The sequence below is a fragment of the Ochotona curzoniae genome, unplaced genomic scaffold, assembly GCF_017591425.1.
Source record: "Ochotona curzoniae isolate NIBS_2020 unplaced genomic scaffold, NIBS_Ocur_1.0 scaffold_3890, whole genome shotgun sequence".
NCBI classification, from domain to species: domain Eukaryota; kingdom Metazoa; phylum Chordata; class Mammalia; order Lagomorpha; family Ochotonidae; genus Ochotona; species Ochotona curzoniae.
In genome coordinates this window covers 8,155,770-8,227,858 of record NW_024467115.1, presented here as the reverse complement: position 1 = coordinate 8,227,858, position 72,089 = coordinate 8,155,770, and the positions used below count along the sequence as shown (strand labels likewise).

General features: G+C 37.1%; 1 protein-coding gene across 4 annotated transcripts; it reads right to left on the bottom strand.

Moving 5' to 3' along the window:
* Positions 1-22,466: 22,466 nt before the first annotated feature.
* Positions 22,467-34,148, bottom strand: CENPW (centromere protein W). 4 transcript variants are annotated; one of them, XM_040965451.1, is made up of 4 exons: positions 33,868-34,141; positions 33,662-33,678; positions 27,879-27,992; positions 22,467-23,637 (listed from the first exon to the last, which is right to left on the bottom strand). In XM_040965451.1, exons 1-4 carry the CDS (start codon positions 34,019-34,021, stop codon positions 23,611-23,613), a joined length of 312 nt encoding a protein of 103 aa, XP_040821385.1. In that variant the 5' UTR covers positions 34,022-34,141; the 3' UTR covers positions 22,467-23,610. The 4 variants fall into 4 exon arrangements, with proteins under 4 accessions (XP_040821385.1, XP_040821386.1, XP_040821387.1 ...); XM_040965452.1 differs by lacking the exon at positions 33,662-33,678 and having other exon boundaries at positions 33,896-34,148; XM_040965453.1 differs by lacking the exons at positions 22,467-23,637; positions 33,662-33,678 and adding an exon at positions 23,644-24,129 and having other exon boundaries at positions 33,896-34,148.
* Between the last annotated feature and the right edge of the window lie 37,941 nt (positions 34,149-72,089).

Genomic DNA, 72,089 nt, shown 5'->3' with positions numbered 1-72,089 from the left:
TTCCTTGGGCAGTCTCCTGAAATATGTCCTCCACCCCAAAATGAACAACAGTAGGTCCTGACCTTAGTCAGAAAACAGACAACCAAATGTCCTGTATGTTATCCATCTGTGGTATTCACAACGACAACAAGAACCACTTCAAAACACAATATGTGGCGTTTGATAAAATAGAAGGTGCTAGAGGGAAGAGACCATCAGTTCAGTGAAATTAGATCCAGCTGTGAAGCACTCAGGCCAGGGCTATCTGTAAATCGTCTCCCCCCTCCCCCAGCCCCCGTGCATTATAGCAACCTACTTCAGATCACAAGAACACGGCCAAAAGCCATATGTTTGGCATCATGTGGACAGCATCTGGTATTTTTTAAGATACAACTAAAAACGTTGAGAACACAATAAAACAACTGTCATTCACTTAATACTTATGCTTATATGTTAGCTCATGGATGATTTTATGACAAATAAACAGTTATATAAAGTCTCAGTCTAGTCACCTTGCTTTATAACATTTCTTTCCTTAGTGAATTACACTTTAGTCTCTTCCTTTGGCTTAGTCCAAGTGTCCTTTAGTATATGTGCATGTGCTACTGTAAAGAAAGAAACATTGCTGTTTAACGGAATAAAACTGTCCTTTAAGGTGAATGCAGCCAAGTAGTCCACAAGGTCATAAACAGTATTTATATGGTTTTATTTACTAAAACGTCATTAGGAGTCTGGAGAATGTGTTTCATAATGTCTAAACGTCAGGCTTACATTAGAGCAGTTAGGGAGAGACACACATGATTGGCACTTGGGAAGCAGACATGGGCAGTTACAGTTGGCCCTTCTGAATTTTATGTCGACTATCACTCTAGATAGAGTTGACTTTCTGACTTGGAAACCTATTTGGCTATTGTGACAAGTGTGTTTGTTAATAATTGCTAGCCCCAAAGCATCTTGTATTAGCCCAGGAATAATTAGAAGTTATTGGCATCATTGCAATTTTTTCATCCACATCAAGTATCTGAGGAGTTTTTTTTGTTTTGTTTTGTTTTTTAACTGGAAGACAGTAGAAGAAGAGAGTCTGTCTCCTGTCTGGATACATGGATTTGAGCTCTTATTCCTAGATAGAAATTCAAAAAGTTTTAATTTAGATCATGTGAATACTTGTTAAAGTAAAATTGCAAAAATAATTAATTAAAAGGCTAGCATTTTGGTACAATAGATTGTTGGCTGTGTTGACATGCAGGTGTCAATTCAACTGTTGGATGTTCTACCTCAGATCCAGTTCCCCACTAATGTGCCTAGGAAAGCAAGGGAAGGTAACCTAAGTACTTGAGCCCCTTCACCCATTTGGGAGACCCAGAAGAAGCTTCCATCTGGACGTCAACCAGGCCAACAGCCCATGGTCATTGTGATCATTTGGAATGTGAACCAACACAGGGAAGTTCTGTTTCTCCCTCTCTCTCTCTTAGACCCTTTCCTTATCCCTCTTCCTATCTCCCGTCCTCCGTGCTTAGCTCTAATTTTCAAATTAGTCATTCAAAACTACAAATAGCTCTATGAACCTGTTACTTTTATCTTAAAGTTCCAACTTTGAAAATAATGCATTTACATTGCCATCTCTTGTTTTATTCATTTTAGGCATTACAAATAAAATTTGGTTATATAAAAGGCAGTTCACTGCAGAAATCCATTTTTTTTTCATTCTTTTCCTCATATGAATCAGCAATGTTCTAATTCTCTTTCAGTAATATTTTCGTTTGTTCACATAGTTGAAAAGCAGTGTGACAGAAAGGAATCTTCCTTCTGCTGGTTCAATTTTCATATGTTCAGAATAACCACAACTCACCCAAGCCAATTCCAGGAGCTAGGAAATCCAATTATATCACCCAGATGGGTAATCGGGGCCCAAATGCTAGGGCCATTTTCCACTAACTTCCTGGGTGTATTAGCAAAGAGCTGGATTGGAAGCACAGCAGTAACTGAACATACATTCTAATATCGGATGCTAGCACTGTGTCACCACTGTGACAAATGATATCCCTTAGTTAATATATTTTAACTAATATGCATCTTAACAAGCAAATATAATATAGATGGTCTTCAAAATGTCAATGAAATCTATGTATTAAGAAAAAAACTGTACAAAAATTTCAACCTTTTTGCACCAAAATAAATTGCTCTTTAATTCTATTTTCCATGGCAATTTTAAAATCCTTCATACTTCTTCATTTATTTCTTCATGTATCAACCAAAGAAATGATATCTCTCACATCTCAGTATGATAAAATATTATCATCCTTGAACTTCTTTTCACCTCTCCTTTTTCTATCTCAAAATATTTATCATCTAATTTTTATGGTTTCAAATTTAAAAACATTTATTCTTCTTAATTCATCTATGATTTGCCTATAAAATTAGTTTAAAAGTTGAAACTAATTTTACATCATATGATTAAATGACAGAGCCCAATGAGCAGTACAGTGTATTTTATTGTGTCTTTGGTGGGAAGTGGGGGAAGGACTGCGTCATTTTTTATTTACCTGATATTTCTTCAAAATGTCTTTATATTTTCTTACATTTTTGTTCCTGCTATGCAATATTTTCCTACCTTTCCAATCCCCTTTCAAGATGCTTGAAAATATTTATATGAATATTACAACATAATTAGCAGTAAATTATAAATTATCTATAATTTATATATGATTAATTTTTTTTCTTTGTGAAAAGCAGAACATTTTAAAAAAAGTCACATTTTGGTATTAATGCCCTTTTAGGATTCAAATTCCAGAGCCATTGGTTTCTTGATTACTCTATATATCAGTTTCTTCATATGTGAAATTGAGACATAAATAACATTTATCTCAGAAGGCTGTTGTAAAAATTAATATAAACTAGGCTTATTTAAATCATTTAGATTGTGTGGCACATATTCAGTGAAATTACCATTTTCAAAATGACCTGTCATAAACAAATAATTTAAAATATATGAGTTTCCCGCATTAAAAGTCTGCTATGTGACATAAGAACATAATAAATGTGATAGTATTGATGGCACTATTACTACTATTAATAATTTTTAATCTTGTCTAGCTTAACTTTGTAGCAAATAATTTGATTTTGTTTTCAAGGGTGATGTTGTATCCCAGAGAGACATCAGTCTGCTTTGAGGATGGGTTCTTACCTAAGCGTATTACTGGGAGAAGCAGGAAGCTGGAGAATGCATGGAATCACCTCTGGTGAGCAATGAAGGAGGGGCAGGAACAGAGTCTGAGTGGAGGAATAGGTGTTATTAGAGGCAACATTTTGAAGAATCTGAGTTTAAAATTTGGCAAGCTGTGAAAAGAAATCTAACATACTGGATTATATATATTTAACTTTATTTAGTTCTATTTATTTGAAAGTCAGAAGGGCATAGAATCACATAGGTACACTGGTGCCAACTAAACTGTATCAAAAAACAATTTAAAAAATTACTTAAGCATGGTGAAAATAAAAGTAATTTTTTATTCACTTTTAAAAAAAGAATTACATTTTTATAGAGATTATAGAAACAGACAGAAACTCACACAAAAGAGAGATCCACTGGTTCACTTTCCAAATGTCCACAACAGTCAAGACTGAGTCAAATGAAAGCCCAAATATGGGGATTCAATTCAGGCCTCCCACATTGGCAGGAGGAACCTAAGTACTTGAGCCACAACCTGCTGCCTACCAGCGAGTACATTAGCAGAGAGCTCGGTCACAAGCAGCAGTGTTCTTACATGGGATACAGGCATCCCATACATATAAGATATTCAAAATATCCATGGAAAATATTTACTATGAGATAACTTCCAGCTGACCTCCAAAATTTTTGCTTCACCAAGATAAATGAAACTTTCAAGTCAACTTCCAATGTTTTTTCCCAATTGATATAGTGGTGTAAGCACTTCCTCTGGCAATGAGTCACTTCAACCAAGAATTTATGTGCTGATACCACCACCAATGAGTTCGATATGGATGATGGATTATTTGGAACTGGTCATAAAACTAGGTACAGTTCATCTACTGCCAAATATGAATTGAAATATTTAAATACATCTAAACTTCAGAAAATGTATACATATGTCATAAAAACTGAGAAAAAGAAACACTGTTGCAATAAAGTAGAACATATCTTTCGAAAAACATCTACTTTTATATCTGTTGAACATCATTAGTTTTCATGAAATTACTTTAAAATTTTTTTCTTTTTCTAAATTAAACACACTTTGACAGCCAGTCCAGGTTAAGCATGTTAGAATGCCAACTCATTCAATGTGTGTAGCTTTTATAAGTTACACATTAACAATATATTTGTACAACTGGAAGTGATCTGCGACAGATATGGGTTATCAAAAATACACAGGTTAGCATTGATAAATATTAGTAAAATGTTGGATGGGATTCAGACCACACAATAAACCAATATATGTTTCAGAGGAAGCAGACAGTTAATGGCATAATAAAAATCAAGAGCATTAAATTCACCTTAAGGGTTTGTGTGACAGCACTGAAAGCCAACATCTTTCCTTTATTCCCAAAGCACATATAATGTAGGCTTCATGCTCAGGAATTAGTAAACTTTCTTCTAAAGTTCTTCCAACAAACTTAACCATTTTCCACAAATGAAGACCATGTAAAAAGAAAAATGCAGCTCATGATTTAAAACATAGTTTCAGAACTTATCAATGGAAGAAACAATAATTTCCCAGAATTAATGGCACCTCAATGTAAGTTTCATGCACTCGGGCATCCTAGAAGAGTCTTGTCTCTCATCTGTATAATCCATTCTCCTCATAGAAAAAGTCTGGTCAAAGGATAGTATCCCACCCATATTTATTGGGTGGATTTATTCACTAATACAACATTCATTTTCAAAATTGTTTTAAAATTTCTCACTTTCAATAAATAAAAGCTAGTATGTTTAATAACTGGCATAAAAAGACCAGGTACTAAAGCCCAATTATTTATCAACTGAACAAAAAAGAATATTGACGGACATAAAAATAGTTCCAACATAAAATGTTTATTTCTTCTACATATAATCATACAAGGTTAAATCCTTTAACTTTCCATATGCAGTGTATTTCTATTTACACTGCTAGTAGCTAATCTCTTCTTCCGTTTCATTAAGTAGACTTGCTTATATATGACCTCTTTCCAAAAAGAATATGAGGCAGATTGCCTTTTTCTGTAAATAGTGCAGCTAGAGGTATCAAGAATATTTTCAAATTGTTACATAAACATATCTGGCATTCTGCATTCTATGGATATCACGGTTTCTAAATAATTCTTATCCTCCCCTTCTGGACTCTAGGTCCATACCTTCAACCTAAGATAAATTATAATTCCCCGTTTTATGTTTTCAGTATGCACTGAACATATCACAGCAAGAATGAGTCCTAAAACAGTATGGCAAAAATATCTCACTATCATAGCTTTACTTTACTCATGAATAGAATGTTTAAGACCAGTACATTCATTTTTGTTTTGTTTCTATCTACAATGGTTGAAACTTAACACAAGAAAGAAACATTACATGACATTACAATCAAGTGCAAAACTACTAGAATGAAATTATACCATGGTTTTATGACACAGTAACAATTACTGGGGAACTACGTCCATATTAGGAAATGACAAAAGCAGGCAATCATCTTGGGCTCTTAAAAGTACTAAATGAGTATATAAATAATATGTATATATCTCATCATTTGAAGTTGCTTGACAAATGTTTGAATTACAAAACAGTATAAAAAGAAAAGAATACTAACCATCGATGCATAGTCACTCGTACCTTCATTCTAGCAGGTCAATGATCAGAAATATATTGGAGGAAAGCTTAATCTTCTGCTTTCTTTAAATGAAAGGATGAGATGATTTGTAGCACACAGATCCTGCGGATGCTGGAGAGGGCCAAACTGTAGCTAATTTAAGGTTTAAAAGATGGGACAGCTTCCCCTGGTTGTTTGAAACCATTTCTCCCTTTGCATAAGTTCTTAAGCAAACGTTTGCCATGTCATCATGTGTAACTTGGGCAGTATGTTCTGAATATTATGAGGTTATGTGTTCTCCACCGTTTGTTATTCACAAAATTCCCTCTAGTTGTTTTGCAAAGAAAGTTGCTGTGAAGGTTCTCCAAGGTTCTAGTTGACTTGTGTTTGGAATAAGCCTTTTGTTGTTCTTCGTTCAAATTGGAATGTTTGGATAGTACTGTCAATGTGAGTCATAAGTTAACATGTGTTTACTTATGCAAAACAAGTAAAAACATGGTTTTAAAATAACTTTCTTAAAGTCCAAATGTTGGTGAGAATAGTTCCAAGCAGTCAACAGACTGATGCTGGCTAAATAAATAAATAAAGCAAGGGGCAAGGCATTTGGTACTACAGGTAAATCCATACTTGGGTTGCCTATATCCCATGTTAGAGTGATTATGTTCAAGTAATAGGCCCATTTCTAACTCCAGATACCTCTTAATGCACACTGCAAAACAGCAAGTACAGCTGAAGCTCTTGGGTCCTTAACCCAATTTTGAGGACCTATGTTGAATTTCTGACTCGTCTGTCCCAGTCTTGCTTGGCTACTGTGGATACTGGGGAGTCAACTTGGGAATGGGCTTCTTTCCCTTTTCTCTCTCTCATTATCTACCCCTTCTTTGTGTGTGTGTGTGTGTGTGTGTGTGTGTGTGTATCAGAGAGAGAGGGAGGGAGAAATGAATAACTAGCAATGTATCACTTCTTGGCCTTTTGGCTAAGATTAAGTGTAAAATTGGCAATGTATTTAACTGTAATTTTCTACATCATGCTATAGAAACTCTCCCTCTCTTCCTATATGTATACAGGTCTCACAGTTTATGTAATAACTATATCACAAAGATTAATTACACAGTGATGTCCATTTGTCTATTAATATATTGCAACTATGTTTAAAATTAGATTTTAAATAGCAGTAACACAAAGTCAGCTTAATTTCAAAGTTAATACATCTGGATTCTTCTCTTAAAATGGGCTATTGAGGAGTAAACAGCTGAAAATGTATTGTAATAAACAGTAATAAAATGATGTACATTTTCCAAAAAGATCTTTTTCATTAGATTGTATCACTGTAACTATCCATATAAATCCAGTTGAAATACATTACAAATCTGACACCCTTCCTAAATAGTCTGGTCAAAGGGACCACCAACTTCTTTAGTTTACATATCCCTGCTAAGTACACACCACTAGTGAAATGAAACTGCTTCAAACAACAACTCTCTCCCTAAACTCCAAAATCAAAAACTAAAATAAATTTCATTAAATAAATTGCTTAACTGACATACTGCTAATCCTTCACTTATGAAGATGGAATATCACCTTCACCTACTGTGTACACATAAGCATATCATAAAATCTTATAACTGCTTCAAGACAAGAACCAAAGCACCAACCCCAGTCCTATTCCAGACACGCTAAAGTATCAGACTGCCACACCCATACAAGGTTATTCTGTGCTTCTTTTTTAACAATCAGTGGCACATTATTCACTATGTGGGATATTTCTGCAGTCAAACCTTGTGATTAAAAAAATCATTAGATGTGATTCAGCTTACCATGAGAATATTCAAGTATTTTAATGATAGCTATTTAGTCATGGAATTTTTGACAGATATGTATTCCTTGGAAATGCTCAGCTTTAGGACCTGAGTTGCAGTAGCAACTCTACCAATTCTTGACTGTCCCAAACTCTGCCCCATAAACCCTATAAATATTACTAAGGGAACCTAATTGGATCCAGAATTGTTCCTTTAAACATTCACGAATAGAGTAAGAGACTATCATTAAAGTAGTAACACTGATAGTTTTTGTTTGGGGTGTCTCTCTAGAACAGTACAAATTAAAGATTATTTGGAATGCTAACTCAGGATCAGATTAACCTTAAAAGAACATGTTTCCTACTTCAACTTTATTAGCTTTTTAACAAATACTTTATGCATTTTCATTTATACTTTGGGCATTAAAATTAATAATACTGATGATAATTGCTTTAGATAAAATTTTTATAATCTTAATAATCCATTCACATGGTTTTCTATTTGTATATTTTTACAAATATTAAACTATGCTATGTTTTCTATTTTCTTCAAAATGTAACCTTCTTAAAGTAATTTGATATTTTTTAAAAATTTTTCATTCTTATTAGAGGGGCAGATTTCCTGAGAGGAGAGACTGAAAGATTTTCCACCTGCTGGTTCACTCCCCAAATGGTTCACTCCCACAAGGCAGGAGCCTCTTCCTGGTCTCCCATGCAAGAGCAGTCCCAAGGCTTTGAGCCATCTGCCACTGCTTCTCATCCCCAGCCCCAGGGCACAAAGAGGGAGCTGGATGGGAAGTGGAGCAGCCAGAACATGAACCAATATCCACATGGGATCCTGATGTTTGAAGGTGGCAACAGCATAATGAGCCATCACACTGGGTCCTGTTTTGATGCTTTTGTATCCCTTCCTGTTAAATCTAATCCCTTAAAACAGTAAGTTGAAAAATAATGATTATATTCTCCAAAGACTACTACGGAGGACCCATTAATTACTTTTGGCTTATGAGAACTTGAAAACAAAGGAAATTTTGTTACAAAACCATATTCTTCTATGTGAAAGCTTTCACAACCATATAATTAGGATTTTAGAATTTAAACTGTTTTTACATCATGTATCTTCTACCTTCACTGTTTTTCGTATGTAAAAAAACACTGCCTCATGGTTATTGAACTTATTGCTATAAGAAGAAAACAAAATTACTGTGAGGCTTCCTTTAGAAAGCTAAATCAAAAAATTATTTCACTGCACCCAGAAACAAATTCACATTTAAAATTCCAAATGACTAAGAGTAATACTTATTTTTTTTTAACTCAAGAGTATAGATTTCCATGTTACTGGTAATATTACAAAGCACTTTAGAAGATGTATGTGAGTAAAAACGAAATGATTGCATTTCCAGAAAAGACAGTTAGCAAGTTTATTGCTGTCCTTTCTGTACATCTTCAGTGAGTCAAAATTTTGGCTAGACATTACAACTTCTGCATCACTGGAGAATTGTCTAAAAGATATTTCAAATAACCATGTACAACCAAGGGCTCTTTCTTAAAACCTTTGGGAGCAATTTGCCAATTCAGTGACCTCATTGGCTAAATATCTTCAACTACACAATTTTCCACCTACATCACATGTCATTAGGAGCAAAAAGTGTAGTAAGCTTATCAGATAATCTATCTAGTTATATTTAATTCCTATTACAGAACTGTTGAAGTAGTCTGTCTACTTAATTTGAGGACTTACTTTCACCAACATCCCAGATAGTATTAAAAAGCAATGGATTATAATAAGCAATTTTGAAAACATAATTCACAAAATTATAAGTGAATATGGAATAAAACTTTTTTAAATTTAAGATTAAGATATTAGAACATGTTTATATAGCACGCATGTTTATCACCTGCTCCTAAGAATGTGTGCATTTTAGACATGTAATCTAGCTCAGGCAATCAGTGTCCTCTGAACCAAGTCTGAGGAAGCTGCAGTATCAGAACTGCAGCAACAATGTTCAGACAGTACGCAAACAATCAAAAAAAAAAAATACTCTGTTCAAAGTTTTTAAGTTTCTAGTGCAATCCATTCATAAAGCAACTTTTTTTTAACCAGAGGGAAGATATCATCCCAATATCTGTTTCTCCTTTCTTTAAAGAAGCTTGATTGTTCTCAGAGATAAAGTGCCTAGCTGAAAAATCTCACCTTTTCCAGACCTCACAGAGCTAGTGGTAGCTTTATGCCAAAGTCTTATGAATAGGATGAAAAATTCTTTCTCTTCATATACAAGCAGGACACATTCCTTTATTTTTTTTGTTTATTCCAGTACAGGACACAAAAATGCTACTGAAGATGCAACAGATACACTATCTTTAAAATGTGAATATATGCATGTAGAGAAAGAAAGACCATGTCAAAGATCAAAGAGAAAAGGCCTGTGATAGAATAACTGCAATAATCCTAAATTGCTCACACCCCATTTCTGCCTAGGCTGCTCTATTTTGGGTTTTCACAACAACATCTTAATATCATAAATTAATGCAAGTCCTCTAGACCATGACATGAATCAAAATAATAATTTATCAATGTCTATTTACAACTAATTAAAATTATTTAGATACTTATTACTATACCTTTACACTGATACCATGTTGTTTGCCTTTCTTACACTTAGCATGTCATAACACATTAATACATCAGAAAGTTAAGCTTGGATTTCAGGCAGTGGTCCATTGGCTATCCCCATGCACACCCCAGGACCCCATACGAGCACATGGTCCACTTCCCATCCAGTTCCCTGCCTGTGGCCTGGTAAAGCAGCAGAAGATGTCCTGAAAAAAAGCCTTAGGACCCTCTGCTCCTGCATGGGAGACCCAGAGGAAGGTCCTGGCTCCTGGTTTCAGATCTGTTTGGCTCCAGCCATTGTGATCAATTGGGAAGAAATGAGGATGGAAGATGTTTCTCTCTCTCCTTCTCTCGGTAAATCTGCCTTTCCGATAAAAATAAATAAATCTTTAAAAAAAAAATAGTAGGTTAAGCTTGTAATGGTGAGCTGAGTAACTGTACTTTTATGGTAATTGGGGCCAAATAGTGGGAGGGAAGCAAAGGGACAGAGGAAGGGAGCAACAAAGATGAAGGCTTATGGTTAAAACACTAGACTGTGGAAAATAATATATAAAAATATTTTTTTAAAAAAAGGAAAATAACTACACACTAAAACAAAATTTTATGTAAATGTACTTCCTTTGTGACTTCTCTCCAGACTTACCTCCTTCATTTCAACACTTCAAGACTTTTATGTAATTACTTCATACATATCCATTGCAGTCGTTTCCAAATTAATTTTACTGTCTCAACTATATCTTAGGCCAAAATTGTTTATTAGGACAATATTCATAAAAACATCACTGTAGGGAGAATAAAAATGGCGGAATAGGGTAAGGACACGTTTAAACTGACAGAGAAACATTTAATCAGGATGAAGCAGAAAGGACATATTCCAGGAAATAGGAAAGGACAGAACGACAGCAGAGGGGTACCTGGAGACTCACAGACACAGGAAAGCAGCGGGCACAGCAGTGTGGTGCTGCAGTGACTGATATTCCACCAGCATTCAGCTAATGGCAATCTGAACTCAACCAGCAGCTGGAATTCCACCAAAAACCAGGTGGGAAGGGACTTTCACTGGGAGCTTTGGAGGTGAACCCAGACAAAGAAACATCCGCCCTGCTGGTCCATTTGATTTGACCAGGAGCAGAGACAGAGCAGCAGATCTCAGATAGGCAATGCGAGAATAGGGTGGATTTCATAGCTCAGTCAGCCCACTAGAGCTAAATTGGGCACCATTGTGTGTAAGGAGGCAAAGGCAAGGGAAAGGACTGAGCATGCGCTGAGCTGGGAGTAAACTCATTACTGACTGGGTGAACTGCATCAACGTGGCATTCTACGGGTTCACCCAGGGCAGGTCTGGATAGCTCTCGGATCTAACAGCCAGCAGTTCAAGAACTCTAGTAGTGGTATGTCAGGTGCCATTTTGTACACTGTGGCAATAGCTTTGGGACTGCAGTGGACAACAGTGAACTGCGCATGAGCTGAGCTCCTGAGAACTCTGAGATCACTGGATTGCATTGCTCCTGCAGGAAAATAATACCATCCGTGGCATCATACGGGTCAAGATAGGTCCGTGTGGCACCCAGACCTAATGTCCAACAGGTTCTGACAAGATCAGTGCCACCAACAACCTAACTAGATAGGACATCTGGTGTCTTCCTAATCGTGGGAACAGCTCTAACCGGAAGTGGGAGAAAGGAGTAAAACCCTATGCCAACCTTAGAGTTAACTGAGGAAGTCATCCAGAAAATCGGGGACACAGAATTCAGAAGACTCATTTTAAAGCTTCTGATCAACAATGAAAAGCTCATGCAAGAGTTCAAAGAATTTAAGGAAGCAATGTTTCAAATCAAGGCTGGTATATCAGAAATGAAGAAAACAGTATAGCAAATTAAAAGTACAGTGGAGAGTCTCCAAAATAGAATGAAGCAAGCAGAAGAAAGAATCTCAGAATTGGAAGATATTTCCTGTCACCAGGGGGAAGCAAACAAAAAGCTGGAAGCAGAGCTGGATCAGGCCAGAAAGAGTAATTGGAAGAATTGAAAGACACTATTAAGAGGCCAAATATAAGAGTTATGGAATACCAGAAGGTGCAGAAAGAGAAGCTAAGTTTGCAAATGTGTTTAATGAAATAATAAGGAAAATTTCCCTAATCTAAAGAAAGAATTGGGAAACAACATTGAGAAGAGGCACAGAACTCCCAACTGGCTTGATCCAAAGCGATCTTCACCAAGACACATGATCATCAAGCTCTCTTCAATTGAACATAAGGAAAAGATCCTTAAATGTCCATGTGAAAAAAATCAATTGACATGTAAAGGAATGCCAATTAAACTCACAGGAGATCTCTCACAGGAAATTCTACAGGCAAGAAGAGAATGGAGTGACGTAGTCCAGATTCAAAAAGAAAAAAAATTGTCAGCCTAGGATAATATATCCAGCAAAGCTTTCTTTCGTCTTTGAAAATGAAATAAAATTCTTCAACAGTAAAGAAAGATTAGAAGAATTTGCCCTCTTCCAAACCTGCCCTACAAATGATACTTGCAGATGGTCTCTTGCCAGAGGAGTTTAATTGCACCTACCAAAATCAAAGGCAACCGGGACGGACATCCCAGTAAAAAAGACAACAGAAGATTAAACCAATGAACAACCCATTCCTAAAATGACAGGACCAAACTACCACCCATGCATATTAACTCTGAATGTAAATGGCTTAAGCTCAATCAAATATCATAGATTAGTAGACTGGATTAAAAAACAAAACCCATCTGTTTATTATTTGGAGGAGACACACTTCAACAAAGATCAGAGGAAACTATATCACATGGATTTTGCTGTTTTCTGTTGGTTTCATCTCTTCAAAACACTTTCTTCTGATTAAATCCTTCAATGACTCATAGATCATGCAGTGGCATCATTTTCTTCAAGAAGGTTCTTGATTTTCATTTCTTCAGCTACACGTTAGTCATTTAATAGCATGTTGTTTAACTTCTTGGTGTTGTTAATTTCTTTTTTCTCCCTGATGTCTGTTTTGTTTTGTGGCTCTTCATTTAAGGGGATGTATAGGAGCTGTGTAATGGAGACTGTCATATCTACTAAGATGTCATTTAACTTCATGGCATTGTAAATTTTTATTTTTCTTTCTATTGTTGATTCTGTATCATGGCTTTTCATTTGAGGGGATGTACAGTAACTGTGAAATGGAAACTAACATCCAGATGTGAGGATGTAGTGTAGTATGCATTTCTGTTTCCAGACAAAGATGGATTTACAATGAAACTATTCACTGTATCTTGACACTAGGATGCTGGACTCTCTGCCATTGTCCATGCCCGCAATGACAGACGTATGACTGTGTATGAAGAACTATGTGGTAGTAATGATATAGAGGAACTAGGTTGGGGAGAGGGAATTGGGGCTGGGATAAGGGAATGTGGAACTGTATCATAAAATAATAATAATATTTAAAAAGTGGAAATAAAAAAACCCTCACTGTCACTGCCTCTTGCCCCCTGTCTAAGCTAAACACAAATACCTGGTGTTATAACCCTGTAACATACGTAACTTTTTCTTACAACCACTTCAATTTTATCTTCAAATCTTTAATTAAGTTTATGGTGTATTCCTTCTTTATCAAACTCTACTACTTTGAGTTTTCTTCCAATTTTTGATGGCCCTAAACCTCTCCATCAAGACTGTCTTGATCCAAATTATCTGATTATATCACTGTGATTAATAGGATCTTGATTTGTTAAATATAATTTGCAACATCAAAAAATTCTAAAAAAAATAGATGTTAAATTCAGAGGTGGAGAAATATCATTTTCTTCATTTTGAATTCTCAGCTCATAACACAAGCTAATCATGATCAACAAGATTAAGCATATATTTACAAATTCAGAAAGTATTTACAAAATGGCACACATTATTAGATCTCAAACCTATGTCAGAGTAGTTCATGACTACTTAATACATACTTAAAATATGAATTGGCCACAAATGTATATATGTATATATATACATATATAGATGTATATGTAATTTTCATCTAGTTATATGTTAAGTTATTGTTATATATTTTAAAATACATATTTAAAATAAAGAATTCAATAATTTAATTCACAACTAAAATTTCAGTATATTTTTTGTAAAATAACTAATACATAGTATTAAAAACTGCCACTATTTTAAGAACATAAATCTTTCTGCAAGAGAATAAAAGGCACATATAATTATAAATAATTACCTAAAAACAGCCACAGAACAAAATTTTATAAATGAACAAAACTATTTCTAGGACACTAACTTGAATTTAAAATACAAAATAAACATCTCTACTAAGCATATGTAAATCCAATGTTCCTCTGTGCAAAGAAATTATAATGAAAACTGTAAAACACTAAATTCCAACTTTATTTTCAAAGCTGAAATATTTTTAGCAATTGTTTTGCAACTGCAAATCTGTAAACTTTATGCCAGTAGGAATAAAAATGAGTGTTTTCCCCCTCATTTAAACCTTGGCTCTCAAAGCAGAGAGATAAAATTTGATTTAAAAGTCTACTAAGAACAAATTGCTTAATCAGAAATCTGGACTTTCCAGTTAAGAAGTTTCATCACACTCAAAACATGAGAGGAAAACTCATACTGTCAAAACACAAAAATGTTCATTTTCAAATAATGCTGTGAATCAGAGGTATGGAGAGCAAAAACATGTGTTTTTCCTGCTTTATTCATTATTAAAATCTCTAAACCATACCTTTAGAAAACCCCCTTTACATTATATACACACACACACAAGCATTTTCATATAGAGGATATTACCTTTATACCATGACTTCCTAATCATTATTTAGTCTGAGTTCATAAAAACTCAAGAATATTTTAATATTAGGTCACAATTCTATTTTACTTAGCTCTGACTACCATCCTTACAATATTTAAAGTAAGGATAATGCAACGTGATCTGAGATCAACAATCCAAAGAATCTGTACTTCTATGTGAGAATTAAGAAATGTCTGTTCTAACTTCATATCACCTAGATTATCAAGACTCATCAGGAGTATTATCTGCAACTTTTTCTCTACATGAAAACTGACACAGGTAATTTTGAGTATGATTTGGATATCAAGTTACTTCTCTCTGAAAACTGGTTTCCAAATTAATGGCGAAGTGAATAATTATGAGACGTATCTCAGTTTTTTAATGAAGACTAAATAGCTCAACCGCTTTTGCAGAGTATTTCCTGAGATATTTTTATTCCACTATATGATCCTGGTTATTAAATTTGTTCTATGCTTCCCACACAACTTCAGTAATTCTTCTTCTTTGAAGCTTCCAATACTGGCTGGGTAGGTAAGATATTTGGAGGGAAGCAAGGTAAGAAAAATATTAAATTTACTTATTCAAATTTGACTGGTACATCTAATAAAGTGAAGTTTGTTCACTCACAAAGAAGTATTCTCATAAGAACTGCAACTGGAAACCATTATGTTTAGCAAAATAAACCAATATCAAAGGGACAAATATGTTTTTTCTTGTATGTAATAGCTAATATAGGACACACAAAAACACTATAGGAATGAAATGTTCCAGTTGGGATAAACTGTCATTTGTGGCCCATGTTTATACTCCAGTAGAAATGTGGTCTTCTGATTTTTTGTTTGTGGAATACTATTACCAATGGCACATTAAGTCTTTGAATACAGATTAGATTAAAATTATGATTCTGTAAATACTGTTGAAGAGAGGGAAGAGTGGGAAGATGGAAGGGATGAAGGAGCACTGGAAGGTATAGCAGGTGTGTGGTTATCTTCTTGGATCTATACCCATGGCATACATGAGAAATTTACTTTTTATACTGATAAAAACAAATCTAAAAGAATAGCACCTACAAATCACATTGGCTCTGTTTAAAAAAGTAATTAAAATTTAAGCAAACTATTTTTTTATTTAAAAAGTTTTCATCTGAAGAAACTAGATTCAATTGATTAATAATGTATTATTGACATGTCATCCAATTTTTCTGAAGCTAAAGATTAAATTTGAATAATTTTGAAATATAATGAAGTGACTCAATAAGAAATTATGAGGTCTAAATAATAATTAGCTATAATACAAATATAATACCAGAGCTTCAAGTTTTTGGCTCCTTTGTCTTCCATCCTATTACAGATAACTGCCTGATGATATCTTCCTATCCAAATACAAATGATTTCTCCAGCTGTCCTCAGGCTTTTATGAACTCAACAAATTCCAGACACTCTGTATTTGCCAATATGCTGTCTCTAGGTAGTGCTGCTGTTCGGTCTAGAAGCAGACATCTTGGTGGCTGTGAATTTAAAAACATTCTCAAACTACAACTTAACAGTTTTAATACATTAATATTGTCTACTTGGTAACAAACTGTTGGATCATATGGCAGTTCCAGTTGCAGTTTTATAAGGAATTTCCATATTGTTTTCCAATGTGACTATAATAATTCAAATTTCCATAAGCAGTGTGTTAGAGTTTTCCTTCCTCCAAATCCCTTTCAGTATGTTTCTTTGTGTTTTTCATAAAAATCACTCTAACAGGTGGTTTTGATTTGCACTGCCCTGGTGACAAATTCTATTGAGTGTTTTTCAAATTTGTTTGGCTATTACATTTCTCCTTTGAGAAATATTTATTCAGGTCCTTGTTCATTTCTTAACTAAATTTATATTTATACTCGATTTTTTTTCATTCCTTATGTATTCTTGATGTTAATCCTTTGTTAGTATCTTGCAAATATTTTCTCCCATTCCATTGGATGTTATTTTATTATGTTGATGAAATCATTGTATCAAAGAGATTCTTGCTCCATTATGTTTACAGAAACACTGCTCAATACATCCAGGATACGTAATCAACAAAAGTATCCAAAGTTAGAAGGAAGAATAAAGAAAATAGGGTGTATACCCCATAATGAAATATTATTCAGCCATAAGCCACGAGGTCATTTGCAACAAAAAAGAGAGAACTGATGTTAAATAAAATATAGCATACACAAATACCCCATTCTGTTAGACATGAAAGAAAAAACCAAAAACCTCAATCTAAACACGTAATAATAATTTCTAGGGTCTAAAGGGGTGGAGGAACATGGAGAAGATATAGATAACTGCTATCAAATCAGAGCTAAACTAAGCAAGTAAGTTTCTATCATTTTTCAGAACAGTGGGATGACTACAGTTTGCAGTGAATTATTACATATTTCTGGAGCAAACAGAACAGATGCAAAGGTCCAACTACAAACTGTCAAAGGAGAAACTGTTATTACCCTGATTGTGCTAATGCACACTGTAAACTAGGAAGGTGTGATACTACACAACATAAATATTTACACTGTTAATAAATGTTTAAATGAGTTTAGCACTTGAGAATGTGTATTCTCTGGCTGTTGGGTAGAAAGTTCTATATAATAGCATTCCACAAAAATGTTTATGGGGGGCCAGCATGATAGCCTAGTGGCTAAAGTCCTCACCATGCATGTGCTGCTGGAATCCCATATACGTGCCAGTTTGTATGCTGGCTGCTCTACTTCTCATCCAGATTCCGGCCTGTGGCCAGGGAAGCAGTAGAGGATTGCAAAAGCTTTAGGACCCTGCACTCACGTGGGAGAACAAGAAGAAGCTCATGGCTCCTGGATTCAGATCGGCTCAGCTCCGGCTATTGTGGCCATTTGGGGAGTGTACCAGCAGACAGAAGATCTTTCTCTCTGTAAACCTGACTTTCCTAAATAAATAAATACATATTTTAAAAAAACGTATGTAGAAAGTCAAGTAACTAAAATAGTAAAAAAAATTCTGAATCAAGAATCATTCTATTATATAGCTCTCATAACTGTCCTACCAGGACAGAATAAAACATACAAATCAATGGAAGAGTAAAGAATTCTAGAATGACCCACAAAGAATGCCCATCTGACCTTTGATAAAGCTGCAGCAGAAAATCAATGAAGACAAAATTGGCTTTTCAACAAATGGTGCTGAAATTATTGAATATTCACAAATACACAAACATACCTTGACCTAAATGTCATATCATATGCTTAGTTAAGTCCTCATACATGCACTACAAGAATGGACTCACAATGAAATAACTGGTAATCTCTACATTATTGGGAGACACATCAGTGGCAGCATGATGGATTTGTGAAAATTCACAAAAGACACCCATTGTAGGACTGGAAGGAAGAACAGAGGGGAAGAGAGGGAATTTGGGAAGGGAAGGGTAGACCCAAGTGCCTATTAAACTGTATCATAAAACAACTAAAACAACAACAAAAAGCAAATCAGAGATTAAAAGCATTCACACAATCAGAGAAGAAAAGTTTCTTTAAGATCTACTAGGACCTGATGAAACTTACACAATCCAACAAATAGAAAAAAGGTTGCTTTGTTTAAATTTTGAAACTTATGATCTGGCTGCCACCAGGGCATGAAAAGCCACTGTGCATATGGAGTGTGGACAGGCGGTAAACTTGGGAGAGATGGAAAACTGGGAAGGGAATCTGGAGATGTACTAGAGTGTCTGACAGGCAAATAATAATTTCTCATGGCTTCCATGGACCAATCACAAGATAATGTGGTCTGACCTGGGAGTGCCTCAGTTGCTGACTGTGCAACACACTGCATACTCAGATGTACATGGCGGACATGACAGCCAAACCAGCTCATCTAAGCCAGAAGACATTGAGTACCTCATCAAATGGGAAAGAGGAGAGGGTAGACAAGTGTCCTGACCAAGCTTTGAAGCAAGTGTTTGGTCTATGAGCACACACAGAGGTGGACTCAGTGAATAGAGCTTAGAAAGATTTTCTCAACCCTGATACCATAAAACCAATGTCTCAGAACAATCAAAAGCACTCAGGTAATAACTTTAGAACATTCTTCCCCACGTCGGGATCTCCAAGGTGTCATCAAATGGCTGTGCCCATTCCCAGGTGTTGATGTAGTTTGACAGCAAGTATGACACCCATCCACCTTTATGTTAACAGAACAAAAAAATTGAAACATTTATCTCATACAACTTCCTCTACACCTTGACCCTCCAGTTTTTTTTAAATTTATTTTACATATAAATGTTATTTTTGATGATTGTTATAGTTGATTAGAGTGGGGAAAGTGGATGAGACCATTACTTCCAGATTTCTGGGGGAAGAGGGGAAATGGGAGGGAGAAGCTGCACCCAGCCTCCCAACAGCCCTGACGCTCACTATTTTAATCAGAAGTCCACATGGAACACTCAATTGTAGTTTTCCAAATATAATATAAAATAGTTTAGGAGAAACAAGATGGCAGAATAGGGCAAAACACATCTAAACAGATGGAGAATCATCAGCCAGGGTGAATCAGGAAATAAGAGGACAGGTCAACAGCAGAGGGGCACCTGGAGACTGATGGGCACGGGAAAGCAGTGGAGACAACCGTGTGGTGTTTCAGTGACTAAATAAATACTCCAGTGGCAGTCAGCAAGCAGAGATCTGAGCTCCACCCCCTGGTGGCTGGAGCTCCATCAGCAGCTAGATGGAAAGGAGAGTTCACTGGGAGCTCAGCAGGTGAACCCAGGCAAAGAACTGCCCATCTTGATTGGCTTGATTTGACTAGAAGAAGAAGAGCAGAAGATCCCAAACAGGCTATGCAGGAACAGGGTGGATTTCACAGCCCACCCTCACAAGAACCACATCAGATGCCATTTTCTCTGTCAGGCAAAGGCTTTGGAATGGGACTGTGCATGCACTAAGATGGGAGCAAACTCATCTCTGGCTCAGCAAATTGCACGAACATGGCATCTCCCAGCTCTAATGGCCAGCAGATCCAAATCACCACCAGTGACATATCAGGGGACATTTTATATAGTGTGGCAAAAGCTATCAGATTGCAGGGACAACATGCTGTGCGTGCAATGAGTGGAGAGCAAACTAACTTCCAGTCCAGGGAATTGTACTTGTCCCAGAGAGAAAATAATACCAATTTTGGCATCCTATGTGTCAAAACGGTTCTAATGTATTCAAGAATTAAAGAGATTATTAAAAGGCCAAATATAAGAGTTATGTGAGTTCCAAAAGGTGCAGAAAGAGAAGTTGGGTTTAAAAATGTATCAATGAAATAATAAAGGAAAACTTCCTTACTCTGGAGAAAGAAGAGGGACACAGAATTCCCAATAGGACTAAACCAAAGCAATTTTACCACCACACATGATAATCAGCTCTCTTCAACTGAACATAAAGAAAAGATCTTAAATGTGCACATGAAAAAAATCAAATACCAGTAGAGGAAGGGTAATCAGACTCACGGTTGATCTCTCAGCAAACTCTACAGGCCAGAAGAGAATGGAGTGACATATTCCAGATTCTAAAAGCAAAAAATTGTCAGCCCAGAATAATGTACCCAGCAAAGCTCCCCTTTGTCTTTGAAAATGAAATAAAATTCTTCCACAATAAATAAAAGTTAAAATACACCTCTTCCAGGCCTGCCCCATGATACTTAAAGATATTCTCTTGACAGAAAAAAGGAATAGCACTCACCAAACCAAAGGCTAAAGCAGAGACCTTCCCAGTAAAATAACAGACTAATCCCAGATATGGAACTGTATCATAAAATAATAATAAAATAAAGAACTGGGGGAAATAACAAGAAATAGGTAACTACTTAATATCATATTAACTCCAATATAAAGTGTATAAAGGGAACCTCAGAAGTTACCTATTGCTCCCAGGACGATATCATGGTCGATGATATAAGGAATTGGTTTAGAAATCCCAGTAATCACAAAGAATATACACTTCAATGAATTGATTCTTGAGCCATACAGATATTGAATAAAATGAAATGACTTCTTTAAAAAAATTTAAGTAACTAAAAAAGAAAAAAAAGTATGATCTGTAGAAGAAGACAAGGTACAGACTAGAAGAAAACTTTTGCAAACATGTCTGACAAAATTTTACACCTAGAACTCTCAAACATCAAAAATGAAAAAGTAAGCTACTCAAACAGAAAATGGTAAGAGATACGAAGAATCAGTTTACAAAAGCAAACACAGAAGTCAAATAAGCATATGCAAATGTTCCACATTATTAGCTATAATGGTCAGAATATTTATGGCCTCCTAATTATATATGAAGTCCTAATCCTATTATGATTATTAGAAGAGTATTTCGGGGGCCCAGCGTCGTGGCCTAGTGGCTAAAGTCCTCGCCTTGAACGTGCCAGGATCCCATATGGGCGCCGGTTCTATTCCCAGCAGCCCCACTTCCCATCCAGTTCGCTGCCTGGGAAAGCAGTCCAGGACGGCCCAGAGCCTTGGGACCCTGCACTTGCCCATGGGAGACCCAGAAGAGGCTCCAGGTTCCCAGCTTCAGGTCAGTGCAGCACCGGCCATTGCGGCTCACTTGCGGAGTGAATCATTGGACAGAAGATCTTCCTGTCTCTCCGCCTCTCTGTATATCTGCCTTTCCAATAACAAAATAATAAAAATAAATCTTTTTTAAAAAAAAGAGCATTTTGGAGGCAACTGTTCTAACTGGCAAAATTTGGATTCGTTCCTTCTTAAGAAAAATCTAAAGGTCTCCCTAGCATTCTTTGCTTCCTTGTGAGGGTACTAATCAGCAGGCTACAACCCAGAAGAGGAACTGCATTTCAATCTATTCTGTTGGCACTAGGACCTCAGACTTGCAGCTACTACTGTGAGAAATAAACTTAATTTTTTAGAAGATCCATTTTCTTATAGAAGCTTTAATTAAGCCTAGTCATTAGGAAAATGCACAAGAAAAATATTAAAGTAGAAGAAATGTAAAATAAATAATACAGCTATTCTGGAAAGCAGTTTGGCTATTTCTTTTTTTCTTAAGACTTATTTATTTGAAAAGAGAAGGAAAAAGAGAAGAGAAGAGTAGAGCTCCTGCATCTGTTTCCCTCCCCAAGTGGCTATAATGGCTGAAGCTGCACCTGACAGAATCATAGAGCTTGGAATTCCGTCTAGTCCCCCCACATGTGTGGCAGGAACACAGGTACCTGGGCCATTTCCACCACCTTTTCAGGCACCAGTAGGAAGCTGGATCAGAAGTGGAACAGCTGGGACTCAAACCAGTATGGGAACTGATGGAACTAAAATCAGCTACAATATGGGATGCCAAAACTGCAAGAGGCAACTTGATACTTTGTGCCAAAGCACCAGAGCCTAGCTGTACTTTTAGAACTTAATATACGCTTACCACCATTTAACTCAGTAGACAAATAATCAGGCAACTATACCAGAATGAAAACGTGTATATAAAAATCTGTACAAATTATTCATTATAATTTTATTTATAATAGATCAAAATTGGAAATAACAAAAATGTGCAATGGGATTAAGCAACTTGTGCTACACACAATCTATATACTGTGAAACGTGTTATTAGTAAAACTATGAACTACTGATACATGAAATAATCTGACAGATATGCAGGAAAACAGCAAACTTTCAAGGATCTTTTCTTACATGTTTTCATTCATATGACACAATTACAGAGACAGAGAAAAGTTGGTGTTCACCAAGGATTAAGGAATGTGGGCAGGAGACATGCTGGGGGAGTAGCAACTAAAAAAACAGAGGTATCTGTGGTAATAAAACAGTTAAATACACATTGAGTGTAATACTGCTCACCTGAAATCCACACGTGATAAAATGTGTAACTACAAACATACTAAACATGTCAAATTCCTGTATTTCTTATAATGCTATAATGTTGCAAGATGTAACCATTGCAGAAAGTGGAATGTACCACTTCTGTATGCTGCCATTGTAACTCCAATTTGCAATCTATAATTATTTCTAAATTAAAACTAATAACTTGGATAATATGCAACACTTTTAAAAACACCTATTAAAATCATAGTACTTGAAAAAAAAAATAAGTCAATTGCTCCGTAATTTCTATTAGCGCACATTTTGGAAAACGTGGTTGATGTTCATAACCTTCCAAATGAAAATTACACCATCACCATTGTATAAAACAAAAGTAGACTGAGTTAAAAAGTAGAAACTAGCATTGAAATTAAAACTACATTTAACTTTATTCTTTAGAGCAAATTAATTCTATAATCATACCTAAACTGAAATATATATAACTACTAAGAAGTACATCTCTTCAAGCTGCTTTATACTTAATTTTTGGCATGTAAAACATTTGCAATTGCAATAAAACAGAACGAGAGAGCACCTAAAAATGAATGAATAAAACCAAAAGTGTAACAACATAGACTTATGCATTTACTTGAAATACTGAAATCCCAGCAAAATACACAAATCAAGTTCTGTTGTACTACTCAGTGTTTTAGTAATCCATATTATAAACTGATCTAGAGGAAATGCTCTTATGACCTGTTACCACCCAAAGTAATACAGGGTATTTCAAGACACTGTTCTGTGACTTCTAGCCTCTGCTCTTCTTCAGAATTACCTGTAAGGGGAGAAAAAAAACGAGGATTATACTATGCCTATGGAAAATAAAACAATTCCTCAATGAAAAGTTAAGTAGTTCATGTGCATAGTTTGAAGAGAGCTGTTTGTAAACAAGTTGAAAAGTCCAATTTAGAAGATGATTAGGAAACTTTAGCCTTATCAGTAGAGTCAGATTTCTCTCCATGTCTCAATGAATATGAAAAATGTTTAGACTCTCAAAACCCGTTTCATTTCAGATGTTAATTTGTTTAAGCGAAAAGGAATTCAGACCAGTGACTTGATATTGAGGGTTTTTGAATAATTTATCCAGAGATGAATGTTTTAAGACCCAAAAATCTATTATAGTTCAAGAATTTCACAAATGACATAAAATTCAGTGCAATGCCAAAAATTTTATATTTGAGGTGGAATTTCAATTTGGAGACCAAAACTGCTTATTTTATACTGAACAGCTTCATCAAGCAGACAATCTTCAAAATGCATACATAGACTGTGGCAGAAACAAGGAGGAAAATGAATGCTTCAATTATAAAAAGGCTAAGAATATTAAGGACAGCATCTATCCATAATTATAGATTAATTTATTTTTAGGTAAGTACAATCTGGCTTACTAATAAAACAAAAAAAAACCCTTAAGTTTAAAATGATGACATACAGTCTTCAAGCTTCTAATCCATGTATTATCTGCAGACAATAGCTTTAGTTTAAACATCTACAAACTCATTGCAATGTTCCTAAGTGCAAAAAGCAGTCAAACCCCTGAAGGAACACCAGAAAATGCACAGCGGAGCCTTTTGCAGAAGCCATCAACAGGTCTATCGCCTAGACCTGCACTTCTCTATTCTACAAGATGTTACTACGGATACTGAAAAAGGCCAGTTGTTATGTACCAAAATGAGTTTGCAAAATGGCAAGCATATTTCTAAATAATTCACATAATCTTAAAGCAGCTTGTTATAATGTTTCATAACCATGCATAACTTCAGTAATATAATGCCACCATGCAAAACTGAATAAAAGGTACAATGGGGGACAATCAAGATGGCGGAATAGGGTAAGGCCATGTTGAAATGGATGGAAAAACGTTTAATCAGGATGAAGCAGAGAGGACACATTGGAGGATATAGGAGAGGACAGAACAAGAATAGAGGAGTATCTAGAGACTCACAGACACAGGAAAGCAGCAGGCACAGCAGTGTGGTGTTGCAGTGACTGATATTCCACCAGCACTAGGCTAATGGCAATCAGAACTCCACCAGCAGCTGGAACTCCACCAGCAACCAGGTGGGAAGGGACTTTCACTGAGAGATTGGGAGGCAAAACCAAAGAAACATTCACCCTGCTGTTCCATTTGATTTGAACAGGAGCAGAGACGGAGCAGCAGATCCCAGATAGGCAGTGTGAGAACAGGGTGGATTTCATAGCTCAGTCAGCCCACTAGAGCTAAATTGGGTGCCATTTTGTGTAGGAGACAAAGGCAAGGAGAAAGACTGAGCATGCGCTGAGCTGGCAGTGAACTTGTTTCTGACTCAATGAATTGCATCAACGTGGCATTCTGCAGGTTTGGTTAGCCCTCAGATCTGATGGCCAGCAGATCAAAAACTCTAGTAGTGGTATGTCAGGTGCCATTTTGTACACTGTAGCAAAAGTTTAGGACTGCAGGGGACAACAGTGAACTGCGCATGAGCTGAGATCCGGAGAACTTGCTGAGGTCCATGGATTGCATTGGTCCTGCAGGAAAATAATACCATCCGTGGCATCATACGGGTGAAGATAGGTCCGTGTGGCACCCAGACCTAACGTCCAACAGGTTCCAACAAGATCAGTGCCACCAACAACCTAATTAGATAGGACATCTGGTGTCTCCCTAATCCTGGGAACTGCTCCAACCGGAAGTGGGAGAAAGGTAGCAAAGACAACAGGGCAGCCTCAGCATGATATCACAGGAGGTGGAGAGTGGTGAGCCAAGAGCTGGGGTTGTGGTGACCACCGTGGAAATCTGACATAAGAACCCAGACCTGGAACTCACAAAAGGTTGTGGCACAAGTGGCTACAAGTAAAAAGTTGTGTACCAACTGCAATAAGTAAAACTGCATTGCAGACCTGTGGGTGACAGAGCTTAGAAACCTGCCCCAAGGAGAAGACTCTGCTAACCAGAAGTACAATGACCAAGAGCAAAAGAAGAGACAAAGGCACAATGAATATTACCAAAAACACCCCTGCAAAGGAGCAAAACCCTATGCCAACCTTAGAGTTAACTGAGGAAGTCATCCAGAAAATGGGGGACACAGAATCCAAAAGACTCATTTTAAAGCTTCTGATCAACAATGAAAAGCTCATGCAAGAGTTCAAAGAACTCAATGTTTCAAATCAAGGCTGGTATATCAGAAATGAAGAAAACAGTATAGCAAATTAAAAGTACAGTGGAGAGTCTCCAAAATAGAATGAAGCAAGCAGAAGAATCTCAGAATTGGAAGATATTTCCTGTCACCAGGGGGAAACAAACAAAAAGCTGGAAGCAGAGCTGGATCAGGCCAAAAAAATATTCAAGAATTGAAAGAGACTATTAAGAGGTCAAATGTTCTCTTGACAGAGAAGAGGAACAGCACCTACCAAAACCAAAGGCAAATGGGAAGAACATCCCAGTAAAATGACAACAGAAGACTAAACCAATGAACAACCCATTCCTAAAATGGCAAGACCAAAGTTCCACCCATGTATATTAAACTCTGAATAAATGGCTTAAGCTCAAATGGTATAGAGTAAAAAGCAAAACTCATCTATTTGTTGTCTAGAAGAGACACACTTCACCAACAAAAAATCAGCGGAAAATATATTGCATGTTTTCAGTTAGGTTCAGCTCTTCAAAACACTTTCTTCTGATTAAATCATTCAGTGACTCATAGATCATAGAGTAGCATAATTTTCTTCAAGAAGGTTCTTGATTTTCATTTCTTCAGCTACACGTTAGTCATTTACTAGCATGTTATTTAACTTTATGGTGTTGTTAATTTCTTTTTTCTCCTGGATGTTGATTTTGTTTTGTGGCTCTTCATTTAAGGGGATGTATAGGAGCTGTGTAATGGAGACTGTCATATCTATTAACATGTCATTTAACTTCATGGCACTGTAAATTTCTATTTTTCTCCTGGAAGTTGATTGTATTATGACTTTTCCTTTGAGGGATGTACAGCAGCTGTGAATTGGAGACTAACATCCAGATGTGAGGATACAATGCAGTATGCATTTCTGTTTCCAGACAAAGATAGATTTACAATGAAACTGTTCACTATATCTTGACACTAGGATGCTGGACTCTCTGCCATTGTCCATGCCCGAAATGATGGACATAAGACTGTGTATAAAGAACTATACTTTATAATGATATAGAGGAACCAGGCAGTGTTGCGGAAATTAGGGCTGAGATAAGGAAAATACCAGGAGCCTATGGAACTGTATCATAAAATAATAACAATAAAATGTAAAAAAAAATGTACACTGAACTTCTGAACAATGACTGCACTTTTGGTGAGTCTGTAAATATTCCTCTTCTCCTTTGGCATTTTTCAGTTTTATAATTAAATATGTGCTTGAAAAAAAAGGTTTTCTCCATCATTCTCCTTTTAATCATGGTGGCCAGTTTCTTGTTCACTTTTATTCATAAACAGTACCACTGTGACTAATATAGACATACAAACACTACAACTAACCAGGAGGTAAAGCATCTTAGATATCCACATCCATCTGAGCATATAAGCTGTTGAGGTAACATATTTAATAAATCTTTTGTTCTCGAGCACATATTTGGAAAACTCTCTTCTGAGCAACATATTCTTATAAAAAACAGAAATAAGAATAAAACGCAAGTTCTCACCTTATAAAAGACTTCATTCACAAGTCATTTACATTTCAGATTTAGAAAACTAAATAATTAGGTAACTGGAACAATTACAAATTACCAAGAAGATCTAATAAAATTTAAAGTGATAAACTATCTCTGCCTAAATATGCGTGGTCAAGCATTCATTTTTCCCTAAATGATGGTATGAAAACAGCCATTAATCTTACCAGCAGGAACCCAATAGATGCATATAGGGAAAAATAACTCCATAATTAAATTCCATTGTCATGGAAAGCCCAACTCTTTCAACAAAGCTGAATAAGCTACATAAACCAGGCAAAACTTAAGAATCAGGTGGTTATTTGTTAATTACTGAATAAAGTAAATTTGTATTTCACCTTCGCAGCAGCCAGTACATGATCCTTGTTAATGACTCCACATTTATTCTCACAAGCATTTGTCCTGGACTCCTCTGCTAATCGATGAACAAACAGTAAACAGTTCAGATGAATCTTCAAAAGAAAAAAAAATCCAAATGGGTTTTTAGACTCCAATACTGATGCTTTCAATGATGCATTGTAAAAATTGAAAATCCCAAAATATCATTTCTAATTTTTTAAAGATTTATTTATTTATTTTGAAAGCATTAGAGACCAACAAAGAATTTTCCATTCTTGCTACAAACCGCAGATGGTTCCAACCGTCAAGACTGGAACAGACTGAAGACAGAGTATCATCAGGATCTCCCACATAGGTGACAAAGTGATCTCCCACATTGGTCATCTCTTGCCGCTTGGCCTAGGCCAGAAGCAGTGAGGTGAATTCTGGTGGAGCAACCATTGTCACAAACCAGCCTACAGGATGCCATATGCTGTGATTTACCCACTATGTCAGCCTCTGTAATGTTTTTTTTTTAAAGTTATTTAGGATCCGATCCAGTTTAACTTACATAATCAGAGGTTCCAAAGACTGCATCATTGCAATAAACAAAATAAGGAAACACACAAAAGATCAAAGAACCATAAACAAAAACAGTATCAGAAAGCATCCTAGCGCCAGGTGCCATAGCCTAGTGGCTAAAGTCCTTGCCTTGCTTATGCCAGAATGCCATATGGACTCTGGTTCCTGTCTTATGTCCCAGCTGCTCCACTTCCCACCCATCTGCTTGCCTTTGGCCTGGGAAAGCAGTAGAAGAGAGCCCAAAGCCTTGGGATGCTGCACCAAAGTGGGAGACTTGGCAGAAGCTCATGACTCCTGGCTTTAGATTGGCTGGGCTCTGGCCAATGCATCTACTTGGGGAATAAACCAAAAGACAGATCTTTCTTTCTATATTTCCTTCTCTCTATAAATCTGACTTTCCAATAAAAAAAAAATTCCTATGTATTAAAGTTTATGTAGGACTCAATAACCCTGTTTTTGATATCATGTATTTAAATCAGCGATCTAAATTTTAAATCAAAACACATCAGCAACTTAGGCTCTCATCCTAAGTCTAAGAGATTTCAACTACGAGTTTTAAAATGTTCAAGATGTTATTTTTACATTTGCTGAATTGCAAAATACATATAAAAGTCAAGTTACTTGTCCCGCAAAAATTACCACAAAACAAACATATACACTTTTAATAATATGTAAACCTACAAAGAAGCATAGCCAGATATTAGCACTGTGGCGAGCTGAGTGAAGGGCACATAGAAACCACAATTTTGTAGCTTCTTGAGAATCTATTATTTCAAAATAAAAATACAAAATAAGGATAGGCATTTGACTCAACATTTAAGATACTGCCTGGGGGACTTATATCCTGTAGCTGAAAATCTTTGAAGCCCAGCTTCACTCCCAATTCCCAACCCCCAACTGCTAACGTGCACTGTGAGGAGCATCAGATTTAGTAGCAAAAACATTTCCGAATGTAGCACAATTCTATCAATGAATCTATCTTCTACTTTAAAAGATAGCTTCTAAGTGCTGAGATTATATTCCAAATTTCTTAACATTAAATCTCGATTTACTAAGCCTTTCCTATTTCAGCTCTTAAACTTCCTAAGTTTCTAGTTCCACACTTCAGTCTTCTTTTAGTTCTCCCACAATACAAAAGCAGCCCTCTGTAGGCATTCCACTGATTTGGAGAGTTCCCTGATACGCCTATAACTTCCTCTGGATATAAGGTTGTGTTAGTTAACAGCACCCTACATTCCCTAACTTCACAATGTGATGCTGTCATTTCTCATCTGACATAGCCTAAAGACAAGAACACTGTGCAGCCTTTTTCAGTTTCACCAGCACCCTTTCAGTCCACATGCAGCACAAAGGAGGCTGCTGATCATTACTGAGGAGAGGATTCTTCCATACCTTCTTATATAGACGGGGAAATTTAAATAAATGCTAGGCAACCCACACAGTTCTGAGACTTGATTCATACTACATGAGGATACCCTTCCCTCTTCCTCTCCATGGGTAGCAAATTAATATTTTTTAGCTATTATAATAATCGTTTTAAGTGACCTATACCTATCTTAGTGATGTCACTCAAACATTCTAAGGTTTAAAGTAAAATCATCAGAAGAAAACTAGTTCCAGGCATTAATCCAGGCATTCAAACCTGAAAAAAGTAAGCCATTTTATCAAGAATTTTGCTACCAAAAAAAAAAAAGGGGGGGGGAACCCAAAGATAATTTACAAAGAAGTGTCTATTTGACAGTCTCAGCTAAACAACAGCCTGGTCCACTGACTTCTTCCTTCCAATGGCATAGCACTTCCAGATTTTATACAAACCACAAACAACTAGGTAATTGTAACAAAAATTCATGTGACAAAGCTGAAAGTGAACTGAGCCACAAGATAATTGGACAACTTATTAAAACTCAAATGTTCCATCTTTCTACAATACTGGCTCTGGAGATAGATAAATGGTACTTGAAAAGTCTGTTGGGAAAAAAATGGATTAATGATGCAAAGAAAAATTTGAAGACCATACATTTTAACAGAAGGGTCAAGACACATCCCAACCAAAACACTGGGGTTCAATTCCTGGCTGTTTCCAATTCTAATTTCCTGTTAATGCATACTGTAGGAATAAGCAGATTATGGTTCAAATAATTGGATTGCTACCACCCATTGACTTCTGGTTTCTGATTCTGGCCTCTCCCAAGCTGGCTGTTGCAGGTACTTCGGAAGTAAATCAACAGAAGGAAGATACCCATTTATCTCTGCCTTTGAAATATGATGAAAACCTTTTTTTTTTTTAATAAAGCAAGTTAGAAATCCATAGTTTCACAATACACATTTTTCAACAATTTTAGATCCCCTCATATGCACTGATTTAAATTTTTTGCAGCAAAATGAACCTAAATTTTAATCCCATTCCCATGAACTTTTCGAAGCAGGCACATAAAACAAAACAAGCAATAAAAAGGAAAACAAAAAGTTGATGCAAAACCATAAAATAACACATGTGTTATGAACTAAGGACTAGAAATTATATTAATCCACATAGAGCTGCCATACATACCCAACAACGCTTAAATTTCAACATATTACACTCAACACTAAAAACATAAAAGTCTCCAAGTGTGCATCCAATAGGGGAATTAAACCCCTAAGTAATAAAGGCAAACAGGTGACAGCTTCTGAGTTTAATCTTGAAAGAATTGCAATTTGTCAAATAAAGATCATATTCATGCAAAAGAAATGCCATGAAAAAAAGACAGATAAAAATAACAGGACACAGAAAGCAAACTGGTTCCTTCCACTGGAGAAGCTGTACAGTACACTGGAAGGCATCAAAACAAAACTTGTAACACTGTAAGAACAGCTAGCAGTATGACATATATACACTTTAAAAAATACGTATTTATTTGAGAGGCAGTGTTAGAGGGAAAGACAGATCTTCCATCCACTAGTTCAATGCTCAAATGGCTGCAGTGGCCAAGCTGAAGCTTTTCCAAGTGCATCAAAAGGTAGTTGAATTGGAAGTGGAACAGCTGGGACTTCAAACTGCAAGCCTAAGGCATTCCACCACTGCACGCGGTGACTAAACCAAACCTGCTGCACTATGTCACCACCATGACAGACATTCTTCTTGTGGGTCAAGATCCGAGACAAAATCATGATGTCCTGCTTTAAGTGAAGCAACATTGTGAGCACAGGCAAGCAGAAAATCATAAGCACAGAATACAAAGACAGTAAAGGTCACAGAGCCAAAACCCAACACACCAGGCAGAAACAGTTGGTGGTCTGGAGAACTTCCACTCCCCAACTCCACAGGCCCAGCTGCCTGGAATCCCAACTCCTCTCTGCCATCCAGCTGGAGTTTGCCTGTCCACAGGTCACTTTAGTGCAGAAATAAGTGGACATGAGACAAAAACAATTCTTTGAAAAAGCTCTGCTCGACCACCCACACAAACCAACAGTCTTGGGGCTATCCTTATTCAAGCATTTTCTTTCCCCCTATTTAGAATTTCCAATGAAAACTTCAAAATAAACTAACCAAGAATGCTTTACAAATGAACTTCACTTTAATTCAGCTAATCTGCAGTTCCACCATCACTATCAGTTTAGGATACAAAACAGCATTATCTTCTCTAAGGGGAGAGTCAATGGGGGAAAAAAGGCAGATGTTAGATCCGCTTTGATGGGGCTAGGCGGGGCTGCTGTTTTGGCTTCTTAGGAAATGGTGCTGTGGGGGAAGAGACCATTACAATCTAGTAAAACGAGAAATGCTGCAAGTCGGCAACAAATGGGGAGGCAGCAGAGAATTCCGAGAGAAGCTGTAAAGAAAAGATGATGTAAAGATATTTAAGAACTTGAACGATGCATGCTCAAGACTATCATGGAGTATGGCTTTGACATCACCCACATCTAGAACTATGCCCTTGATACCTGAGATTCCTAGCCCTATCTCATGGAAAAGCAGGTGCCCACTTACACTGTCCATTTCACTCAAACAGTCTTAGGACAAGTCACAGGAAGAGTTTCTTAAGGTGTAAACCTAGGGAAATGATCTTTATGCTACATTCCAAAACAGAAACGTTCTATTCTTAGTGCTCTTTTGGGCTACTTATTAGTAGAGCTTCAGGCATCAAGAGTCTGGTGAACAGGCTTTAGTGTCTGGCTTAAAACTGAACTAAACAGGGCCCAGTGTGGTGGCCTAGTGGTTAAATCCTTCCGCAGCATGCCCAGGATCCCATATAGGCCCTGGCTCATGCCCCAATTGCTCCACTTCCCTTCCAACTTCCTGCCTGTGGCCTTGGAGAACAGTAGAGAACAGCCCAAAGCGTTGATACCCTGCACCTGCATGGGAGATTCGGAGAAGTTCCCCTGCTCCTGGCTTGATAACCACTCTACTCCAGCTGTTTTGGCCACCTGGGAATGAATCAGTTGGATGGAAAATCTTTTTCTACTTTCCCTTCCTCCTCCCTGCTAAAAGATTGCACTGTGTACCTTTCAAACTAACTGGAGGGTGAGGGCTTAAAAACCCCTGGCTTCTGCCATGTGGTGCAGTAGTTCCTGCAGTGCAGCGGGAGCTGCCGTCACCAAGCTTGGGCAATAAAGACTGCTCCTGAACATCCTACAGCCGAGTCTGGTGTGATCTCTCTCGCACTCCGCAACACTTCTCTCTGTATATATCTGCCTTTCCAAACAAACAAACTGAACTGAACAGATGCTCTACTACGTATCTGGGAAAATGAAGTTACACCGGAGAGCATTCAGAAATCTTTGGCTCAAGATTCTTTTCTACATGGCCTATTAAAAGGAAACAGGGCAGTGTGTCTGATTAACAACCTGCAATATAAAAAGAGAAAGGCACTTCAAAGGCATGCGACTTCTGCATCCTGAACAATTAAATCTATTTTTTTTTTACAGACTATATCTTCCAAACCCTTCTCAAGAACCAGAATGTGTGATATTTACCAACTGAAAGTGTGAATCCAATGCTAATTTTCAACCGTTGTGGACTATCAAGCACCACACACTTCACACTCCCCACCCCTACCACACTAACATCCTCTCTCCTCCGCTCACTCTCCGTACACCTCACAGCCCACACACTTACCCCACCACACACACCCCATATACCCTCGCACCTTACACCCCCACATCCCCTCCCCTACGCCACTACAAACCTCACACTCCACACACCTACCCCCACACACATCCCATACGCCCTCCCCCACCTCACACCCCCTGTCCCATCCCCTCCCTTCCCCTACTCCACCACACACCCCACACTCCCCGTGCATCTCAGTCCTCACGCCTACCCCCACCACATACACCCCACAGGCCCTCCTCACTTCTCATCTCACCTCACACGCCACATCCCCTCCCCACCCCCACACTACCCATCCCTGCCCTACCACGTACACTGCACTCACACACACCCAGTGCACTCCCAGCCCGAGAACTGGAATCTCACCAGCAAGTCGACACGCGCCTCCAGGCGGAGGTGTGGTTTCTGTCGTTTAAAAAACCCCTTGAGAAAACTGCGGGGAGCCTTCCGCTTTAATTTCGCCTTCTGGGAGACTGTGTTTGAGAGTGCCATCCTCTTGCTCGGAGGCGTCTCCTCAGGAACCCAGGGCCACTCAGCCCCGAATGAGACGCCGGGAACCACGCCCCACACAGGACTCGGGCGCTAAACTCTCCCCGGAACTTTTGAACGCGCCGCCGACAGAACGCCCGGCGCGCGGCAGTGACGTGCACACCGCGCTAGCCCCGCCTCTAGAGGCGCCAGACGCGGGATTGGAAAGCGCCCAAGGTGGGCGGGCCCGTCACCCGTGACGTCGGCAAGAGCCGACGCCTGCTCTAATCGCTGGTGTGTTCCCTTCTGAACGGGCAGTTAGGGAGAGATTGTGTACTGAGACATGCGCTATTGCTCTCTACGTTGTCATTTTAGTTTGAGCTTAATAACAATGAACGGAGAAGATAAAGAATACTGAGAAAACATCACAAGCTTCGTAGTTAGAAATAAGTTCCTTCCTAACAAGGCGTAATTTTCTGATGTTGATAGCTAACAGTTTACTCTTTCACATAATTGCATTCCCCGCGCAGTCTTCCTGGTTGTTATTTCCTCAAAATACTGGTCTATTTCCACTTAACCAGGCAACAACATTAACATGTAATCCAAATGCTAGCTCACTTTACGCTGTTACTATTTGTAAGACATTTCTGGGTGCCAACAAAAGAGCTTCTGATTCACCACGTCTGAGTAGGACTTAAGAATTTACAATTTGCGGGCCCAGCACGGTGGCCTCGCAGCTAAAGTTCTCACTTTGGGCGCACCAGGATCCCAAATGGGAACCAGTTCTAATCCTGACAGCCCCACTTCCCATCCAGCTCCCTGCTTGTAACCTGGGTAAGCAGTCGAGGATGGCCCAAAGCCTTGGGACCCCGCACTTGCGTGGGAGACTCAGAAGAGCTCCTGGCTTCTGGCTTCAGATTGGCTCAGCACCAGCCTTGTGGTCACTTGGGGAGTGAATCAGACGGAAGGTCTTCCTCCCTGTCTCTCCTCCTCTCTATATATCTGCCTTAGCAATAAAAAATAAATCTTACTATTTTTTAAAAGAACTGACAATTTGCATCAAGTGTTTGAACTGTGATAATAGGACTAGTCTGAGGACCTCGGTCCGCCACCCCTTGGGATCCACTATGATCACCGCTAGTAACAGTGCTGTACAAATTATCTGGCCTCCCTTTGCCAACATTTGCCAAGAATCATGTGTTATACCCAAGAGCCACTCAGGCTCATTGTTACCCCTGGAAATTGTCCCATGCTACTCTTCATGTTAATGCATTTCTCTCACTCTTCCGCACCATCTCATAGCTTTTGGACCTACTTCCTCCCGGGTCCCAGCTCCAGGACTTCCGTGCTTTAGGGATCACTGTCTTCTTGCAGTTTCTTCCATACGGCTAGCACGTTCACATTCTATGCCTTCTCCTCCAGTCCAATGGCATCATTACGACACTCCTTAAAACATCTCCTCACCCATTTAGCCATTCCTTTTATCTCATGCATGTTTTAGTAAATTCATATCCTGCTTAAGCGAACAGCTCAACTCATCAAAGCTTGAATCTATGCATTAACATTGGTAAAGAAAGTCACACATAAAGACTTGAGTCTGGTCTCAAATGTCCCAACTGCGCAAATGATTTCTAAGGATTGCGGCAGGCTTTCAATACTTTGTAAGGTTATTCATTCATTCACTCATTCATTCTTTTAAATAACTGTCCTGCGTTTTTAACTTTCCCACACTTCCTAACTCACTTTTACAGTGCATTAATTACACTAACAAAAATTTAAACAGCCTAAATATACTCTGCATGAGCAAATTTCTCCACATACCGCTCCCAACCCTGTCTACATCTGCTCCAGCTAGTCTACTATGTCACTGTCTTCTTAAAGACAGTTGAAAAATCTTTTCTTTTCTGCATCATGAATTTTCTCTCTTCTCTAATTTTTCACTAACATACTCATGTACTCCGGCCAGCAGAGCCAGTAATGTGGACACAGAAAGGGTCTGTGGATGAAGCACCAACAGGAGACCAGTGATGGTAGAAGTCTCTGAGAAGTCTCTTTATTGCTTCTTCACCTTTCCTTATAAACTCTCCCCACCACCACCACATCCTCATTTAGCAGAATATTGGATGCAGATGAGTCCAATTAGCCTAGGTGTTTTTAGCCAAAAGCCCAGTTACTGTTCCTATAGATGTGTGTCAATGAGCTCTAATCAACTCTTTAGCCCACAACAGGTCCCACTTTTTTGTTTTAAAGCATACTTGAATGCATGTCTCAGGTTGTGAACTCTCAGGTTATCAGCCTTACCCATCATCGGGAATCTCCACAGCATGATGGAACCTCTTTCTTAGTTGGTCAGTGCCCGGTCGATCTTACCTGTCACTGGCTGCCATTCAACGTGTTGCCTGCTACAGCTGCACAAACCATACTTGGGGAGGCTGGTAACCCTGTTGCATGGCTATGAGTATCTTTAGCTCCATAGCAATGAGCAGACAACAGTTCCCGAGCTTGGGAAACATTTTGTACTTGCACAGGTGCTACATACATAAAGACATATGAAAAAAAGAGGGGTGCTTCACAATATACTAATATACTTATGTAATATATAAAGGCCTAATGTACTTGCTTGTCCCATCGATCTTCCAACTCAAATGCGGTTACCATGGCCAGTACCCGAGCTTTCACAAGACTCTGCAGCAGGAACTTTCCAGACAAGCCTATCAGGAATCCACTGTGGGCCATTTTCATTCTCTGGGAAAACACAAACTTATCCTCACTCCCATATGAGGATGGGATCTGAGCCTTGCCACTGACCAGTCAAGAGATCCTTCCACATCACGTAAACCTTCTGCTTCTGAGATGGATTCCAATGACGATCTGCAGCACACCATCCTTCAGCATCCAATGTTTGAAAATTCAAGATAAATAATACAAGGTTCAAATGGTCTCCCCCGCCTTTTTTTAATAAAGTAATCCTTAATAGTATGCTTGGCATGTTCCACAATACCTTGTCCTTGAGGATTATAAGCAATGCCTGTAATTAGTTGTATATGGTGGAAGGCAGCAAAATTCAGAAAACTTACTGCTGATATAGCAAGGGCCATTAACAGTTTTAATAACGTTGGGAGTTCCCAATATGAAAAACATGCATAGCAATGGGCTAGAGCATGCCTGACTTGTTCCCCTGTCTGAGGAGTAGCTAGAATAAATCCAGAGCAAGTATTGACAGTAACATGCAAATAGTTTTTTGTCCCAAACTCTGAGATGTGTGTCACGTCCATTTGGCAATAATCTTAATATAATTTCAATCTACCTGATTAACAACAGTCTCCACAAAATGGGAGATTAATCTGTCTGCAATCTTGAGTCCTCATCAGAATACCATGGGAAGTCCTAAAATTCGAAACTTGAATTCTTGGATGCCTTTTAAAAGATGGTTAAGAGCATCTGAAACAAGATTTTTGTTGTTGAAGTAAATAGAACACATTATAGATTAGATTCACTTATTGACATGAAATCACTAAAATACCTTTAAAACAAATACAAAACCTTTACAAATTTAAAGCAGTGTGATATTTGATAACCAGCCAAAAAGACCAGAATCACCTTAACATATAAAAATGCCTTGCATACAATGAATATCACATTAATTTAACTTATTCACTGAACTAATTTAATAGTACATTAGAGTTTAATTCTATGCCAAGTTATTTGTGATAAAATTTCACATTTTTGAAAATATCACGAATAAAACCTTAAGAGTTGCAAGAGACAAAAATCTTCTTTGCACAGTTTCTCCAGACTTTGGCCTGGGGTTCCTTCTCCTTTTTTTTTTACCCTGGTTTGGGGTCCTTGTGACTCCCTGCCCCTTCTTATGGATAATTTTCCAAGAAAGGTTTGCACCACTGCTTGAAAAGATGGCAAAGCATTTTTTTTTACCAAGCACCAGCGGTAAAAGGTGGCTATAATGAGAGCAAACAATGGGGATACGTCACAGACAGTTTCAACGAACTTCTGCGAGGTCTTAAGCTTATTGTTGGTGCCTTGTGACTGGAGCAAATCTCTGATTCCCTTAATCATCTGCACTTTAGCGAGTTCTTGCCCCAAGATAAGTTTTACTTATGCCCCCTGCAAAATATTTAATTTTAAGCTTACCTCCAGATTTCCAGGGTCCCTCAGCTTATCCCTTGCCCCCCCATGACGGGGAGATGGTCTGGGGATGAAATCACTTATGCCCCTGCAAAATTTTTAATTCTAAACTTACTTTTGTATGTCCAGAGGTCCCTCCGATTATCCTTCATGCCATACCCCACGTTGGGCGCCATTTGCCCCGGCCAGCAGAGCCAGTAACGTGGGCATGGAAAGGGTTTGTGGATGAAGCACCAACAGGAGACCAGTGATGGTAGAAGAAGTCTCTGAGAAGTCTCTTTTTATTGCTTCTTCACCTTTCCTTATAAACTCTCCCCCCTCACCACATCCTCATTTAGCAGGATATTGGATGCAGATGAGTCCAATTAGCCTAGGTGTTTTTAGCCACAATCCCAGTTCCTGTTCCTGCCCAGCTCAATGAGCACTAATCAACTCTTTAGCCCACAACACTCATGCTGTAATATCTCCAATCTTTTGAAGACTCACTTGACCCTATCCAGAGCTACTACCCTTTTACAGATAAACTAAATGGTTGAATTCAATTTTTCCCATTATTTTTCTCCCATCCTTTCTCAAAGCTAGTGCAGACTTTTGTACCTATCAATCCATCAAAGTTGATTTGGTCAACATGATAAATAACACTGCTAAATCACTGATCAATTCTCAGGCTTCAGGGTTTTTGAGCAATGATGGCAGTAATTATTGGATTTTATAATTATTTGCTCAAAAATAACATTTTATTTAATTATATGTGATTCCTTTTTGATTGCCTTTCAATTTCTACTTATGCTTCCTGCGTGTCACCTTGATATCTACATCATAGAATCCCTCATGGTTCAGTCTCAATATTTCTTTTCTATATCTATTTTCCATGGAATCATATCCAATATTATGATTTTCAGTGCCAAATTTACACTTTCAGCTGATTTTGTCCCCTAGACTCCAGACACGCCTATTCAATTCAATTCTTCATTGGAAGAAAACTCTAAGTCATATTAAATGTAACATGTCTAAAATTAGCTCTGGTTCTTTCCTGGCACCCTAAATCTGTTCCTCCCACCCTCCTTCATGTTACAGTGGTGGCACGTCCATCTTGCCAATAACTTAAGCCAAATGTTAGAATCAGCCTTGGCTCCTCTCTCACTTCATATTGAATCTTTCAGCAAATTGTGTTGGCCCTACTTGGAGTGTCTGATCACATTTCACCACTTTCACTGCTACCACTCTTGGCTGAGCCACCACCATTTCTCACTTGGATCATTGCAACATACTCTTGACTGTCTCCAAGCCTGTTTCTTGATATTCTTTAGAGAAGAGCCAGATTTAACTCAGGTTATGTCATTGTTTTCCTCAAACCACTCAGTGGTTTCCTATCTCCCCCAAAATTTAGAGTATCTATAGCAACCTAAGAGACCTTCTCTGCTCCCAGCCTCTAAGTGCTCTCCATAAATCACCAATGTGATGGAGGTGAGGCCATTGGAATCACATTAGGTACTGAGAACAGAGACTCCAGGAATAACATTAATTTTCAAAAAGGAACCAGCATGTTATCTTCCTCTTTTCCACTAGGTGAGGACACAGCTAAAGGACATCATTTCTGAATCACCCACCCAGATATATATTTCAGCCTCCAGAACTTTTGGGATATTTTTCTGTTGCTTTCAAACCATCTAGTACTTACTTCTTTTTTAAGCAGCTCCAAAAGACAGGCAGCCCCAAAAGTCTAAGACAATATCCTTCACATACACACACACACACACCTACATTATATCAAACACAAAACATTCCACTTCAGGTGATTGCATTCATTATTCCACCTCAAATTTTTCTTTCTTCCATTTATCTGCAGACATGGTTTCTTCACCTCCCTTAGGTTTCTACTATGAAAAATATCAGAGGGACATTCTATTTAAAATAAACTCCATATATGCCCAATCATTTTTTCAAAAACACATGTGCATATCCACATCCAATCACATGCAGAAACTACTGATGTTTCCTAATTGGTCAATGAAATTATACCAGGTTGGTAGCTAAAAGATATAAACTGGTAGCACTATCTTCACCTAGGAAACTTGAAATGCTACAGATCAGGTGTCATTGCTTATATTTTTAAACCATTATTGACACAAGCTGTAAATGCTGCTACTGACCTAATGTCAGTAACCTCTTTCTCTACTCTTCATCATGTAATCTTTGCTTCTTCACATACAATAATTTTATCTTAGCTTTCTCATAATAGAGATTGTAGCTACTAATTAAGAATCGTGTGTTAGTTTTTTTGTTGCTTTTGTAACTAATTAGCATAAACTTAATTGCTTAAAACAAAACAAATAGCATTATACAGTTCTGAACGTCAGAAGGTGCTGGCAGGAGCATTCCTTCTGTGGGGTCTAGGGAAAAATGGTTTAAGGATTTAAATCTGTTTTAAATATCTAGGATCCACCTACATTAGTCCTGTCATGACATTTATTCACTTATGTTTGAAAGGCTGATTTACAGACAGAAAGAGAAATAGAGAGGAAAAAATCTTCTATCTGCTGGTTCACTCCCCAGTAATCACAAAGGCCATAGTTGAACCAATCCCAAGCCAGGAGTCAGGAGCTAGGAGCCAGGAGCTTTCTCCAGGTCTCCCACAGGAATGCAGGGGAGTTGGGCCATCCTCTGCTGCTTTCCCAGGCTATAAATGGGGAGCTGCATCAGAAACGGAGCGGACCAGGACACAAACCAGTGCCCATAGAAGAGGCTGGCACCTGAAGGTAGAAGATTAGCTTATTGAGCCACAGCGTTAACCCCATCTTCCTCTGTTTTTCAATTCATTGGTCTAATTTGGTCTCCATCATCACATTGTTTGTTTGTTTGTTTACTCTGACTCTTAACCCCTGTTCAGAAATCCCAGTTAGGCAGGCCCACCCAGATAATCCAAGACAATTTTCTGACCTCAAAACTTGCAAAATTCATTTTTCTGTGTATGTATGTCAGTATTTTCAGGATCTGATGATTATGTTACTAACATTTTGGGGTGCTGGCAGTCTTCTACCAACATTTTGGTTTGCAGCCCAGGGCAGGAAGCACTGTTCACTTGCCCTTTCTTCCATGAAGAATCTATGCCATGTCTACTGTAACCAGCACAATAGCAGCATGTAATGACTTCAAATATGTAGGCTATTTTAATAATATTAGTTTTACCTAAATATTATTAATACACATTTGCATTTAACAGGTGCATTTAGCTACTGGCTACAAAAGTGGACAGTGTGGTTCAAGTAAGATAACAGGTAATTCTAACAAGTAATTACTGCAGAAATTTTGGAAATAGAAAGCAGGAGGCAGAATTCAATAGTTTTTTTTTTTTAGTGTTGCTATACTTTTCATGCCATTTACAATTAAAATGGATTTATGGTGTTTTAAAGTTTTTATTTACTTACAATAACACTTATATGGTTTATGAAGCTCATACTTTTTTACTTATCACTGTAATGTAACCTCTCCCCTGCTGCCTTTTAGGGTCACATTAGCAGCAAGCAGGAATCAGGAGCTTGAGTGTTGAAGCTGGTACTCGTAGGTGGGGCTAGAGCTTCTTAATAAGTATCTCAACTGCTAGGCTAAATACCCACTCACTATTACTTTCTTTTATCGTTTTTAAAGATTTATTCATTTCTTTTTATTGGAAAGGCATATATACAGAGAGAAAGATCTTTCGGCTGGAGCTGAGTCAATTCAAATTCAGGAGCCTCCTGTATATCTCTTTCACAGGTGCTGAGTCCCAAGGTTTGGACTGTCCTCAACTGCTCTCCCAGGCCACAAGCAGGGAGCTGGAGGGAATTGAAGCAGCTGGGACACAAGACAAAAACCTCATGGGATCCTGGTGTATGCAAGGTGAGAGCTTTAGCCTCTAAGCTATTTCACCAGGACCAATCTATATTATCTTCACAAAATTATATGATTAAGACTACTGTGAAGGTTACTATTTTTATTTTGCAGAATGCTTCGACCAGCAGAGCCAGTAACGTGGACATGGAGAGAGTCTGTAGATGAAGCACCAACAGGAGACCAGTGATGGTAGAAGTCTCTGAGAAGTCTCTCTTTACTGCTCCTTCACCTTTCCTTATATACTCTTCCCCTCAAGTCCTAACTTAGCCAGGATATTGGACTTAGATGAGTCCGAATAGCCTAGGTGTTTTTAGCCACAAGCCCAGTTCCTGTTCCTGCCCAGCTCAAAGAGCACTAATCAACTACTTAGTCCTCAACAGCAGAAAATTAAATGTCCCGAGAAATTAAATGGCCATTTTAGACTTTCCAGTATGTCATACTGCCTTTAAGTGGATCAAAGGACACAACTACAGCAATTTGCTTAAGATGATGTCTTTGTCTTCCATTACAGAATCAGACAGCACCTTATTCCTAACAACAGAATTAAATAACCCAGTAGGTTAACAGAGGATTTAAAAAGAGCAGAAACAAAGGGAAAAAAGTAGATGAGTCATTTTAATGTTACTTTCTTTGTAAGAAAAGACAGGATGACAGAACAATAGAAAAATAACTGTTGATTAATAGTAAGACACTTTATATCATTTTTCTTGGTAAAGATAGAAGGATGCAAGTTTTAAAGCAGAGGAAAAATTGTTGTTACCAAGCCAGTTGGAACTGGCCTGTTTAGAAATTTTGGCTGTTACTTCCCCCTGAATTTGGAGGCTAAAGGACATCTTCGGTTCAGTGTTGTACAACAGGACCTCAGCATGAGAGACTCCAGTGTGGTTTATGGTTTGGTTTCTCAAGCCTGGTGTAACAGCCTAGCTCAAAACAATGACCTTTTAACAAGTACAGAAACATCTACATCCTGCTGAGTGGGGCTTCTTTTTAATAACATTATAGATTTTCATCCTTTCTTATTGAAAAGTCAGAAGAAAATGTTGGAAAAATTTCTTTCTAACCCAAATTTTTAACCTTTCTATTTTTGCTTTTAACATTGTTCTATGATTTAGGTTCCTTTGATTCATAGGATTAAAAATCCTAAGGCAGCTCCTGAGCCTTACTCCACAAAGGCAGAATCTTTTCTTCCACAGTAAAAGTACCTTGTAGGATATGATAACCCTTAACCAGCTGGGAGCGGCAGTACTAAGCAAGGATGAAAGTGGACTGGCCAGGAGCAGTGGTACTAACCAAGGGTAAGATTTTCCCTCTGCCCATGGCTTCTCCTCTGATGCAAAATGCTGCTTTGCCTCTGAAAGGGCAAAGTCCCTTTGATCAAACTATTTACTAGGAAAATTCAAAAATAAAATCTGCGCAAGAAAAATTATTGAAGAATTACTTTTTCCGCAAGCAGACTGTTCTAAGGAGTTGCTATACATGAGCAAATATCAATATATAAGCTAATGAGGATGTACGCTTTTGCACTCTATTTGTTACTATTGTATTTTTAACACTGTTATATATGTATTTTTTCTCAATTCAATCAGGACATTTTCCTAAATGAAAGATTGTATGCAGCGAGATTTCAAAGCAATGATATTTTTCATGGGAAGCTATCTAATATATAGATCTTAGTTCACGTAATGTGTAAATCTAGCCACATTAAAAAAGCTTAATAACAAATTAAAACATTAATAGCAAATCAATAGCAAATTAATATCTGTTTTGCAACATTAGCCACATATTTTTCAAAGATTTCTTTTCATTTGAAAGGCTATGTTGCAGAGAAAAGAAAGAGAAAGTGAAAGAGAGAGGGCACGCTTCCATCTGCTGGTTCACTCCCAAAATGACTGGAACAGCCAGGCTGAACTGATTCTAAGCCCGAAGCCAGGAGCTTAATATTAAAATTTAAATTCGAAATTTTAAGTTTAAAAATTAAAATTTTAATTTTAAAAATTAATTTTAATTAAAATTGAATAATATATTAAGTATATGCATTCATCAACATTTTAAGCTATATATAGTACCAGTTTAAATATGCAATATGTCATCATTTCTTTTTTGAACTATGTTTACTACAGAATATATGGATAATAGGACCCAGGATTGTGGAATGTTAGGTTAAGCCTTAACCTATCCTGCAGGCATCCCATGTGAGTGCAGATTAGAGTCCCAGACACATTGTTTTGATAGATCCTTTACAATGTTGATTATAGAGACTGGTGTTCTGGCATAATGGATTAAACCACTGTTTTTTTTTAAGATTTATTTTATTTTTATTGGAAAGGCAGATATACAGAGAGGAGAGACAGAGAGGAAGATCTTCCGTCAGATGATTCACTCCCCAAGTGACCACAACGGCCGGTGCTATGCGCAGGTGCAGGGGCCCAAGGGCCGTCCTTGACTGCTTTCCTGGGCCACAGGCAGGGAGCTGGATGGGAAGTGGGGCCGCCGGGATTAGAACCGGCGCCGATATGGGATCCCGGGCGTGCAAGGCAAGGACCTTAACCACTGCACCACCGCGCCGGGCCCTAAACCACTGTTTTTAACATGACCATCATGCCATGCAGGTGCCAATTTTCACCCCACATTCTCTACTTCTGATCAAGCTTCCCATTTCTCTGCCTGGAGAGCAGAGAAAGATGGCCCAAATTCTTGGACCGTACTCCCACATGGTAGACACAGAACACTTAGCTCTTGCTTTGGCCTGGTGCAGCCCTGGACAGTTAGAATTTTGGTGGGAAGGGGATGGGGTGAAACAGCAGATGGAAAATTCTCTCTTTCTCTTCCCCTCTCCTTTCTCTCTCTTTCTCTCTTTCTCTAACTCCGACTTTCAAATAAATAAATCTTTTTTGAAAATTGATTATATTACTGGTTTAAATAACAGTTGCCAAAAATGTTTATAGCTCTCAATGTCACTATCATGGCCTCATTCATCATTTATAAGAGACAGAATTCCACAAAATTTTGGAACCTACACTATTTTAGTTTTTCAGAAGTTCAGTTGTTTGTAAGACAAATTACACAGAAGTTTTTGAAAAATTTTACCTTTACTTGTGTGGCCTCTTAGTTAATATTCATATTTCATTCTTTTCCTTTAGCCAAGTGCAGCAATCCTTATCCCCCGCCATTCCCCATGTATTCCATTTTTCAGATTGAATACAGAGTGGTTACAGGAACACAAATCTATTTTCCAATGTTGATGAAAGATACTGGCTTTGAAACAAATCCTGTTAAGAATGCCAGAAGCATTAGAGGTTTTGATGTGTTTTCCATGATCAAACATGCCTTTGAAATAGGAAATAATAACCCAACAAAAATGGACCCTGGAAGGAAATAATCAAATAGGAATAAAAAAATCATAGCTTAGAGTAGAGATACATGGCTGGCAATTTTTCTGTAATATCTTATTATCACTTTGTACATTTTAAGAACATCTGCTACTAGAGCATTTTTTTGGAACAGAAAGGGCACCAGAGAAATACTGCAATTTAAAACTTCTGCTCAGTGATGGTGGGCACCAAAATTTGAGTGACTCCAGTGATTGGCAAACAGATATTGCTTTCTGTGGACCATTATGAAACCTTCTATAAGAAAATGCAAATACTTTTGTTGAATGGTAATAAATAAAGCAAACAAAGCAAAACAAAATAAAAAAAAAAACAATTTTTTTGCCAGAAAAAAAATCCTTCTCCTATTTCTAAAACATTTTTCTGGATAAACAAGAGTTTTTAAGCAAATCAGACAAACTCATATATATATATATGAGTTTATGGTTTATATATATATAATATAGCAATTATATATATATAGCAATATATATAGTTTACATATATATAGCAATTATGAATAGAGAGCATGAGACTGGCATGATGGCAGGCTAATCATTTGCCAATGTTAATGGCATCCTGTCTGGGCAACAATTCTAGTCCTGGTTGCTCCACTTCCAATCCAGCTTCCTGCTACTGACCTGTGAAAGTAGTAGAGGATGACCCAAATCCTTGGGCAATTGTAGCCACATGATAGATGCAGAAGAGTCTTCTGGCTCTTGGCTTTAGACCGGCCCATCTCTTGCTATAGTGGCCATTTGGCAAATGAACCAGTCAATGAAAAAAATCTCTCTGTCTCTGTCTCTCTCTCTCATGTAAGTGTGTGTGTGTGTGTCTCTCTCTCTCTAGTTCTGGTTTTCAAATAAAAGAAATAATTATTTACTGAAAAATAAATAAAAGCAGAGTAAGAGGTGAGGGCGAACTAGAATTCAGTGAACACAAAACATATCACCATTCTATTCTGGGTCAAGCACAAGTCCAGAGAAATACAGGCTTTAAATTGGGAAATAGTTTATAGTTTTGATTCTCTGGACTGAGGAACTGAATTTGCAGCAGAGTGGATTAAGCCTGTATCTGTGCCACCAATAATCTATATGGGTTTTGATTCAAGCCATGACTGCTTCACTTTCTTTTTTTGTTTTTTTGGACTGCAGAGAAAACAATTTTTTTTTTCAACTCTCCAGAAAGATCATTCTAAATCTGTGTGTTCTTTTTTTTTTTTTTTTTTTTTTTTGGTATATGTGTGTGCATTTTACAGTTATTTCTTTTTTTTTTTTCCAGTGGATAAGACTATTATTTCCATATTGTTTCCTTCATATATCTGAGGTAGAGGGGGATATTGAGGGAGAAGCCCCACCCGGTTTCCCACCCACCCCAAGTCCCGCATGTGGGGCATGCTCCGAGATACTCGTTGAAGTGGTTTCAATAGGTCACCAGTTTTGAAATTGCTGCCAATCTTGCCTCTCCAAACACGATGAGGTTGTTGAAAAATCCATTAATTGACTGCTTCACTTTCAATCCAGCTTCTTGTTAGCGAGCCTGGGAAATCAGCCCATATACTTGGGACCCTGCACCCACGTGGGAGACCCAGAAAAAGCCCATGCTGCTGGTACTGACCTGACCAAGGCCTGATCGATGGAACCATTTTGAGAGTGAACAGCTGTGGAACATCATTCTCTCTCTCTACTCTGTAGCAGCGCCTTTCAAGTAAATGAAAACTAAATTTTGAAAATATTCTCTGGACTTCACTGTGATGATAGGTTCATTGCTGACTACACTACGCATTTTATCAGCAAAATAGAGACATCCAATTTATTTCATCCAACAGACATAAGAGTCAGAGATTTCAATCTAAGAGACAGAAAAAAAAAACCAGGTTTGAAGGCAGAAAAATAAGAGAAAAATTAATTTAGCTTGTGTTAACACATCGTCAGTTCTGGCTTCTTTAAGCATTGATCCCTATACGTTGTACATATACATTGAAATGTCACACTGTATCTTGTAACTATGTTTAATTGCTAAGTGCTCTTATATATAGTAAGTGAGTAAATGAGAAAATCAGAATGCTCAATTTGCAAAATTTTTGTTTAGAATTGTGTTCATAATAAAACCTGTAAACAGTGGCTGAAAGCAAAGTTGACAATGTAAATGAAATAGTGCTGATTTTCGTTTTGTTCTAGTATCTTCTTTTTTATTTACTGTGGTGACATGACTTCTCTATCAGAAAATAAATAAGGGAAAAATGAGAAAAGATATCCACTTCGGAGTGTTTTGATAAAATCTAACCTAATCAAAACTCATTAAAAAATCTACATTTGATAAGTTTTTAGTATTGTAAGATAAACAAAGCCAAAAATGCCTAAATTGACTCAGTCTTTGCTGAACACTAATCATTTACTCCCGATATATTAAATTTTCTCTTCTATAAGTACACCTATATTCCAGTAAGCACAAAGCATGAAGTGCAAGAGAAATACAAGTCTCCTTCTGCACAGTTTCTGGATGTTGTACAAACCATATCATTTCTCCATCAGACAGAACACTGACAATTTATCACACCAAGAGGTAAAGTGAAGTAGGAAAAGCTTTGTGTATGCTGAGTTATTGGGTGTCTACCGGATAGTCAAGGAATATGGAATAATTGACAATCTCTGTTGGAGTAATTTTATTATATCATTTTAGGCAGAGACAAAAACATATTCTTAATTCAAATAAACTGGAATATGATTACAACTCTATCACTTAATTATCTCTGAGACCCTGGATATGTAGTTTAATCTCTCTAAGCCAGAGCTAAAGATCTGAAAAAGGGAAACTACCTCATATCATACTAGTATACAAGTTCCATGTCTCACTTGTCCAAAACATACACCTTCTTCATGTCCCGACAAGGAATGATTCCTCTGAACTGTCCTGAAGCGATCACACCATATGGCAAGTACACGATTGTCTAGTTGTATCAAATATTCCCATTAGGATTTACTAGGAAGATCATAAGACACTTTCCAACTTACATTAACGTTAAGTTTGCAAATTAATTCAGTAATCATAATCACACACAGATAGGTTTTTAATGAAAAACATCTTGACTGCAATTCTACAGCAGATGATAACTGTATTCTTGTAATAGCATCCCAAATCTAAAATTTTATCTCTCCACCTATATATGCCTCTGAACATAAATTTATAGTGCAAAAATTAAAGAACAGAAATAATACTCACTGAAATAAATCCACAAAATGTCATATAAAAAGCAGCTCAGAGAACATAAAATGCGCATGTTTAAAATTTTAACAAATGAGCAAGTAGCATGTCATTACCAAGAAAATGAAGCAAGCCACATTTTTTTTCAAAAAGCACAAATGACACTTCAATAAATTTAAAAAGAGTATTTGAAATTAATTACTTAATTAAGCAATATTTTAGAAACAACAAACTAAAGTAGCACTGACTTTTATATTAAGGAAATTACAAAATGATGTTAAAGATGAAAGAATTTTTTAATGGAGAAAACAATAGGCAGTTATAAGCACAAAACGAAATGAGACAGAAGGAATATTCAAAAAGATATGACTAGTCCTTTCCAAGATTAAATTCTAATATTCAAGAAACATGTTGCATAAGTAAGTTTAACAAAATTCTCTCAATCAATGTTGTTATAAAAGTTGCTAAATACCAGCAAAAAGGAAAGACCATAAAAACATTTAGAAAGAATATGCTGAGAACATAATTTTCCACTGGACAACAGAAGCCGAAAGACTGGGTAGAAACTGAAATGTGTCAAAACCAGATATCATGAGGACAATAAAAATATTCTAATAAAAACAAAAATATTACTTACCATCAAAATAACTTCAGAGAAAAAATGTCGAAAAGATATCATACAAGAAGAAGCAAGAACCAGAAAAAAATTTTGTTGTACATGTAAAACACGTTGAGAAAATACAAACACAGGTTGAGTCCATGAAATAATAGTAATGTTCAATGTGGCAGAATCAAGTAACAGATAGCAATGATATGTGAGCAAGGATGAAAGATCATGATTTTCAAAACATGTGACAGTTCTCTTTCTGGAAGTAAACTACAGATTTTAGACTAGAGTCTATTAATGGTAATAATATATATAATAATAAATCAATAATATCATATGAAATACATATACATTATACAGAATATGATACCATAATTCTACATATAATAAAATACTATCATTCAAAAATGAATAGACATAAAAGTCGTAGCTTCCAATGAAAATCCAAAGCTAAGCAGAATTAGGGTATAGATTGCCTCTCGAAGGGGCCAAAATGATAAATGATAGGGCTTCAGAGAAATATGATTCCTAAAACAAATGGAAGACTACTTTGAAAGATTGAAACAACTATGACAATGCATGAAAAGCTACACATCAATGCTAAGGGTACATTTTGATGTTTAAAATATCAAAATATATATGCATAAAGTTGTATGTATATGTGTTTTATTGCAGCATTGATTGTAATTGTATAAAGAAACAGAATTAACTAGAATATCCTTAAACAGAAAAATAAGTTACAGTACATGCTGCTCAGGCATGCTGCTAAAGAATAGTTCATTCCATATGGATGTTTTATCAGTTTTATTAAATATCTTAATTCTTTACTCCTTCCATCAAGGACAGATCATTTACCCAAATGCGTTGATTTATGCAACTTGCATCAGCCAATGCAATACTGCCAAACCTGATGGAACCAAAAACTCAACAGGTATAAAAGAGGAAGCACACAAAGCTCCAGTGAGAAAGCCCAGCCACGGTCAGCAGAGCTAAATACACATCAACAAAGTGCCTAGAGAAGAATAGACTTAAGAAATAAACTGTTTCAGGCCTTTTTATAAAAAATAATAAACTACCAGAGAGAATTTTGCTTGGAAAATGATTATATGGAGTGTTTACAGTGTTATTGTCCAAACAATTTTTTTCCGATAACTTATTCTTATGTTACAAGACTTGAAACAGAACTTTTCTCCATTGTTTCCCCTTGAGTGTTTCCTCAACTAGTTAGAACAACAACTAAGTTTGCATCCAGTACTTGAGTTACAATCAGGATCTATAAACTACTCCTGCTAGAGTTAGACTGCTCTCGTCTATAACAGAAGCACATTTCTCTAAGGATCAGTTGCAGCTAGAATAATCAGCAGTGATAGAGACTCATTAACAGGGGTTTAAATAAGTCTAAAAAGCAGTTTCTTCACATTAAAAATGTAAATAAATTTTACAATAGTAGAAACACAAAATTGAAGGAACCCATAAAAAATGCTAGGTTCTAAACACGTGACAAAGATACAAAGTAGCCAAATGGGTTTTCATTTTGATACGTAACTAGTCTGTGCACGTCTATTTTTTTATCTCTGTTCTCTGTTTTATTAAAATACTATGTTTGTAGAGCAATAGGAGTAAAAAACTTGCTGGCCAAACTTCTGCGCAACAGGTACTTTCTAACTGAACAAATAGTAGACATATTTTTCTGTTTAGGTAAATGCTAATAATCACAGCTGCTTTGGCAATTCAGTTGTTCAGCAAAGACATTGTAAACTACTTGAAAGGAAACCATCTGGTTTGCAGTTGTAAAACTGAAACCAATTAAAAATTTAAATGACTTTTTGTTTTTTGTTTTAATCTGTAAGAGTATATTTTGCAAGTTACAATTAGTGGTTGATTTTTTTTCTCTATTGCTTTTATAATATGAGTCTGACTGAAGTAATTATTAAGTTCAGTGAGCTGTTCCTATAATTGATACTTTATTGGGATACCAGTTGATTTAAACAATAAGGAATACAAAATACCCATGCAGAAATATACACAAATGGCATGTTACCAACACATTTTCATATATTAAAGTGATAAGAGGCTGACAATAGTTCATTGATTCTCTACTTCAAACACCACAGAACCTGAAGTTTGTAAATGAAAGGTATACACATTGTATTTTTCCACCTAATTCTCCTTTAACATGTTCAGCAGTCTGAGCCTGAACCTTCAGCTCCAGCCACTACTAAAGTAAAAGCTGCCTCAAAATTCTTTTCACTTAACAAGTTCTGTGATCACTCTATATTTTTAAGTCCCAACTTCCCAGACTCAACTGATAGCCAACTTTTCCAATCGTGTTCAAAATTTGAGCTACTCCTGGTCCCCAGATGCAGCTCGTGAACCATTGCAGGTAAGAAGCCAGGGAAGAATAGAAGGGTATTCTCTTAGTGTTTTTCTCTCATGGTTGCACTCTGGCTTTCCCTCCTTCTTGCCAACTGTAGTTCTGCACCTTCCTTCCAGGGACAAGGTGAAAGGGAGAAAGGATGACGCTAGTGGCAGGAAAGTCCCTACTTGACCTCTTCTGTATTACATTACTTCTATCATATAGAACTCTAAGAGAGTGGTTGAACGCTAACACTAGGTCTTCTGAAGAACTTATTTCTCGGCTTGCTCCCCTCTGCTCCTATTCCACGTGGTCTACTTGCAGCTCCTCTGCAGGAGGGCAAGTGCCCTCAGCGTTTGCTCACTTTTCTCTCTGCTATAAGGATGCAGCAACGCACTCTGACTTCCTTCTCTTGAGGGTTGTTTGCCCTCTCGAGGCCCTGCTGGCAGGGACAAAGCACCCACGCAACCATATGTTATGCCCATGCCACCCTTGACCCACCATGCTTAGGCTAGCAGGGCAATTTCAACAGAGCAGCTTCGTTCCAGCTCCATTCCAGAGAAGTACTCCCTTAACTGGTTCCTTAAGGACTCCTCATTTTGGGGCCTCTCTCTTTCTATGAGTAATCCTGCTATATATTGACTTGAGATAAAGAGTGAATCATAACTTTGTTCAAAAACTCCTTCTCACAGATTTCCCCTTACCATCTCCTCTCTTTACTATTTCTTTCTCAAGAGAGTTAAGGAGTTCATAGAGTTAAGAGGTCTACTGGCAGACATTTTCTTTGAAAATTTTCATTTTGGTCTGTCATCTCACTTTAGAATTTCATGACCCATTACATTCTAACATACCATTTAAATTTTGATTTTGCCATCTGGCCTTAATAGTGAGGTTTTCTTCATAATAATTCCTAGCCAGAGCAAATATTTAAGTACTGTGCCAAGAAAATATTTCTACCTTTAAAACATAGTGGCCTTATAAATATTGGAGACTTGACATAAATAATCTTTCTATATTCTTGATAACATTGCATTCTCTCTATATCTTATATTACATTTCTATACCTTATATTACATTTCTATATTCTTTATACTATAAATTTCTATATTCTCTGTAACATTAAAAACATTACAAACATGCATCATTAATAAAACAATTGGTTTGCTTTATAACAATTATTGCCATCTTTGTCCCAGCCTTCTGTCACCTCCTCTACAAATCAGTACCACACCTTCAACTATAGTTACGGTAATGTGACACAGGTCACTCATCATATGCCTTGTTTATGTTCACAGAGGTTGGTCCAGGATGGGTATGTGCTCCAGGGGATTCAATTAAAACCTCTAGGATTTTTCTGCCAGAGTCAAGGCTTTCTTTCATGATCAGGAAGTTCAAAGTATGAACCAGAACTGCCAACAGCATGTCCTTGACCATAGAAAAATGCATAGATTGAAAGTCAAAAGTCTTACATTCTAAGACTGGCGGAGTTTCTTTTGCATTTCTTTATGTGGTCCTTGCTGGAATCTGTTTTAGACAATCTGTTTTATCACTGTGAATCACTCACAAAAAGAATTTCCATTATCTAACTCTCAAAATGTAAGTAACATTTGGGAATTTTTAATCTTTTAAAACCAAAGAAAAGTTAAGTTGACTTCAGGGGGACTAAAAAACCAATAATAATAATTACTGTAGCAGCTACAGTAATGCTAAGGGCATGGACAAGGAGCAAAAGAAGAAATTGCACTTTTCAACACTCAGGGGGAGGAACTGACCATAGCAATGTAATCACCAAGCATGTATAATGACTCATGTTCCTGCTGTTTTGATGTGGTCTCAGGTGACTAGTGGTTAATGTCACAAATTAGAATAAAGATTTTGTTTTCAATTGTAAAGCATACATAAGTGCAATCAGAAGATAACAATTTCTCAGTGAAAACAAAACATAAGGAGACACAAAAGAATGAATTTTAAAGAAAAAAAAGTTTCATAAAAACATACCTATATCCACACATTTCAAGATATACATATGTAACAGTTTATTTCTCTTGTTATTCGAGAATGACAGAATAACAAGAAAGTATATAGATTCCAAATCCAACAATTTGAACATTCCTTTTTACTTGTCTCCAAAATCCTTGAGACACAATGTTCTTGTGGAATAAACTCATATGTAATTTTTGCATTATTACTTATTTCTGGTTTCAGATACTTTTTGTAGAAGTATAGTGGTGAATTCAATTAGTGCCTTCAGAAATATTTAGCTCATAAGTATTCTAGGTTTTTATTTGAAAAGCAAGCCGACTTGAATTATATTCCTAATTTCACTACTCAATGCATTTGAGATAATGGCATATTAACAGATTCATGTGAAGTTTTTAAAAAGAAAACAGTTCATCAAATGAGTATCTTAACAGTTTTCCTGAGTTTCAAAATAAATTTTCTCTTAACTACTTTTAATTAATGCATTTACTTAATCACTCATCACATATAATTTTTTTAATTTAACAAGTGTACAAAAAGCAGATATTTTCCATGTCTTAAAGGAGTCTTTTGACCAAATAGAAGCGATGATCAGACATACAGACACTAAAATGTGATCACAGCTCTAACAGAAATGTGTCTATGTGCATGTCTAAAACGAACACCTAAATTTACTATGGTGAAATGGAATTAGGAAACTGAATGTGTTTCATAGAAAAGCCAAAGCCGAGACTTGAAAACTGGAGAATGAGCTGCAGTTTCAGTAGTGGTCTTCAGACTTTATGGCAGTACAAAGCATGTAAATTTGAGAGCGTGCAACCAGTAGTTTTGTATGGCTAAGCCCTAAAGCATACGGTGAATATATATGGATAGGCAAGAGCCAGAGGATTCAGGGCAATATGTTTGCATTTTTATTCTATAGTTTATTGTGTGCATGTGAAAGACCTTTAAAGTCTTCTGAACAGGTAAATAATATAGGGAACCAAATTTTCAATTTAGAGCTCAAAATTTTATCCTGTTACAAAAGTGACTTTCAAGATGGTCCCACTTTTTAGGCTATTAATACTTAACATTTATGTAGGTTATGTACTATATCTACATTGTAAGGGGAGAGCTATTATAATAAGTACTAAATACAGACAGGGTGGAAAGAAGTTGCCAGCTGAAGCCTATCAGAACTTTGCAAAACACACAGAGCTACTTAAATGGGCCTTGTATTTCCAAATTAATTGTTTGATTTTAAAAACTGCATTTAAATGTTAACTACATATAGATATTCTTGAAATAATTACCCTAAATTATTGATATAATAACAAAAGCATTGTTTTTGTTCATTTTAAATTTGCTAAGTTTTTAAAAGAAGGAAATATTTTGACAGAATCTCATTATGAAATAATTTTTCTCTTTAAGAAGGAAAAAGGCCATAAATTAAATTAATGATTTATATTTTAAATTTGTATTCTGCTTGTATATTAGAACATTCAGATAAGAAGTAACTTTTGAACTCTGTTGTGAAGTATCTATGACCTCTCATGTTTTTCATAACCCTCTAACTCTCCCAGACAATTGCCAGAGCTACTTATATTTAATAAGAATCTTATTTGTTCCCAGCTTGGGTTCTCCTAAACTAAATTTGAAATGGTGAATTTGTGGTATCAATATTCAACCTAGGACAGCCACTGGTTACTGTACTCAGTCATGGTTTGTTCTAGTTAATGATGGTCTCACCAAAATGAGAACATTCACAGTAAAATAATATTTATGTGAACTATTAAATCAATAAAATTTAATCTCATAGCAATAGACACAATAGGAAGAATAGCTCCTTCCTTCTGAAAGCTTTCAGTATCCTCATTTACAAAAAATGTAAGTTATCTTCATTTTTATAAAAAAAGTTGGTGCCACTACTTCTTTAAAATCCATATCTTAAATGCATACTATACATGACTTGTATGGAAATCACTATATACAATGTTCATTTGATCAGATCAGTTATTAAATATTTGGAGGTAGGCAGCAGAGGACTAGAAAGGAAGTGAGTTGGCCACATTTCCTAGGGTTTGAGCCACATTTTTGTATTAAAAAAAAAGACAACTGCATTATTTGTTGCTGTACCTCTTTGGTACAACACTTTATGCACAAGGGCCATATATTTGTATTTTCTTTATTATATTGAATTAAGATTGAGTCCCATAGCACTAGAATATTTATATTTACAAATAGAAACCATATTTACTCTGAATACGTTTGTAACTAAGTATACAATTCACAACTTTATCACTTGTTTTATGAGTCCACTTGGCTTGGCACAGAAAAAAAAATAATTAATCAAGTCTGTAGATTTCAGTGCCTGGTCTTTATTTATGTTGAAACTGCTTATTTATTAACATTAAATATCTCCCATTTGGTCTCAAAGAGACATACAGTTACATGGAAACAGAGCAGTTTGCAGTTGACAATTGCACAACTACAGATGCTTTGTTCTGACACGGTCACAACTGAGGAGATCCAACCAAATGAAAACCAGTTCTGATGAAGTGAGAAACAGAAAAGCGGTACCATGCAAACATTATTACATAATAAAATGCAGGCCAGCACACATATTTTTAAACTCTCTTTATTAAATTTATGTGAATCAAGAGGAAAGGGTGAAAAGTATATTTACTGATGATAAGCATTTTCTCTGGATAATTTCAGTCATCTCATTTAAAACGAGTATTACAAGTTTCAAGGTTTCCCTACACTGTTTCTTAACTTGCTGTCATCTACTCAAAAGTTAAACCTTTTTGATTTAATGAAGGAATAGAATTTGCAGGTGGTACGTTCCCTACCAGGCAGTGTAACATCAAATGATGTAACAAAGCACTTAAATGAAAATTAGCAGGCTGTCTTCACTAATCCCACTCTTAAAATATTTTCACATGATTCATCATAACCTGTTAGGACAGCCATGATAGTGAGCGTGTCTGTCCTGCTCCACCGGGAACAGTGCCAGCCAGGCAATGCATGAAATCATGGGCTGTGTTATGATGCTATCCCTGAAAGATTTTCAGTCCAACTTACACTCCCAGCATTATTCTACAGGGAGGCTAGTACCCAATGGATTGCTAAAGTACATACAGATGTGTTTTCCTGAATATACAGTGCTAGGAATATTGTTCTTCAAGAAAGCACTAGTATGGAGATAGATACAAATATTAGTGTAATTTTAAAGCATAAATTAAATGAATTAAGAAAATTATTTCTGGTTACCGAAAACATTGCTATTCTTTTATTTATGAGTACATGCTTTTCTGTATGTATACATGCTAATACATATATATATTTCACATACCCACACACACCTATATATGCTTACAGAAATCACAGAAATTTGCACAATTTTAGTTAAAACAATTATCTGTAAGTGTATTTCCTCATATTTAGTTACTGCAGTTGAGTGTGAAAATTGCTTTCACACTCTATCATTCACTAACCATATATTGTTAGCAAACTATGCTGAATGCTTAACATACATTGTCTCATTAATCTATACAATTACTTTACACAGTAGATAGTCTTATGTTTGACTCACCTAAGAGGAAACCATGCCTCTGAGAGATTGTAGTTTATGTGAAGAAAAACCAGTTACTGTGTGGGGAAGCCAAAATTCAAATTCAGGCTACAGCCCCAAAGTAAATGCTCTTGACAAGTACTTCTTTCAAGTCAACTAACCAATAAATTAACTCAATATATTAGCACAAAATGGATATAAAAGTGATTCCAATTAAGTTTCTTAATTAAAGAGATCATAATAAATGAATAAAACATGAATCTTAACCAAACACAGCAGGAAGGAATTTATTGCTCTATTGAGTCTCCAATCCTAAATGTCTTTCTACTCCCTCATACCAACATCCGAAATTATTTGAGAAGAATATAAATCTGTCATAGGGCCAGAGATATTTCACACTTCACATTTATACATCATTTCTTTAAATACTGTTGATGATTTCCATTTCCACAGCACTGCCATTTGCTTGGATTAAAATCAGCCAACACTGCTCAGCATCAAGTTCCTCCCCTTTCCAAAGTTTGCATCACATGTTTAATTTCTGTACAGTAAGTTGTTCTTCATCTGGAATATATTTCTCTTTATGCTTTGCTTACTTCCTTCAAATGTTGGTCCAAAGATAGAAATGATATCTATGGAGCAAAAAGACTCCAAGGCATAACCTTCTGAGAATGTGTGCTAGTAAACTAACAACGCTTGCTATTTGGTTTAGATTGACTGGTCATCAGAAATATTCTTTCCTACATAACTATTTCTGGTTCATTTTCAGAGGTAGTAAAAAGAAGGTGTAGCCTACATTTAAATCCAAAGTCAGTTCTGCACATAAGCAAACCCCAATCTGCTGAACTTGTGAAAATTCTTACCCTTTTTTCAATTAGACGTCAAGAGCAAATGTGGCCTCTACCCAGTGAGTGTAAAACAGTTAAATAAAATTCATCTTAACATTAGAGCAAATTAAACTATTTTCTGATAGAGTTTCTGATAACATAGATTCAATTCATTTTAAAACCGTAGAATTAAACTCACTAAATCTGTAATTTACTCCCTGCCTCCTCCCCCCTCCAACAAGGGAATCCAATAGGTACTCTCTCAAAGACAGAAAAGAAGCCTGGAGCAGGTGTTTGGTGCAGTAATTAAGACCTGGATTGAGTTCCTGGCTCCTAGCTTCTACCTGGACAAGCCATGACAGTTGTGCATATTTGAAAAGTAAACAGAAGGAGGGTGTATTTTATTTTAATGACCTGTGCTTCAAAATTTCATTTTTTAGAAACAAATATTATAAAACATGGAAATCAAATGAGAGGATGGACAGAAATTGTGATCAAAGAGATAAAAGAAAACCCAAAGGAATATGTGCTCGGACACCCTGGACCATCACAAGAAATACATGCATTCTTGGCCACAACAATTAACACAACCACTGAAGCTTCTGTGTTGTTTTCTGCCAGCGCTTCCTGGTTCTCATGTGATAGCTGTTTGCTGTAATCTGCCTTTGTTGCTTCTTGCCATCTCTGCCAAACGGAGCCAACTTGGCGCCAATAATTTCTCAGTTGAAGATGTATTAGAACTGCTGTCCTTGAAAGGCAATGAACCAATTCTGTCACCACAAAACAGAATACATATGCTCCCATAGAGATGGCCCATCTAACAATGCACCTTCGTATTGGTTTCCTCACCTCCCTTGTTTTGCTTCTCTGACTCATCCTGTTCAGGATCAGTTGACTGTGGACTGCCTTCAAGAAATCTGTGATTGCAGGCTTCACATTCAGGAATATGCAGGCCAGGATACAGTTGGGAAGCCAGTAATAACACAACCATGACAATGCTAGAAAGTATTATGTGCTTAATATGTTAGACATACTTTAAGATTATTCACACATGTTAATTTACAGAACTATGACAACTTCATTTTACAGACGAGGATGCAGAGGTAGAAGAAAGCACTGGGATGAATAGAAAAGCAGTGAAAATGAAAGTCATGAAATTCAACAGTTTAAGCCAGAAGAACAATATTGACAAACATTGTACAGGAAATTTCATTGGTGTAGTTGCAGTATAATCCACATTTAAGGAGGCTTATCTTAAAATATTAACTGAAAATAAGTTACTACCTGTGAAGAAAGAGTAATGTTACAATATTTACAGAAATAAATGACAAGTAGGGTCATAGCATCCTTGCATAGTTGGTTAAGTCACTACACGAAATGTTGGCATTTTCTATGAGCATAAATTTGACTTCCAGATGCTGTGCTTCCAACCCACGCTCCTACTAATGGGCTTAGGAAAGCAGTAGTTGGCCGGGCTGCTTGGTCCTCTGACATCCCTGAAGAAGACCTGGATGGAGTTCTTGACTCGTAGATCTGGCCTGGCCCAGCTCCGGCCTTTGCAACCATTTAGGGGAGTGAACCAACCAATGAAAGATCTCTTTCTCTGTGTATCACAAATAAACTCTAAGACTTCCAACTGTTGGTAAGTGAGCATGTGACATGTTCATTAATGAGCTTGATGAATACAATCTTGTATGCTTTTCTGTTATGTGGTTAAACATAATGATGTTGTAAGGTTCAAAATGTAGTATGTTCTAAACATCAACATTCAAAATCTTGGCTTCTTGTTTAAAATCTAATCAATACAAGGTTCAGATTTGAAAATAAGCCAGTGCCTTCAAGTATAATCTCAACATATAAGACAGCAATTGATAGCTAACTTGTGGCAAGTGGTGTCTGTCTACTAGTTATATTGACACATCATTTCAGCCAATATCCTTGTTATTACAATAAGTGTTATGAATTGTCAGATACCCCTCACTTTGAAAAGAAACAAAAATTGAAAAAAAAAAAGAGAATGTCATAAAGTGTGTTTAAGCTCTAGAATAATATGATCATTGGCAAAAATAAATTCAGGCTAGCAACATAACTCTTCTCATATTTTAAGAACAAAATTGAAACCATATTGCCATGGGGTGCAAACATTGATTGCTATATATTCTTATAAACAGAGAACTACAAACAGTATTGCTTGACAATGCTTCACTTCAATGTGAAATCCAAAAATGCAACAGATAAAGGTGGCTTCTGAGTTCCACTCAAAAAATAAACATATTCTTGTTAAAAGTAAAAGAAGGGCACACTCTAGGTAAAAGTAAAATCAAAGCTAAACTGTATTCAAGTTGGAAGATTCAATATCATTATACACTAATGCGTACAAATTGAGTAAGCATAAAACTGATCATCTCATAACTTTACGAAACTCTGGATTTCTTTTTTTTTTTTTAAGATTTATTTTTATTGCAAAGGCAGATATACAGAGAGGAGGAGGGACAGAGAGGAAGATCTATCTGATTATCCACTCCAAGCAGATGCAAATGCTTGAGCTGAGCCAATCCAAAGCCAGGAACCAGGAGCTTCTTCTGGATCTCCCATGAAGGTGCAGGGTCCCAAGGCTTTGGACCATCCTTGACTGCTTTCCCGAGGAGCTGGATGGGAAGTGGGGCCACTGAGACATGAACTGGCACTCACAATACACTGCATTTTTTAATGCCTATCCTCCACTCAAGAACCTCACATCTTTCTCTACAAACCCAGACCACACTGAATGCCCTGCAGCTCATCAAGTACTGGTTGTTTCTTTCAAACTATAAGCTTAGTATGTTACTTTTTCTACCTGAAAAACCATGTTGCACCAGCATTTACCTGGCTAACTCATGTGCATTTTTCAGTTACTTTTTTAAGTACCTCAGTGCAGGAAGTTGGGCTCCACCCCCAAGATTATCTGGAGTTCAGGAATCTTCTTCCTTCACATTCTTTGCCTTATCACAGAATTTATGATTAGAAACAATTCACTGATCCTGAAATGATTCAACATTTGAGTGTATAATTATTAAAGGCTGAGATCTCTGTCCTGATAATCAGAAAATAAGGGAGGCTAGTAGAAAAACGCAGAAGAGAACAGAGGAGAAAGGACTCATCCTTTCTCAAAAATGGAGAAAAGGAAAGAAGTTGGAAGGGAAGGAAAAAGAATGAGGGAAAGACTGGACATTTACTAATAAGGTTCAGTTATATAAGTCATGTATATGCATTAACTGGCCAAACAGAAAGTTATTTTTAAGACCTTTGTCAAGCAGTTGTCAAGGAGCAAGAAAGAAAAACTAAGCTCTGATAGCAATAGAGGGCAGCACATATATAGAACACAGAGATGGGGCCAGGAGCTTCTTTCAGGTCTCCCATGCGGGTGCAGGGTCCCACGGCTTTGGGCCATCCTCCACTGCTTTCCCAGGCCACAAGCAGGGAGCTGGTTGAGAAGTGTTGCATCAGGGACACAGACTGGCACCCAAATGGGATCCTGGCTCACGCAAGGCGAGTAATTCAGCCACTAGGCTGTCACACAGGGCCCATCATGTAGGCACATCCCTCTCAGATCACTGCAAAAGGCTTTTCTCACCAAGGGTGGGCTGCACCCCACCAACCTCACATGCACCTCTCTTACCAGGCCAAGGAGGCCATCAAGGGAGCAGCACCCAACCCAGGGCAACCTTGATCAATAAAAAGACCTGGATGAAATTGTTTCCATCTAGATTTTTACTCCATCCAACCTCAAAAATTTTGCTTCCACATAGAAGGGTATTTTGAAATATTCATGGAAAAATGGAATTCAAAGCAAAGCAAAAAAAATTAAACATCCATGCACTATTTTTCACAATATACCCTTTTGTGAATTCTTTAAGATTTCCTCATTTTTTTCTGCTCTCATATATTAAACATGAATTTAACTTCTAATAAGAAAAAACTAAATTTTCTGGGAGACCCAGATAAATTTTCAATGATGCTTTATTCCATTTATTTATAACATGCGGTTAAAAAAAAAACTTTTAAACATGATTTTTAAAGACTTGTTACATTTATTTGAAAGGCAGAGTTGCAGAAGAGACAGCAGGAGATACAGAGAGAAATCTATATTTACTGATCCACTCCCCAAATAACTGCAACAATTAGGGCTGGGCCAAGCCAAAGTTAAAATCTATCTGTGTCCTACATGGATGCAGGGGCTCAGGGATTTGTGCAATTTTCTGCTGCTTCCCCAGGCGCATTAGCAGGGAGCTGTATTGGAAGTGCGGTGGCCAAGATATAAGCTGGTGCCCAAATGGGATACTGGCACTACAGGTAGCAGCTCCAACTCTACAACAGCACCCATTGAGCATGAGTTTTTGAAAGGTTATTTTTCTTGAAATGTAATATAATTTTTTCATAGAACTAACATGCATATATTTTGACTTACCTTTACCACTGTTTTAAAAGATTTACTCCTTTTTCAACAGTCCTCATAAGAAAGAATTAAATCGGAAGACCCAATCTGTGCTATGGTTCCTATACTTATGTCATCCCAAAATTCATATGTTGACATATGACCAGATGACAACATTAAGGGATAGCAGCTAAGATATCTAATCAAGGGGTTAAGAGCCCTCTTCTTGCATCAGACAACCTGCATCCAATAAGAAAACATGAACGTGTTCTGAAAACAAAACTACATAAAAATAAATAAGGATCCTTGAGAGTGATTGTGTTCTGTGACTTCTGGTTTCTAAAGATGGATGTCATCAATTCTTTTCTTCCCAAGTGCTCATATGTGTCACACCTGAAGGATAAGGATTATTTCCTGTTTGAATCTAGACTATTAAGTGCTACTTTGATCAATAGAATCCCGTAGAATTGGTACTCTGAAATTAGAGAGTTAAAGCTTTAAGAAGACAGGCTGTGGTTAATAAATCATGACAAGGATACTAATACAAGATGGTAATAGTGGAAATAGGATAATGATATATAACTGTGTTACTACCATGCAATTTTTGCAATATGAATGTAAGACTATCTGAAGCTCAGTGTTGAAAATTAAACAAAGGAGACAGAAAACTTCTCCTCTCCTCTTGGAACACTTGCGCTTGAGATACAACCCCACCAACCCAACATTCTCTGAAAAAAATGAGGCCAACTCAAGTAAATAATCCTCTGCCCACAACGCCAGGTCCCATATGGGCTCTGGTTTGTGTCCCAGCTGCTCTGCTTCCCATCCAGCTCCCTGCTTGTGGCCTAGGGAAGCAGTGGAGGATGGCCTAAGTCCTTGGGACCCCACATTCCCAGGAGCAACCTACAAGAAGCTCCTGGCTTCTGGGTTTGGATTGGTCATTTGGGGAGTGAACCAGAAGATGGAAGATCTTTTTCTCTCATTTTCTTTGTAAATCTGCCTTTCCAGCAAAACAAAATGAAACAAAACATATAAAAACACAGAGACAAGCCAGGAAAATGGAGACAGCTAAATTTCTAGTCAGCAGTAACTTCCACAGCCGGTCATTTAAACTAGGCCAAAACAGCTGAACCCACTAAACACATAGATCAATGAAAGATAATCAAATGAATGCTATTGTAAGCAACTAATGATAGTTGCTTCCATATTAATAGATATCAGAAAATAACCTCAAAATTTATTCTACTCTACACTCACTGACCCAATACGTGCATGCATGCATGCGTGCGCGCGTGCGCGCGCACACACACACACACACACACACACACACACACACACGCATGTACCATATAAAAACTTAGACATGGTTCAAGAGTGTAGTGGCTAAACTCTTCACCTTGGGCGTGCCAAGATCCCATATGGGTGCCAGTTCTAAACTTGGAAGCCTTGCTTCCCATTCAGCTCCCTGCTTGTTGCCTGGGAAAGCAGTCAAGGATGACCCAAAAGCCTTAGGACCCTGCACCCCATGTGGGAGACCTGGAAGAAGCTTCTGGCTCCTGGCCTCGGAGTGGCTCAACTCCAACCGTTGTGGCAGCTGCTTGGGGAGTCAACCATTGGAGAGAAGATTTTTCTCTGTCTCTTGTCCTCTCTGTGCATCAGCCTCTCCAATAAAATCTTTGTAAAAACATATAAAAAGCTGAATAAATTATGATTTACATATCTATTTTCTATAATTGATAAAGTCATAACTATTTTCAAACCCTGAATAAAATGGACTCTGTCGAGATTTAAACTCATATATTAAGTTCTGCCTTTCCTTTTTTATCTTATCTCTTATGCCAAAGCATCCATGTTGGAAATTTTAAATTACTTTATGTTACTCCCTATAGAGTATGCTCAGTGTTTAAGTGAGCAAAAACTAAATATTCACTTAAAGTTCCAATAATTTTTCATGGTAATGCAAACATGTATGATTCTCTCAAACATGTTTAATGAAGAATCATTTTGCTAAATAAGCTGTACCCATTAAAGAGTAAACAGTAGATAATTATATGTTTCCTTAAACTTCCTGTTACATTAATTTTAACAAACAGTTCTTAGCACCCGAAGTAAAGCCTTAGGGGAAATTCTCATGATTTAATAACGACTAATAAACGATGAATGTTTTCCTTTTCATAGTGTTAAGAAGCCCAATACTCTATGACATTGGGTCTCCAATCTTGTTTACACTTTCTCCTTCCTCTATTCTGAAACTGCTAGGATTTAGGAAACTGATGGGGAAAAGTGGACAAACCAATCAGGAGCAAGATGACACTTTCTCTGTGATATCTGGAATCTCTTGGCCACCTTACTCACTTGACTGCTGTGGTTGATCTTCCACATTCCTGGATTCATGAACAGATTCAATCAACTGCAGATCAAAATTATTGAGAAAAACCCCATCTTCTGAATGTGTACTGATCTTTTCCTTGTCATTATTACAGCAATGATATAGCGTGGCAACTATTTACATAGCATTTGCATAATATTTTGTATTATAAATGTCTAGAGAGATTTAAAGTAAATAGGAGGATAAGCATGTGTTATATGCAATATTATGCCATCTTTACTAATAATTGGTATCTTAAGATATCTAGCTAGAATTAAAGCCATCTAAGCTTCCCTTTTAAAGCTAGGACTCCTCTTTCTTATATAAACAGATGGGGAACTGGATGGAGCCAGATGCCACAAAATCTCATCACTATAGCATGAAGATAGAGACAAAGACCGCATTTGTTTTTAAATAATTGTTATTCAGAAGGGGTAAGCAGGGCCTGCTAAATTGAGCTCAGGGGATGTGCCCCTTCCCTTGTTTTAAGGTGTTACATGAAAACATTCCTGAAAAGATAACTCAATTACTATAAAACTTCTTTATCAGACATCTGCCTGGCCAAGAACACTATATGAGTTGATAAAGAACTGGCAGTTCATTACCATATAAATTTGAACGAAATGTATCTTAGGAAAATGAATCTCTTAATTTCTAAAATAACTTTACAAACTTGTTATGCAACTTTGAATTTAAGATGCAGATTGGAATATTTTACTTAAAAAACAAACGATGCCAAAAACTCTAAATGTTCCAGGATGGGAATGCCTTATCATAAACCAAACATTCAACAAGTGTAATGTATTTCTTATCTGGTCCAACATTTCATCTTGAATCTTAAAATAATATCTGTGTTCTGCATGATTTCAGAACATTATAGCCTTAGAACAATCCCAGATTATGTCACTGATAAATTGGAATATATATGGATGAGTCACCCAACTCCCAAGTTCACAGATTATTGTTCTCTGAAAATCCTGTGAAGTTCCCCTACATATCATTTCCACTACTCACATCCATAGTCATTCTCTGGATCTTGTCACTACACAAAACTACTCTATTTGCCACCTTTAAATTTACTTAATTGTCTCAACCAGAGTTTAGTGAGCATAAGGTCTGTAGCTAACTTATTTATTATTGAACAAGTTTTCTTCAAAGCCATACTTTCTAATTTTAAAATACTATACATATAAACTATTTTGTATTTCATTTTTCTTATCATCTAAGATACTTAAAACTTTGTTTTGGGGCTCAGCACAGCAGCCTAGTCCCTGCCTTGCATGCACTGGAATCCCATATGACATGGGTGCTGGTTCATGTCCTGGATGCCCCACTTCCCATACAGCTCTCTGCTTGTGACCTGGGAAAGCAGTAGAGGATGGCCCAAAGCCTTGGGACCCTGAATCCACATGGGAGATCCGGAGGATGCTCCTGTGTCCTGGCTCTGATTTAGCTCAGCTCTGGCTGTTGTGGCAAATTGGGGAGTAAACCAATGAATAGATGATCTTTCTCTGTCTCTCCTTTTCTCTGTAAATCTGACATTCCAATAAAAATAAATAACTTTAGGAAAAAAAAAACTTAGTTTTTTTCCATGTTTGTCCACAGAATCTTGAACAATGCACTACTCATTTTTTGGACTTAATAAATGCTATTCAAATGAATAAATGACCACCTTATTAGCACAATACTCTGAACATAACTGGTGCTTAATAGTCAAGCTTTCTATAAAAATCAAGTGAATAATTATAATTAATATTTATTGGGTGTTTAATCTCTTCGATATACTCTAATCCATATAGATGGACTGATATATTTATTTTTTCAGTGCCCTGTTAGCTATGTGGTATTATTTTAACCTTCAAACAAATCAATTGAGAATGAAATAAATAAATTTGAAAATAGAAAAGCAAGTCAAAATCAACTATGCATACTACGCAATTTCAATAAATGCACAAAAGGAGGAAACAAACTTTAAGCTATCTCATGTTTCCCATGATGTAGCAGTGGTTGTGACTACTATGGGCAGTGAATATGCGTAAATTAATTCCACCATCAGCAAAATTGCCTTCGCCTTTTAAAAATAATTGTTTCTTTAAGATAAGCAAGTTTGGCGAGGAATAGTCAGAAGGATAGAGTTGGTCTCCATGTCCAAATATAGCTAATATGATTATATGACATAATACACATATGAAGATTTACCGTCCTCAGCAAATTGTTTTCAAGGACTCTCTCTTACAATCCATTCCTTTTTTCCCAAAGCAAAAGTGCATTTAATTCTTCAGCCTGTCAGAACATAGTCAACCAAGGAAATCTCTAGGTAATGCTGTATTTCCAAAAGGTTTGGGCCCTGTTTCTTAGTTCTTCAAAGATTATAAGATTACTCTTTCCCTTCTAAATTATGTTATACTTATTAAGAATAGAACAATCATCATCCATCTTACTATAATTTTTCCCATCCTGAGGACATTTCTGGTATTTTCAGCTGAATATGTTGGATGTGGATAATTTACATTAACGATAAAAAAGATGAAGTGGTCCCTGTCTGCACTCCCACTGAAAAAGTAATCCCTGACATTCAATAGCTTGTAGGAAAATTAACCTCACCACTGAATTAAACTTTATGATCTGTGAATTTTAATTAGGTGAGTTTTTCAATTGCTCCTAGAATGAGTCTAAATTGTCAAATAAAAAAGCCACTGATTCATGAAGAAAGAAATTGCTGTCAAACATCTAATTTAAAAAATGTAAGACATGCTCTGGCTGGAATGATAGGGCTTGAATAGGGACAACACAGAAGTGACAATGCATTTTGAAACATTTACAGCTTAACTTATGACAGCCACACAGACATGTTTGTAGAGGAAATAGGTTAGATAAAATATAATGTCTGGGCCCGGCGCGATGGTGTAGTGGTTAAGGTCCTCGCTTTGCATGCGCCCTAGGATCCCATATGAGCACCGGTTCTAATCCCAATGTCCCCGCTTCCCATCCAGCTCCCTGCTTGTGGCTTGGGAAAGCAGTCAAGGACCGCCCAAAGCTTTGGGACCCTGCACCCGCGTGGCAGACCAGAAAGAGGCTCCTGGCTTCAGATTGGCTCAGCTCCAGCCATTGCGGCTGCTTGGGGAGTGAATCATCGGACGGAAGATCTTCCTCTCTGTCTCTCCTCCTCTCTGTATATCCGCCTTTCCAATAATATATATATATATATATATATATATATATATATAATGTCAATGAGTTTAGCCAAGTTTTGTTTGTCCAACACCACCCATCATCAAGGAAAGAAATAAGTCATAAGCCATAAAAAGACAAAAGCAAGATTGACTTAGGTATCTTGGAAGGAACACACAAAAATATCTTTTGCTTTTTAACTTCACAGAAAATTAAATGCTCTATTCAACAAATAATAAAACAGTTTTTCAGTCCCATCCTAGTGACTTCTAGAGAGAAAGACAAACTAAAAGAGAGGCACTAGTTGACTAAAACTAATCTTTCTCCTGTACTATAAGAAGCAACTTACCATCCTTAGTTCCATGCCTCCCCAATTTTATTGTTTGTTGATTTCTTTGCAATTTTAACTGTCTTCATAGCTTCTAGATCACACCTTCCAAGTGCAAAACAAGAATCTTCCCTCGATTATATATCCCCACCCTAGTTTTCTCTTCTACTTAAGCAACTTTAAAATAATAAAAAATTTCATTCTTTTCTGTCCAGCTTTCATCCCTACAAATTCAACTCAGTACTTTAAAAGTTTCTAGCTTAATTTCCATAAAAGAATTTTAGTACCTACCTGTTTAATTTTTTTTTTGCAGCATTTGCAATCTTCTTCTATTTACCCTCTAGCATTCTAATAGACTGGTTCCCTTAACATTTCTATCCACTTATCCAACAGCTTTTCCAACACCTCCTCTTCTGTAATATATACTAAAACATTGTAAAATAAATCACTGTATCATCTCCTCTTAACTTTCCTTGATTCCAAACTCTTGATATCTCAGGTCCTAAAATCTATATCCCAGTCAAATGAACATGGCTCATTGCTTTTTCAGAAATTCTCAAGCTTAGCTTGTGTCAAAAGAAACTTTTCAGCTCTCCTCACAAGTCTTCAATCCTTCATATTCCCATGTGTTTGAAATTGTAGTCAGCCTAGAAAGAGATTGCTAGCTTACTACCAATTTTCATCCTCACCTAGTTTATTAGTTTTTTTTTTATTTTTTACCACCTCTAATAATATTACCCAATAATTTCCCTTATAGCTGTACCCACTACCTTAGTCTCAACCCTTATGACTTCTCTGGGTTATATAAAAAAGACATGTAAAAAATATCTTTTTGTCACCAGCTTAATCTTTCTCTTATTAAGCTTTTCTACTGTTTCCAAATAACCATTTTCCAAAATATAGATCTAAGTATTTTTTTCCCCTCATTGGAAATCTGATAACATTCCCACATCTATCTGACCAATATGCAACAATTTTGCCACCAAAAACAGGTAGTTGAATTGCATTTTACGCACAATGAAATTCACTGAAATATGTTATTCAGGTACATTAAATAATTTGATCAAGTCACTGTGACAATGGATAATGGATTTTAAGCTGGCAACACTGAAAGCAAGGACACCATTACAGATACTGGCACTCCAAAATGGTGGCACAAGAGTAGTAACTACAGAGAGAGGCAAGAGACCAAGTTCAAGCAAAACCTATGGAATTAGAGACAAGAACAGGTCTTGACTTCAGAGTTGATAATTTAACATTATGGAATGAGAAAACTAAAGGACATATTTTTCCAAATTATATGTATAAACAAGTGAGTTGGTGGGTAATTGTGCTATCTGAATTTAACAAAAATATTGTGATAGAAATTTTTAGTGGATAAAATTGTGGGCACTGGAGAGAATCAAGTACTCTGTTTTAGATATGTCCAAATGTGATATTCATATTAGATATGGCTATGAATTCAATTATGATTCCTTCAAATTTACACCTGCCACCCCTATGTTAATATTGAAAAATTTAATGAGATAGGTTAAATGAGGTCATTGAGATGTTACTCTAATCCAGTGGAACTGGTTTCCTTATAAAAGAGGACAAAACACTAGGTCTCTCTTTTACATGTGAAGGTTAATGAGAAAGTAGCCGTCTGCAAGCCAGAGATGAGGCCCTCAGCAGACATTAAACTCAGGTCGAAATATGGAGTTTATAGCCTACAAAATCAAGAGGAAATGAATTTTCTTTTTGCTTTTAAATTTATTTATTTATTTATTTATTTATTTATTTAGAGAATCAGACACACAGAGAGGGGGAGACACAGAAAGGAATATCTTCCCATCTGTTGGCTCACTCGGCAAGTGGCCACAGTGGCCGGAGCTGAGCCAATCTGAAGCCAGGAGCTTCTTTCACACAGGTGCAGGGTGAGGATATGAAGGCTTTGGCCGCAAGCAGGGAGCTGGATGGGAAATGGGGCCACTGGGATAAGAACCGGTGCCCGTATGGGATCCTAACAGATGGAAAGTGAGGACTTTAGCCAGTACGCTGTTCTACTGAGCCCAAATTTGCTTTTTCATCTATCTGACCTATGGTATTTTTTATGGCAGTTTGAGCTAACAGAATTATCTGCTTAAACTAATAGTTTGATATATTATCTGATAATTAATATTCTCTCCAACTCCAATTTAAATAACTATGCCATTCTGTACTCAGTTCAATTAAAGTAAGGGTCTGAGAGTCTAGAGAAAAGAGGGCTGTTTCATAGTTGTGTATCTCTTTTTGGTTAGACAGGGTTCAGTATATTGAGATGTGCAGATGGTTAACAGATCAGAGTCCCAAATCTCATACAATTTCGGAGATAAACCAGCCTGGGTCTAATACACAGTCCCTGACTTCAGTTTTCTACTGTTGCAGAACCTGGGAGAAAGTGATTATAACCTAACTGACTAAATACTATCCACCCATGGAGCAAGACAAAGTTAGTTCCAGCTCCAGGCTTCAGCCTGGCCCAGCCCTGGCTGTTGCAGGCATTGAAGAGTAAATTGGATGATGGGAGCCAATTTTCTCGCATGCATGCGCGCTCTCTCTCTCTCTCTCTGTCTCTCTCTCTCTCTCTCTCTGCCTGTCTATCTCTCTTCATATCCTCAAATATGTTTGAGACATATAATTAGGTAGATCACAGCCTTGCTTCAGCCATCGCCCATTCCATTCCCTCTTTGGCAATCAAAAAGGCCACCTGATATATGGAGAAGTGAATAACTCATTAGAGTAGATAAGTTGTTGGTTAGATCAAGACAGCTGGACCTGAATGAGCCTCATGAATAGGAAGGTGGACAAGGTCAGAAAAGTCACTTTAAGGGGAAACCTCAGCTATCCTGGCACCATGTGAAAGTCATCATGTGATGAGTGCTTGGCCTAATTTTAGGCAATAACTGACAATCCCTACTGCCCAAGGATTATACAAGCTGTTCTTTTCATCAGTGATTATAAAGGCTTCACTTCAACAGTGTCTGGCACTACTCCCAGTCACTGCTCAGCAGGAGTGATACCTGTTGGGGCTTCAGATTTTACTTGAACTTTCTTTGACTTACCTCATACAGGCAAAAAAAAAAAAACCCAAAAAAAACCAAATCACTTTCTATATCCAAGTGACACATTTGCCATGAGAAAGCCCTGAAATCTTAGTAAAGAGATACTGATCAGGAAGGAAAGACTTGACATATCCAAAGAGAACACACTACAATGAAAGAGACCACCTTGTGGTCTTTCCCAAACTGAGACAGTGAGACAATGTGTTCAAGTAGGCAGTTAGACATGAGCCTGAAGCCCAAGGCTTCACACACACACACACACACACACACACACACACACACACACACACACACACCTAAGGAAATGGATGAGGTCACATGGGGAAAGAGTAAGAGAAGAGCCAGGTACTGAAGAATAAAGTCAAAAAGCTGGTCAGTGTGGTGGAAAAACATTAGGGAGAACAGATACAGATGAAAGGCAAAAAAGGTTCTAAAAAAAGTCCTGGATTTTGAGCTATAAGCTGTTGATGAAGACAACCTCATTTAACTTCAATTGCAAGAAGATCAATGTCAATAAAGATTTCAAAATAGAGCCAGATTGAAGGAGAATGAAGAGTAAATAAAGACTAACAAAGTTGAAATTATGTGTGTGCTGTGCTTTCAACAAATTTCACTATGACATGGAGCAGAGAAAAGGGTTGATAATTTGAGGAAGTGTTATATGGGCAAATTTCCTTTCTATCCATTTATTCTATCTTCTGCTCTGGCTTTTCCACTTTTAATTTTTCACATGGGAGCTATCAGATATGCAGGCTGATCGGAATGCTCCAGTATAGAAGAAAAATAAGATAGGTTTTTGGAATAAGAGATAGTAGAG

Bases quoted from the DNA above. Each gene is read 5' to 3' on its own strand.
- CENPW (XM_040965451.1), bottom strand. From the start codon at position 34,021: ATGGCACTCTCAAACACAGTCTCCCAGAAGGCGAAATTAAAGCGGAAG. The intron at 23,638-27,878 runs GTGAAATACAAA...CTCCCCTTACAG, and splicing joins ATGTACTGGCTGCTGCGAAG to GTAATTCTGAAGAAGAGCAG.